Source organism: Aythya marila, assembly GCF_965140915.1.
Source record: "Aythya marila genome assembly, chromosome: 11".
Classification (NCBI taxonomy): domain Eukaryota; kingdom Metazoa; phylum Chordata; class Aves; order Anseriformes; family Anatidae; genus Aythya; species Aythya marila.
Genome location: NC_139052.1, coordinates 1210019 through 1270966, shown reverse-complemented (window position 1 = coordinate 1270966; position 60948 = coordinate 1210019). Strand labels below are relative to the sequence as shown.

The window sequence follows — 60948 nt, the reverse complement described above, 5'->3', positions numbered from 1 at the left end:
ATGTCTGATCAAATCAACCCTAGCCTATTTAAACCCATGGTGTGATATATGCTCAAAAAGTTTTAGACAGCTTTAGAGCCATGTTTTTTTCTAGAGATGTCAAATGTGTAATTAGAATTCAGTTCCTAACATGGTGATTAAAATTCAGCAGTTGTTTTATGCATAATATATGTAAAAAAGGAAGTGTCTTTTACAGAGTGGGAAAGGAGGTAGGTGGACTAATAAAATTTTGCAACTGAAGTTGCAATTCAAGAGTTTACAATTAGCACGCTCTCCAAATTAGTCGTGCAGATGCATTAAAGTTGTAGTGAAGAAGAAGCTCTTTGGAAACTGTTATGTTGAAATTACTTGTGGATTTGTGAGAAAAGCACTTCAGATAGTTATGTGTAGAGTTTATGTTGCTGGTTATAAATCCCATAGCACTGTTGTGCTAATTATTTAATCTCTGTAGTCTGAGCAAGGAGTTTTCCATTGATGTGTATGTTAGTGCTTACTTTTTGTATGGCTGTTCATTTAGAAATTTAATTCTTGGGGATTCACTGTTGCGATGCCTGCAGTGATGTCTGTGAAAAAAGCAGGAGTGGTATTGAAAGTGCCATTACTAATGCATATCATGCTCTTTCTTTTTCGATCTGCTTAGTTCCCTAATATCAGTTTGGGGCAATGTTCCCTGTGGACTGAGAATTTACCGGAGTTGAAAATATTTAGGAAACTATCTTCACTCATGTACAAAACTGAAGGTCTTAATGCAGATGCATAATTGCCCCTAGTCCTTCCATATCTTGTGATACAAAACACACTTACAGAAGGCCTAATTAGAGCTTACCCAGAGGCTCTTTCTCTTTCTATTGACTGCTTGGGTACCTCACAAAGATAATATATTTATGATATTTTGTTTTGTACATGTTGATATAATATGTATATATTTTGATATATTGTTTGTTGTCTGCGGTAAGGGGAAAGGGTGGTGGCTGCCGCAATTCTACCAAGGCGGAAGGACTTGACAGCATGTAACAAACTCCTTTATTGTTGTTCACCTCACTGTGAAGGATCAGAATAATTTCCATGTTTTGCAGGTACAGAATTTGAGGTTTGGTTTGCTCAGAGTTGTGGGGGAAGTCTGTCATATCTAGGAAACTCGTACATCTGTGTCATGCAGTTAAACTGCAAAGTGATCTTTCAGCCTCATTGTAAATGTGTAAGAAGGAGTGTTAAGAGAGAATACCAATATTTCATATCTGCCTTTAATAGCTGGAGAAAATAAACCATGGATTATTGGGCTACATTACCACGTTCTGCTGAATTGCTTCTGCTGAACTTGAAAAATATGAATATCAAATATTTGACATTTTTGGAGATAGAGTGCTAGATCTTCCACAAGTTACATTCTCATAATTCAAGCAAAGATGGAATCTGAGGCCTGCTTTGAGATAAGCATTTAATGAAAATCAGGGTCCACCGACTTTCCTGGGGCTTAGATTTCTCGTAGTCTATCCAAAGAAGTTGCAGGACAGCAGTAATTAAATTAGCTGTGCTTCTCAATAGTCTTTAATTTAAATAATGCTTAGACATAGGATATAGCTTTCCCCGTTAAACAGAGAAACTGCTTTTATTGACAGCTGAAATGATAAAGTACTATAATGTTGCAGAATTGAAAATAGAAAAACAGCATAGCTTAATGGATTTCCTTTATTTCAACTTAATGTATAACAAGTATTATTTAGAAAGTCTAAAAAATAACATAAATTTATATAAATAAAAAATAAGGCATTCAACTCAGCTAATCATTTGCTTTCTAATCACTTACATGAATCACTGTATATTACATTCCAAAGTATAATCTCAAATTATATTAACTCATAACAGTCATAGCAAAAATTGTCAGAATATTTAGTCTTTGACTAATTTCTTTGTGAAATTTACTTACCATCTTTAATTATTGAAATCATACAGGTCCATTCCAGGTCAAAGCTTGAAAATTCATTATCAGCTCTTGCCATACAGAATCCATCTCTATGTATCTTTTTTGTTTGCAAGTTAACTAAAAGCATTTGAATAAGCATTACAATTTAGGTAAAAGAATCTGTTGTAGGCATAGGTTTTAATTTTAATGTAATATAATTAAACAGCATCACAGGAATTCTGTTGTTTCTGTTCTGTTGACCTCATGGGTACTGTACAGTTGTTTGTTTTTTTTCTCTCCCACATTGATGCATTTGATTTTAATCCTTCTCTGTGTTTAGTAGCAATTATGACAGTGCAATTTAAAAGTATTCATTTATAGATTTAATACTTTTTACACTTAGCTGATAAGTTTGGCTCTCAAGGATGAATATCACAAGCATTTTAGCTACCATATAAATAAAATTAGTGGAGTTTCTTCATTGTATTCTCAAAATATTTGCTGTCTCGTGTTATACAGGTGGATTTTCCTGCTTTTGCCTGCACAGGAGTGTGACACCACTAGGGACCATTTGCATTTTCTTGTCCAACTCTCCACTATGTTGCTTTGAATTCTGATAATTTTTCTGTCAATAAGTGAAGTTTTAGATCTGTATTAAATAAGTGTGTCTTTAATAAAGCACTGCCATTAAAATTGTGGGGTTGAAATCAAGCATGGGATGTTCTAGGCACTGAAGTCCTTCTAAGAATAGAAAGTCAGTACATTTTTGTGGTTGCCCCTGACCATTAAAGTTGGAGGAAGGTTCTTTGAGAGAATTTCTAGCCAAGCCATATACAGGTAATCAGACACCACTCCTTTTCTTGCCACTGGGAGACTCCTGTTCAGATAGACAGAAAAGTAAAAATAACATTATTAAGAAAAAGAGGAGACCTGAGAACATGCATCACACAAAATATTAAGTAGAAAACTTCAGCTGTTCATATGCCACTCTGAATGTTCATAATTAGACTATATGATTGTTTTAATCTTATAAAGTACAAAGCTACCATCAAGTCTTAATCTTGCAAATTCTTTGTCACCTAGTTAATGCCATTAACATGACTATTTGTTGCAAGCATGAACTGCTTGTGAATACCTTTACCTTGAATAGATAAAGAAGTATTTTCATCAACAATGATTTTTTTTAAAGGATAAAAATACATTACATGCACATTTTTGCAGTCCATCAGTTTATTTCCTGATGTGTAGCTATTGTGAGATGTGAGTTTTGACATATGAGTCAATTTAAACATTACACATTCACCCCTATTTTGGAGACTGAATTAATGGGGCTAAAGAGCTTTATCTGTGCATCATAAATACTAAGTGATTTTTTGAGTATCTTTATGAAAAAAAAAATGATTCTATTTAGAAGTTGATCTAAAAATGACTTTTTTTGTTTTTATTGGTGACATTATCCTTTATGCAGTTAATCATCCTTATTCAGTTTCGTGTAGTTTCAAGTAGATCTTGGCAAATGATCTCCATTGATTATGTGCAAATCAAAAGAGTTCTTTCTACAACTTTGAGTTCTTAATATCTTGGGATGGAAGGGGGGAAGAAAGGAAAACAGGTACTTTGTGCAGGTGGGTAAGCAGGTGTAGCATTCAATGTGTAGAGTGGGATGTGAAGATTATGTTTTTGACACATTCATGAGTACAGCTTTGCTTTAAGCTATGAAGAAATATGAGGAGAGATTCATATTTAGTGTAGTCCCAGAGAATCATCAGTGCAGATTTAAGTCCTTTAAAATGTACTTTAAAAGGCTATTTTTGCCCTCAATGAGTTAGCACAAGTGTTTCTGTTGATCTAGTCTACAATCTCTATGCACATAATATTATTTTCTAAGTTAAAACCAAAACCACGCAACTCACAGGACAATGAGGTTAGCTGCCCTCGAATGTTCTTGTAAGAGTTCATTCAAACGGACTTGGCGGTAACTCTGTTTAAACCAAAACATGGGAGAAATAAAAAGATCGTTAGGTCAATGGTCTGCAGTCCTACCTATTGCCCAAAAGATTTTCTGCGTTGGCAGCACTGGAAGCCAAGTGTGTTCTGTGATCCAAAGTGACAGAGATGGCAAAATACAAGGCTGTCTAGGATGGGTTTCTTGGTTGGTATTGATGCCCAGGGGCCAGACTTCTTCACATCTGTTTATGGTTTCCTGGGGGTTGAGATTGTTCTTGTACTGGCACAGTACCATAGCCAGATCAGGCATAGTTTTTAGGTATTGGTTTGGCTATGTAGCATAGCTGTTTTGGAGCTGTGAAAAGACTTGTGATATTGTTTGCTGATGGTTAATACATTAATTCATCTATTTTTGCAGTGTTGAGCTGCCATGCCAGTAAGGCTAAACATCAGCATGTAAACGATGACCTTGCCACCCTATAAAAATTATTTTCTTCTCCAAAAGACCAGGGCTCTAGAGTAAGACTGTTAACTGCTTTATGTGTTGTGTATTTGTATGGATGGTTTTTGCATTGCATAAATGGCTATTATTTTGAGATTCAGCCAACCTTACTTTGGTCAGGTTCTCAAACTTTTTAACACATAACAAAAGTCATAGAGAATAAGAGGGTAGAGCAGGGACATTGCAGCATGGGAGACAGATGTATCTTCAGTGGTGTCATAAAATAACCTTTCTATTTCAGTAGAGAAGGTAAAAGGTAATTTTTTTTTTTTCTCCATTCAGACCTTAAATTTTCTTTCTCTATGGAAATTTCACTGTTCTTTTACCTGTGTTACGTAACTAAGAGTACTCGTAATTTAGAAAGTTATCTCACCAGAGTCATCCTGTAACATCACCCTTTATCTGTGGTGCTGCCAGGCTTTTTTCTCTTGAATTTTAAATGTGTTCTAATGTCCTCCATAAAATTTCCAGAACTGTCTTACTGATTAAGATAAGAGGCATGTCTTTCCAGGTGTGCAAGCTAAACATTTTGTTGCTATTATTTTACAGAGACTTGGCACTTTCATATTGCTGACTGCTTTAAACATAGAGGTGGGGTTTTTTTGGTTCTTTAGTTATGGACCTAGATGAGACCAAGCTTAACCATTGTGTATGTGTATGTGTATATATGTATTTTTCCTCCTCTTGTATCCTCATTGTTTGTGTACACAAGTGTGTATATTTGGGAGTATATTTCTGTTGTCTTTTTTATGGAGATTAAGGACTGACTCAGGTTTTGATGATTTATTCTGAGAGTGTTTTAAAAGTTTTCTGCCTGCAGCTGACTACCATCATTTTATGCTGGCTATCAAATCTATGAAAAGGGTAATACAGTGAGCAGTCAGTCTGCTTCCCAGCTGCTGCAGTCAGCAGTATAGTGTGTTATCTTAAATCGCCATTGATTTCAGCTTATGTTAATACGTCCAGCTGTGACCCTTGGCATCTCTGATCTCATACTCACAGTCCTTGCTTCACTGAGGAAGTTACCAGCATCATAAAGTGGAGACAACTAAACTCCAAATGCGCTCAGGTTAATCCAACAGGAACTGTAAAGAAGATTGCTGGATTCATTCCCTGAGAGTTGCAGCAGAACTTGTGTCTTAAGAATGCAACAGTTCTAGGTGATCTGTTAGCACTGGGCAGATGAAGCCTGTCAGTTCACTGCTAAAAAGATACATTCCAACAATATTCAAGAGCATCCCAGTCTCTAATTTACCTAGTGGATCAGTCAGCATCAGCCTTAAAATAGTTTCAAACTGGGGGAGAGTTCCTATGTCGTAGGCAGGTTTAGACAGCTCTGCCACTGAAGTAAGAATCCATGCTAAATTTTGCCTTTTGCACAAATTTCAGCAGCTAGCTGTAAGGACTGGATTCACCTCTAAATTTGCCAAAGTGGTGAATGTTTGGAACTGTTCTTAAGAGATTCAGGCACTTAACAGTGGAACCCCTTAATAAACCTCAGCAGATCTTATTAGCTTGGGCTTAGCACAGTTCTCTGGCTTCTGGCTTAGACGTGGCTTTCATCTGGCTGGCTTTGAATGTAGGCAGAGCTTAGCCTGGAAAATACTTTGTAAAGCATACCAAGGTCTTACACAGTGCTGAATAATGTAATCATAACACACCCGCAGTATTTATAACACAAATGAAAATTATAAATATCAAATACAGGTTTGTACATGTTATGTTTGTAATTCCACATCTGGTATTTCACATTTTCTTACTAATAACTTCAAGCATCTGGTCTACAGTGTAAGAATAGGTACAAATGTAAAAAGGTAGTGAAGGCTTTACCTTCTCTTTGAATGCTTCCAGCTCAGCATCTGTAATTTTCCATGGAGTCTCTTGCTTTAATTTCTCAGCAGTTGTTATATCTTTGCAGCTTTCATGGAGGCGATATGGTTCAATCATCTCTTCAAAGAATTTCCAACTGAAACAGGAATTGCAAAGGATGTCTTGCTGCAGGATATGAACTTACTTACTTGTAGACACTGTGTATGGTAGACCCCACTGACTATAACTGTAGCTGAAAAACATGCAAAATCTTTAACTGTTCTGTACGGCATTGTGCCCCAAGTTTTATTTATACCAGATCAATATGTTGAGGCTATTTGAGGATAACTAAAAGATTATTTGAGGATAGGATGATGAAAACACTGCATTTGGCCTGTTGTGGTTGCAGAGAATTTGTTGCATTTTCCTGGCTATAGCAAAAATACTAAAAGGAGTTGTGCTGTAACTCCAAACCGCAATATACTGGTTACTGACATTAATAATGAATATGGGTCTCCTCATAAATAACAAGCTTTTATTCACGTTGTTTTACCATTAACTTGAGAAATCACCTGACTGGTACAAGTTTTCTGTTACAGCTTTCATGAAATAAAAAAACAGGCTTTATAAATCACCTGTAGCAAGGGGCTGAGGGAAACACTGTGGATTTTTGCTGAATGGAGATTAGATTTGTGATCATTTCCCATCTTTTCCACGGTTTTTCTCTCTTTCAGTTTGTTTCTTGAAGCTTGTGACTGTCAGCATCTGGAGAAGCTTACCCTGCCATGCTTCCCTGCTTGTCCCTTTATTGGGTAGTTCTATCGTCCCACAGAGATCTCAAGAAGTGTACTTTATGTTAATGCAAGTGCGTTTCTATTTGTGTTAATGCGAGTGTGTTTTCCCCTTTATGCAGACAGGCCTAGAAATAAGTGAAATGGGAGCCTGGGCACAGGTTGGACTTTTCAATATGGCCAGGAGGTCAAGAGCTGGCTTAAAGGCAATGCAGCGTTTAATGTTGCCATGGCTGAGTTCCCAGCGAGCTCGTCAACATCCTTAGTGTCTGTTTCAGTATGTAAAAAAGTGATAATCCTTTTCATTATTAGTGAAATAATTGGGATATCAGCTGGGGGAGAGATGCTGTGATCTAGAAAGCATCCTACACTGTATTCACTTACTCTGTTCAGATAGTGCTGTTGCAGCAAATGTATTTGAATTTTATGTTAACACCAGATTCAAATTCCTATTGATAGTTTTTATTTCTGTAAAATCACTGCTTAGTACTGGGGAAAAATATTCTGCACAGTTCTTTATATAATTAAAACCATATTAACTTGAGGGATCAAGAGGGTACTAGTAAGTGACTTCAGCAATTTGTAGGTATCTAGTAATAATATTTTTATGTTCTTCAATTGTACCCCCCAAGTAAAAAATTCCAGTGTGTTGTAGAAACACTGGTGAATCTAGTACTGTTTTTGCAGTTATGTGTGTAGGGAGAAATGGGGCCTAGAAGGATTAACAGACTAACCTGAGGTTCATCTCAACTCAGTGGAAAGGCTCTGCATGGTGAAGATGAGCCCTTTGACTATGAAGTCTCTGTGGGCTATTGAGTAAGGGGTGGGATAGAAGGGAACATAGCAAAGTGAGAATGCTTCAATCCCTAATACCAAGAGCAATATTGTGAATTGAACTAGGATTCAGCTGTTCCCTGAGGAAGGTACTATATACTTCTGTCTACATATAGCAGAAGAAATAGGGTGTTTCAATAGAGAGATGTTTCATAAGGCAGGGACTCTTGAAGATTTTGGTTGACCTCCAATACGTGGAAAAGGAAATCCATAGCTAACATGAGTAAGCGGAGTTCCCCTTAGCGAAAGAGAGATGTGTTCACCCTCCATCTGGACTTGTCTACAACAGGTTCTGAACTAAGTACCTCCTGTAACATGTATATGGAAGATACCACTATATAAAGTGTCAATGCAAGCCTAAACAGGAGGAAAATGTTAAGGTCAGATTTTTATGTTTTAACTGGCTGTGGAGCACAAAAAGTTTAATAGTGGCATGGAACTGAAAACAACTGGACCTAATAGTTGGAGGTGGAGCTTCCTGAGTGCCGTCTTACCAACTTCCTAACCCTTGTCTGAGAAAATGAAGTCTGTAGATAAGTTAATTTTTTTAAATATGCATTTCAGTACATTATACATGTATTTATTATACTTGAGTGATGGAGGTGTGTTATAGTATTGTACCTGTGGGCAAAGAAGTATGCTTATGCTTGGCCAGAAAGATACTAAGTTCATAAATGCATGATAAAACCCAGTAGAGTGAGTTGGCAGAGAGGTGTACAAGAGAACTGTGGCTGACTGAAGGATACGGTGAAGTATATTGCAAACTAATAGATATGGAAATACATTATCAAATGCTTGTTAAATTTAGTGTCTCTTAAGTTCTTAAGTACGGTGTCTGGTTAGGCTTTATTAAAATTATCTTATAATTGCAACATAAAGAAAAAGGCTGCCTATGGTTTTGACATTTTGGATTGTGATTGTTAAAAGGTTCTTCTTTTTCCTCCTGTAGGTTCTTAGGAAATGATTGCAATAAAGCGACATTTATTCTTTGTGGAGCTTTTTTGTTAAATGCTCAGCATAAAAGAAACAAGCTCATGATAAAGGCCTGCTGCTAAGTAATGGATTTTGGTAATGTTTCTTACCTCTCTTTGTTGGGTTTCATATTGATATCACAAATGATATTAATGTCAGCGAATTTTATTCTGAATTTGCTTAGAAGTGAAGCCATCCTGAAAACAAAAGAGAACATTTTATCACTATATTTCTGAGTGCTTTGCATCAAAGAGCACTCATAATGAGTTAAGATATCAAATGCATTTGTCTCGTTGTCTTTAACTATATGGCAAAGTACTTTAAATGCTTTAATATTTCAGTTTCCAATTACAGAACTGGATTGATGTGATTGCTGCAGTATAATTCATTTAACTGGTGATCTATGAAAATAAAAAAATAAATAAAAAATGGAAACAAGTAGTGGACAGAGGGGAAGGTTGTTTGTTTTGGAAAAATGCATGGAATACATACAACATGGGTTTTACATGTATTGGTGAAAATTTGGTCCAGAAGGTTGATGTGCAATACGTAATGTATGCATTTATATTGATCTACTCATATGTTTTCTTTAAATATTTTCATAAAAGGAAATACAGTGCTCTTCTGCACTAGTTGGCAGGAGGAATAGTTTACAGCTCTGTGTGTTTGTGCTGAGATTACAGAGGGACAGTTAAGAAGTTAAGTCAGTTTTGTCTTTGGTTGAAGTACGGTTGGGAATTTAATCTTTTATTTTATTTTATTCCCCCACCCCCACCCCACCCCACCTCCTCCCCCCCTTTTCTGGTATGCAAGCTTTGGAATTTGAAAAAGTTCCTAGGAGTAAACCATGATAGAAAACCATACTTGCCTATGACCTCAGAATATACTTGTGATTTTCCTATGTAAGAAGAACATACTGCTTAAACAAATCTTTTGAACACCAAAAATAACCAAGTCTCAACTTCTGTGGGAAGGTTTTAATATTTGGGGAATTACACATTAGAAAAAGTCCAGATTAGTTTTCTTTCTGAACTGAGAAGTACAATGTATGAAACTGTACTTGGACATCATTGTGTTAGATCTTCCTAGAGAACAGAGCCAGCCTGCCTCTGGTGCATCTGTCTGAGGTTTCTGAGTGTGATGGGTGGATTATGCTGCTGAGGACAGCTGATGTTTATGTAGGAATGTATACACGCATTCTTTTCTTGAAACCAAGTCGTCAGTTATACTGACCGCCATGTTCACTCTGGCTTTTGTAGCACCAGTGGTGTGCACAGGTGTTGAGCTACCTCTATGTATGTCTGTCATATTTCCACAAATCCTGTTTGATGTCAAAACCTATTTCCACTCTTGGTGGAGCTTGGTGCCTTGTGTGCAAGGCCTGGACCAGGCACCCGCTGTGCTCCCAAACAGCTGAGCTCCAGCAGGCTCCTGACAGGGGGCAGAGCTCTCCCTCACAGGCCCCAATCAGCTGAAAGGCTGCTTTTAGCCAGTGGTATGAGCAGTTTACACAAACACTTGTGCACCTGTTCTACCTAAGTGTGTCGACTTCAGGGCAGTTCTTACTGCTGACAGTACCCCAGCGGTGAGGAGAGAGCCTCCTTCATAAAGTTTCCTTTATGTGAAGGGAAAATCTTAGCAGTGTCCCTGTGGCAGCTGTCTTTGTAAGGCATGGCGTCGTAATCCTAGTGGTGCTGGCAGGCTTCTAACTCCTGTTCTTGCATCTATCCTGACTGCTTTCTGATGGAGTTTTGAATGGATGTGTTACTAGCTCACTACATAGTGCTACTGCTTTTTAAGAAGTAGCATCTGTTGCAAATTTCCAGCCCAAATTGCCTGCTTCACCTGCTGATGAAATGGCAGTACTTCTAGTGTGTAAAGTGCCTCGGAAGGAAAGGTCCTGTATACAGTGAGGCTGGTAATAGGAGTGTATTAGTTTCTTTCATTTGCTTGAAAGCAAATGATTATGAAATCTAGACTTTTAAAAAGAGCTAAGTCAAATTAAGTTGGTCTTAAAGTTGATTAATACGGTCTTTACCTTCCTTAACTTTTGCTATGGCTAATCACATTCAAATGGGCTGCCTATGGTATTTGCATATGAGGAGCTTCATGTGTAATTTCACATAGCATTAACTAGACGATCTTATGTAAATCCCATAAAACTAATGATATTCTCATTACAAAGTGCAGTGTCCTTCTCAGAGAAGGCAATATGAACTGTTAATGGGAAAAATACCTGGATGTGAGTTTCCTCACACCATCACCATTTACACCAAGCCCTGAGTGCTATGCCATAAGCTCAACACCTTTATAGAAAGTACTTGTTTTGGTACTGCTGACAGTTTTTTAAACAAAAAGTTTTGCTGGCTAATTCCCAGCTTTCTGCTGCATATATATTATATTTATCAAAATCCTTAAGCAGTGAGGCAAAATAGATATATTTACACTAGTTTTTCTTCTTCAATTCTATTGGCTTTTCCTCCAGTGAAGATCCTTAATTTGCAATTTTTCCACTTCTTCCTGATAGTTAGAATGTAAGGAATTAGGATTGTTAGACCTGGAAGAACATATAAAATTGCAGGAAAATCAAATTAGTGCATTGTGTGGGAGAACTGCCATGCTTAATATAGGCAATATTGGACATACTTTTCTGTCTGTTTAAACTATTTTAAAATGAACTTATCTATGTAATCGTAAAACAGTTTTGTACAAGTTCCCGAGTATGTTTTTGTTTGGTAACACAGAAATCTCTCCCTGCGGTTCTCACTTGAATTCCTTACCTCCATCATCGAACAGCCACCAAATGTCAATTGTACCTTTTCCTTGCTTCTTTTTAAATTGAGTGCTGGCTTCTAGCAGCTTCTGATTGAATTCACCCATATGCATTGACTGTATTGTGTTAATGGTGCTCTCTGAAATGAGAAAGAAAATGTGGAAAGATTTCTGACAAGTTAAGCAACGTGTAGCTGTAGGGAGCCAAATGGAGAAAAAGCTTCAGGATCCCCCCCCCGGTCACTGTAGTTCTATTTCAATTCCTTTGTACAAAATAAAGGATTAAAAAGATTAGTGAAATTGTGCCTATCCTTACTATAAGTTTGCCCTTTACTTAGGAACAAATGATATGTTGGAATTTATCCATATAACATTCAGAAACAATGGATTATTTCCATAACCTAGCATGTTTATATGAAACCATCAGATGTTAAAGGCATTAAACTGGTATCTTAAATCTGTGAACACTTCTATATTTGTTTAAACTTATTTATATAAGCAAAACTGGCTGATATCCTTATAAGCAACAAGAACATATCCCCCCGAAACAGGTGATGGTATTTTGTTGCCTGAATCAAGATGAGGAACTAGAGAAATACCTGTTTGCTGTCACATGGATTTGCTTTCTTTCATTAGACTGTCTTGTTAAAAATTTAGCAAACATGTAAATATTTGTTTGAAGTTCGTTATTTTTGATATACTTTTCAGTAAGGACACAAAGGTACAGAGGTTGACTTGTTTCTGCTCTAAATTATATAAATCTACAAAAATGTAGAGCATACATGCTATGGACCCTTAGTTGACCAGTACACAGAGGAAACAAAGCTTGTGTAATAAATACTGTGTTCACTAGACTGTAACATCTTCAAAAGGATTATCTGGTTTTGTTCTCTGGATCTTGTTAACTACCCTAGACTTCACCAGGATCTTCAAAAGCAATTAGGAAATATTTGATAGATTTTAGAAATAAATGGTTATTATCTTGTGTTTGCATTGTTTACAGGCTCATCTTGCTGTTGTAAAATACAGATCATCATAAAATGAACAGTAAAGAAGGACAAAGAGCTAACTGGGCACAGCAAGAACACAAGTGAGGCTAAGACTGGAAGGCAGAAAACATAAGCATATATGGCAACTTCCCTATGCTTGAGAGGGTCATTGTTAATTGAAAATAAACTTTGCTTCTTGCTGTTTGCTTGACTGCTTTTAAAAGGTACAGTCTTGTCTATGCACTAACAGTATCTCTCATTCCATCTTTTGAAGCCTGTGGCTTTATTACTGCTTCAATGATTTAAAAAAGACAGTGTCAGAGCAGTATTATAAATGGAGCAGACAGGCTTCTTTAGAGCTTTTACTCTGATCTGTCAGGTTCTGAAAATGCTTTGTTCTATTTTCCTGTATTTCTAGAGTCTGGATGCAACTGTTCCCAAGCAGCTATTGGCTTTCCTTTACATTTCTAGCATCTATGCAGGAAGATGCAACAGCTCTGGGGAGTATGAAAGAATAAGCAAAATGGAGACATAGGAATGCTTATTAACATAATCTATATTATATTGAGACCCAAAGTATATAAACGTATTTTTTATTCTTTTCTGAATAAAATTGAAAAGGCTATTTGAAGCAGGGAGGTGCATTTTTTTTTTAATTTATTTTTTATATATATGTTTTACTAAAGCCTGCAAGTAAAGAATAATTTCATTTTGTGTTTTCTGTCTGTAGGTCTTCGTGATACCTGTGGGAGTTGCATGCACAGACAGATGTAATAAGCTCTGCAGGTGAAAATTCTGAAAATAGTTGTCCGCATACAAGCGTGGCTTCAGGTGGGTCATTATCATCACAGCCTGGCAATTGCAATATCAGACCTTTAATTTTTTTTCTCTAGTTCTGTGTCATTTTACTGTATCTGAAATGTAATTTTGATTTTAACACCTCTACATTTAAGTTATGTGTTAATTAGTTATTTCACTGCATGCTGTACATGTATATGTACTTTCAATACTTGTACCACCTTCATTTGTGCCTTTTTACAAAATGATGTTTAGAATATAGAGCAGTGGTACTGTTTTTACCTATTTTCCATCTGGATACTGGGTGCTTGCGTGTATGTGCCTATGTGAATGTTGAATAAAGCAAGATTGCTTCTTCCCTGAATATTGCTCGTAATTACTTTAGAGGAGGAAGAAAACACCTCTGTTTAAAAACTGAAAATGTCCTTTAAAAATAAGACTTTTTCTGTGTTCCTCAAACATTGATGCTATTTTTCTATGGCCACCAAGGCCTGTTTGCGCGGGGCAGGCCTTGTTCCAAGAGACTCTGTGTGGCTCAGGAGCTTTGGCCTTACAGCCAAAGTCCAGCTTGCATATTGGTGAGAGTGTAATGAACTGAAGGGTCAGGAAGAAGTTCTCATTTCAGAACTTACCCTTTTTTGTTTCATGCTTTGAGATACTGAGCTTTCTGGCTTTTCTGAAGAATCCACAGATCCCACTTTTTTCTTCTTCAAAGTCATTTTCTTTAATGGTAGCTTCCAGTGCCAACCTCTCCTGCTCCAGCTTCTCTAATTCCTCTGTATTTGAGAAAAAGTAGGCAAACTGGTAACACATCATTTTCTATTTCAAATAAAAACACTTATTGAAGTAACAGCGATGTTGTAATTGCTGTTGTGGTTCTTAGTACACAATGTAAAGCTGCTGGGAGAAAAAGTCTTTAAATACTTTCTCCTCGAAAACCAATAGGGAGGAGGAGGCTGAATTCACCTCTAGAAGCCCTAATTTAGGGTGCCCATGCTTATCACAGCAGTGAATATTAAAGTGCTAGTTAACCATTCTCAGACTTCCTTTTCAAGATCAAATTCAGTATTACTGTATTTTATGGTTACATAAGATACTATACATTTAGTTATGTTTGTGGGTTGTTTTCATTCTTAAGAATTCAAAAACAGATCAGGAAAGCTGTTTTCTTAAAGTAAGAAAGCTGGTGTAAAGAGTTCAAGCTCTTGGGCCTCTGCTCTGAGAGCAAGACTACATCAATTTGGACTTGAGATTCTCAGAAATATGAAAGGTTACTGAATATGTGATCAGTTTCTAAGCTGAAGTATGTCTGATGTTTGTTTTTTGTTTTTGTTTTTCAGTTTAGCAGAAAAATTCAGATTTAGCTAAACAATTTTGTAAATTCAATAATAAAAAAGAACAATTCCACCTTAGCAATATTGAGGAAAAAGTACAATATGTTATTGTGGTATATATTATGATGAGGCACTAATTTTATGGTGATACAGGCATTTACCTGCTGAAAGCTTTTTTTCAAAAGAAAGACTTCTATTTATGTAGAGTGAGGTAAATTTATTTAATAAAGTTTTTTTAAAACAAACAAAACCTCACCAGCTGGATATCATAAGCACTTTTGGCACTCTCAATTGCCAGTGTAAATGAATGCCATTTCTTTTACTTTAGAATCCATGACAACCTTGTGCTTCTGGTTATTAGAGGTGATGATAACCACCAACTTAATGGTTATTCAGAAGTAGAATTTCAGTTTCTCTCTTAAACAGACTTCCATAGCAAATAGAACAGAATACAACCTTTTTTTTTTTTTTTTTTTTCCCTCCATTTTGGAGACTGCATCTGCTTCAAAACATTTCTGCATATGAGAGGGGTTTTATTTTATTTGCTCTACTGTTTCTAATTCTTTCTCATTCCTAGTGTCTTAAAACTTGGTTTGTAAGAATGCAAAGTTGGTAGTTGCTGAAATTTCACTGGTGTTCTAATGCCTCTATCTTCTGAGCAGTCATTTTCTGACTCTCAGTATGCAGAGGCGGGCAGTTCTACTGGAGGTATCTACAGGTCTGGGGAAGCATAAATCTATTTTTAGTATTTTAAGTTCTTGTCATGTTGCACTGTAGCTCTCCATGCACATCAGACTACCAGAGATTCTCCTGGGTGAATATTTGTCTACTGTTTTTTTTTGTTTGTTTGTTTGTTTTTAAAGGTGTCTCTGGTGCCTTTTAATTCGTAGGTGATTTGCTTTTGGAGGCTGCCTCATCCCTAGAATCCATCCTCTTTAGTGGAGAAATATTTTTTTTGTTTTAATTAGCTGAGTTAAGGTACTTATGTTCTTTCTGGGTGTTCTTTCAGTCCTGAGCACAGTCTGTCAGCGGGTCTCTAAAATGCTGTGGGGAGAAGCTGGAGGCAGATTTACAGCAGGCGGCAGCAAAGAGTCACCCCCATTCTTCTTTTCCTGTGTACATATACCTTCCTTGTCTACAGATTTTATCTAATTTGTATCACAAAAGCTTTCTCTGGTGAGGTCTACATGGGACACTGGGAGTAATTTCCGGGTTTAGGTTGGATCTGTCTGCTCAAGTGAACAAGCTTACAGGAAATGGAAAAGTTATCGTATTGAAAACCTGGAGAATTGTTCTAATAGGGTGTTTATATGGAGCCATTCCCTCCCCAAGTTACATGAGGAACCAGTAGAACTCTGGTGCCCTAAAGAGGAAAGGGAAAACAAAGGCCACCGTTAAACATAGCTCTTGAAAGTCCTTTTGCAACTGCTGCTGCTAATCTAAGGAAGAATGAACAAAAAGGTGAAAAGGAGAATTGATATTTCGTGCAGTTTTGAGATTTTTGCGGCTTTCTGGGCCACAGCGTCCTACAGAGGTGATACTGAAAGCACAGCTTCCTGATTACCATCAGCCCCAGAGATCTCAGGTAGGCAGAGTGAGGAAGATGTGCTGAGAGCTGGAAGGAACCGTGCTGGAGCAACTGGTTGCTCCATGCATGATTTTACAGCTTTAGCCTGTGCCTGTGCTACGAGTGCTTTGGGAGTTCAGTTCCCTGTTGTGCAGAATTCATTAGCATGTGAGGGTTGGCCTCCTGTAACTACCAGTGGACATCTGCTTCAGCAAGGATTTTGGGAAGTATTGAAACTGCAGAAGCAATGAGGAACTGTAGAAATTACAGGTGTAGGAACTATTTCCAAAACCAGATGGTGATGCTAAGAGTATTGGTCTGAATCTTCCCTGTGCTGAGCATGTAACTACCATAGATGTGAAGTATAATTTGACTACTGAGTCACCACATACCTTGAACCTGGAGGACCTGAGTTATATCAAATCCTTGGCTAATTCTGACGATAATCATGCCAAGCTCAAAATCAAAGGCATCACTGAAAAATAAAATAAAAAAAGAACATATTTCATATCGTGCATGTCGTTGAGGAAAGCTGCCTTGAGCTGATGCGTAAAAGTGTTAGTGCTCAGTGGAGGTATTACTGCCATGTGCTGGGCTATTCTGGGTAAAATTGCAGAAGGTATTGCACAAGAATCAAGTACAGTTCTAATTTTTTTCCTTCGTTTGAGGGGAGGGGGAAAAAAGGGTATGGGAACAGATAGGCTATTCCTAATATAACAGGTGTTTCACAGAATCCTAGAATATACCGAGTTGGAAGGGACCCATAAGGATCATCAAGCCCAACTCCTGTCACCGCACAGGTCTACCCAGAAGTTTAGACCATGTAACTAAGTGCACAGTCCCATCGCTTCTTAAATTCAGACAGGCTTGGTGCAGTGGCTACTTCACTGGGGAGCCTGTTCCAGTGTGCAACCACCCTCTTGGTGAATAACCTCTTCCTGATGTCCAGCCTAAACTTCCCCTGCCTCAGCTTGACACCGTTCCCGCAGGTCCTATCACTGGTGATTAAGGAGAATAGGTCACCTGTCCCTCCCCTCCCCCTTGCGAGGAAGTTGTAGACTGCAATGAGGTCTCCCCTCAGCCTCCTCTTCTCCAGGCTGAACAGGCCCAGTGACCTCAGCTGCTCCTGGTATGTCTTCCCCTGTAGGCCCTTCACTATCTTCGTCGCCCTCCTCTGGACACTCTCCAACGGTTTCATGTACTTTTTGTACTGTGGTGCCCAGAACTGCACACAGAACTTCACACAACACTTTTTAGGAGCTAGGTTGCCATGAGCTATTTTTTTGTTCCTTCTCTGAGGAAATAACAAAGCTGGGGTGGGTTTTGTATTTCTTTGACTTGCTGTGGGTTTGCAGGTGAGTTTTGAGCAAGAATCTGAGAAGCCTGTTTCTAAATGACTGTTTCTGGCTAAATCCCAATCCACAGAGCTGCTGAGCCTTAGGCACACAAGAGATTTGAAGCAAGGCTTTTCCTCTGTCTCCTAGGCTTAAAAGAAGAATTCCATGATGTTCTCTTATTCCCTAAGTGTGTACATTAGGGTTGTTTTTCTCTGAGCTCCTGCCTACAAAAAAAAAAAAAAAAAAAAAAAAAAAAAGAGAACATATAGTTCTGCAAAAGCACTGCTGACAACAGTGCAGCTTCTTTATGTAGCATTGTCAAGCCACATAATCTCCAACTGTGCCAGACGTTTTCTAAGCAGATCTTGCAAGGTGAGTGAAGCCATGGAGTGTTACAGAGATAGCATATGTGAACCCAGATCTCTAGGTTTATTCTTACATTTTTCTGCATGTTAAGTTCTGTATAGAATCATTAAGGTTGTAAAAGACCTCCAAGATCATCTGGTCCAACTGTTGTATGGAAATGCCATATTAATCTAGACTAGAGGGAGTGAAAAAGGTGATGCTGAACTGTGACTTACTGTATAACACCCACATAGTTTTCAACTTGCGAGGCAGCAGCATTTCTCCAGTCCTTCTTAAATCCAATCACCAAGGTATTTGGTTTCATTCTACCCAAGCCTGACGCCTATCAATATTAAAACACTGCTTGAGAATACACACACACATGCTCTTACTGTAAATGAGAAGTAATGGTGAAAGATAAATGAAGTAATAATGTTCTGGACACGCGTATGACTAGATTGCATTTCATGAATGTCCTTCATGCTCCTACCCATGCAAAAAGATTAGCTCTAAATCACTCCAACTATAAATGATTTTTAGATGACAGAAATGTAATTTTTCTAAATTTGCTAAAGTATTCATTTATATCTCTTCTGACATGCTCTCATTAAAATGGTTCAAAAACTTGTAATCAAAAGAGAGTTCAAGCACTGTTTGTATGCTCATTCTAAGACAATAACACAAAGCTTTTATCAGATTTGGAATACCCAATAGATTAACTGGGTCTGAAGTCTTTTTAAACACCTCAGATATGTAGAGAAGGCATATCCTCTTAAGAATATATTTTTTTTTTGCCTTGAGCTTAGAAACTGTTGCTGTTCTATTCTGTTTCTTCTGTATTCATTCCTAAAGGTTATTTATCCAGAAGCAGCTAAGCATGCTCTGTAGATAAAATTACAGTTTATAAACAGGAAGAACAAATGGATTGTCAATATATTGCTTTGCCTCCAAAACTGGAACTGGATGTTAAAACATGGAAAAGTAAGGGCTATCAGTTCTAGTTTAAGCTAACTTAATTCTTATAGAAATCTGAATACTCGGAGTATTGGGAACCTTTTACCTCAACAAAAAACTGTTGAAATCTTGGTATGTTTTTTTGTTGTTGTTTCTTTCTTTGTTGTTATTGGTTGTCTGTGTGCGTGTGTGTTTTGTTTTTTTTTGGTTGGCTTTGGGGTAACACTGTTAGATTTGCACTGTTTATATTCAAATGAATAAGTGCTTGGCAAACCAATACATTTGTTCTTAGGTTATTACAGTGATTATATGGTTATTCTGGTGTGCTGGGAATTATTTGTGGTTTAGGTAGTAATGAAGAGATCTTTAGACTATGATTGTTCTCAAAAATATTAGAAGGATCTCCTTCTGAGACAATGCTTAAACCAAAGGTGAAGTAACCATGTCAAGTTTTGATAGAACAAATTTTTTCTGCATTTTGTCTCAGTACTTTTGTGTTTAAATACAGGTGAGAGAGAGAAATTGGAAACATAAAAAGTGCCCCTGTTGTTAAGGCCATTTAAAAATGGACTTTTGGAAAAAGTCTGCTTTATTCTTAGGGTAATAGAAAAATATTGCCCACTATTTTAGATGGCCTTCTCTGCAAAAAATGTATGTTTATTACACTTTGTTTTCAATAAATGCAAAAAAAAATAAAAATCTTAGCAACTTATTATGCTGCATAATACCAAGCAATAGAATTGATTTGAAATGTATCAAGTGTCAGCTGCACAGACATTCATATGATGCCCTGTAAAGGCCTCTGTTTTTGTTTTTAGGAAGTATCTTGTTCATTTAGGAAAGAATCAGCCTGCCTTGTCTCATAATTCCATAGCCCAGAACTAGATCTGTTTATGAAATAACCTGTAATATAAATACATGTACCCCCAGAATGCCCTCTCTGTTTATAACATTTTCCATACATACACAGGACTTCTTAACAAGTAAACAGAAATGCTTTCTGTAAAGGGATGCTTTGATGTAGCACTCTTCTCTGTGTTCTGTAAACAAAAAGCTTACTTGAAGGAGACTTTTGACTCCATCTCTGAAGCTGTCAGCTGCCACTGCTGCATAAAAGGCTTTTCTTTTGTTCTTTGTAAGCCAGGCCTGCTTTTTTGCCATGCCACTGTTCATTTCCTTAACACACAGTTTGCGTGATCCCTGCATGATACAATAAAATATTATTAAGAAGGCTTGTATTATGCAACACAGAGCAATTTTGAAGGAGTTACCTAGTCTGCTGTGGGAGCAAATGGAGAGAGTCAGAAAAATACATTTCCCAAAAGAGTCTGCAGAGATTCAACCCTTTGAAAAGAACTAGGCTGCTAACATAATTCACGTTCTGCTCAAGAAGGCTGAGTCTGTTAATGCTACTTAAATATAGCGATTCTGACAGAAAGGATGACTACTCTGGGCTGTAACATCTTAGAAAAATATCTAAGGTATGATGAAACATCTCAGAGTGAATAAACTCCTTTCCTGACATGATTTCATAAATAAGGCTGAGCAGATCTAAATACACCTTGTTAAACTACTATCTACTAATAAGAAGAGAAAGATATGTTGCCATACAATTAAACATGTAACTGCCTTTGTTACCAGGTCCTCCCAGCGGTCATCTGGTAATTTAATGAGGCAAAATCCATGTCTATATCCAAGTCATAAGACCTGGTACATTCTCAGCAGAGAAAGGCTTGGCAGTCAGTCCCCAGAAAGATTTGGCCCAGAGGAGACATCAAGGCTGCCAGCAGGGAATTTAGACAGATAAGATAAGTTTGGGGAGCATATATCTGGAATTTAACTGATTTCAAAAATCTGTGCTCTTAAGTGTGAGATTAAGGTTTGTGAGGCCTTGTTTATTCCCTTTTATACTGATTTTTAGAAATCTGTAACAGTAATCTAGCTCTTCTGCAGTGAAGAAGAAACCCAGAGACAGATGCTCAAGATGCTGGCTTTGGAGTGTTACTGGCTGTACAGGTAGTTTTTGCTTTCTGAGGAAGAATAGAAAGTGGAATTGTAAACTGTGGGAGTGTGTTCAGCAACATCAAAGTAGTAATAATTAAATGTGTCAGAAAGATGCAGATAACTTGGAAGTGCTTGAAATCAAGTGAGTGTGTTTGCTTGTTCCTAAGGAGGGAAGTGGTACCAGACTGGTTTGTTAGAAACAGATAATTTAGAACTTGAGTTGGCTACGGAGTTGAGTTCCATGCAGTCTGCAGTCACCACTTTACTATTTTATAATTTCTAGTAGTTTTGAGGGTGCAAGCTGCCATTTTGGTTATAAAGGGACAGGAAACTAATAGAACTCAATAAAACTTTATACAACAAACTAGAAAGGCTTGGTAAACTCATGCTCAGGAGGTTGTATTTCAAAATTCATATTTAAATCTTTCATACTTAAAGTAAGTTAGTATCTGGTAGCTTCTCCTGATAAGCTAGGAAATTGATTAAAATTGAGTAGAGGAAGAATTAGATATATTTATTTTTTTTAGCCATAATATATACTATAGGCTCAAAATTTCCCAATCGAGAACAGCGTAAAACTGAAACTGAAAGATATTCACTCTGAAATGAAGTGTACAGGAAGAATCACTTAATTTAAAAACAATTTTAAATGGGTGATACAGATTGTAAACTCAAAATTTCTTTGTCTCAGAGCTTTCCAGCCTTGCTGAAATACTTTTTTTTTTTTTTTTTTTTTCTGTAAGGAAGGAAATTGGATGTACTGTATGTTTATAGAGATGTAGAAATAACTGCAATACATTTACTTTCACTTCGTTGGTATTGGCTGATAGAAAAAGGAGAGAAGGGGATAGAAAAGGAGAAAATTTTCAGCAAGTTCCATGTATAAAGCAGCATTGAAAAAGAAAATGATCTGGCAGAGTTTGTGTGTCATGTTTTATCTGCACATTTTTCATTGTTTCAAATAATAATGTGAATTTTGATCTGATCAAAAGCAGGCTGGATTGATGCTTACTCAGGCATCATCCCTCACATAGTTCTGTTAATGAATGACTTTTTGGAAAGTACAGGAGGAGGGAGGTAAATGCACATAATCTTTCAGAGACGATGCTGCACTCTTGTGTGACAGTAAGCTTACTGGAGTATTTCTTAACGTGTAACTTGAGAAGAGTTTGCTGCATTATTAATGAACTTGTGAATTCATGAAAAGGAAAAAAAAATAAAACATTTACAAATATCTTGCACAAAGATGCTTCTGTTGTCCAAGGGGACAGTCCCACTTCATCAGATAGCCTATCTGTCCTCCCCTACTCCTCCTTTGTATCACTGTTCATGTTTTGCAATTGTGCAGTGAATTTCGGTACAGATGAAGATTAACCTTGCAAAAATATTTGTGAAAACAGGGAGAAAAGCAGAATAGCCCTTTTCACTGGAAAATCACTGTTCAAGCCCACACACAGCCACAACCTAAAAGATGGTTTAAAAGCTGTTTGTCTGTATATTAAATTCCTATATTTATTTTACCCATTTGTGAACATTATCATATTCCCAGGAAGTTTCTTGCCCTCATTTGGGGATAGGGAATGGAAGATGTTCCCTTTGGCATAGTCTCAAAACTTTAGCATAGCTAGCAGCATGTCAGCCTTTGAGGCAAAATATGTTGGATATTACATTTGTGGGTAAATGGTCTTGCTGTATTTGTTATGATATGTATTGTATCTTCAGTACAGTGCCTGGATTTCCAGTCATAGCTCTCTCTGGAGTCGTGCAAGCTTATGTGACAGTAAGACACCTCACAGTCTTGTACTATGGCAGCAAACTTATTCTAAGTACATTATGACATTCCCACTCCCAGGACACAGGAATTTTATCATGCGGTTGTTGCCATAGTTTTGCAAATTGCTAAGGTTTATTGTGTCACACTTTTATTACCAACCAAATTAAATTTAGCTTTTGTTACTGGAGAAATAATAGGGAAAAAAATGCTTACACTGACAAAATAGACATAGTTGCTTTTTTTGTAGACTAAAATGAAATTTCAGTTCTACATAGAAAGTGGTAATATCAGAGAAACATGCCTAAATAAATCAGAAAACATGCTGGAAATCAACCTTATGAATCTGCCTAATCTCAGGATCTTCTTGGGTTTGATTCTGTGCTTATTGAATGCAGTGGGAAAGCTGCCAATAATTACAATAGAAAAGGATTTGAGCCATTCACTCTTTATAGATTCATTCAGTTTGGAAAAAATCACATGTAGCTTCTCTATACTTCCATTCTTCAAAGTGACAGCATCAAAGGAATTATTCTTATGCTCATGTGGAAGAATACATTATCTTGTCTGCAGTGACTCTGACTCTATTAGTTAGATTCTGCAGTCCCTTTTAGTGTCATGGACCTTTTATTTCCTCTCAAAAGGTTGTTGTAATATTTAAAATGCGTTTTCTCTTCTATAATACAAACCCATCTATTTTTGTCATTTCCTAATTAAAGTCTAATGTTCATCCTTTTAAAATACATAACTTCCTGTCTACTTATAGCTAGAAATATATTTTGCTTCTTTCTTTAGAAGATATTGGAAAAGTATGTTTATACTCAAAATTAGCATTGTTACAATTTTGGAGAAAGCACTGCACAGAGATCTGAATTACTTGCCAACCCCCTGCAAATGAGTGGCAAAGATGGAAACAGAGCTTAGGTAATTGTCTCTAGTGCTATATTCCTGAGAGAACTCTGCCTCCCTCTTTTTTTTTTTCTTTTTTTTTTTTTAAACCTTACTGTGTCAATTTAAAAAAAAATTTGCAATGCTTTATTTTTTTTAAACTTTTATCATTTTTTTGATAAAAAAATGATAAATAAAAATTGATAAATAAAAACTTTTATCATTTTTTTTTCCATCTACTATGAGCTCTGAAATGCATCACAATGAGGCATTTACCAACAGGCACTACATCAGCCAATAGCTTTCTTGTCAAGACTTATGACAAAATTAATTCTCAGTGTGAATCTTTTTCATGGTCTGCACAGAAGCTCATCAGCACCAGTGGGAACACTGTGTGCCAACTGAAAGTGGAATGTGTAATGGGGATATGCAGCACCCATCAGTGCTGAACTTTTGTATTTATGCGAGTTGACCTTACCGTATACACTTCACAGCAGATACACAGCCCATTGTTTTTTGTGAAAGTATGTGTGATGTCTAGCAGAGCAGGCCTGATCATAGGAGCTCCTGTTAATACTATGCACTGGGGCCTGTTAGGAGGAAAAAACAGATTGTATTTAATTGGGTAATGTACTTATTCAGAGTAAGCCATTCAGCTGTTCACTGGAAATCTTACCTGAAGTTTTTCACGTGATCTTCCACTGCAGTTAAAGCCAGAGCACTGTCCAAGGCATTAATATAATAAAGAGCTTGTGTAGAAGAGCCCCAATTTACTTCTGCATATAATGAAGATAAATAATGCATATTAAACCATGGGCTTTTCTCTGTGTTCTATTACAAAGGTCAGAAATCATGTTATCTATGAGTCAAAGAAGTGTATATTCTACCATGCTTAGATATAGATCTACCCTTCTTTATGCTTCATAAGAAAAGTTAGTTTGTGTGATGCAAAAATAACATGCAAATGAATTGTCTCATTATTTTTATAAAAAGCATAAGCAACGTTATTTCTTCTGCTTGGGAAATGTTTTCTTATGTTTCATTAACTTTGTACTCTTTCCCCATGTATAAAATGGACAGCCCTGAGCAATCCATTCAGTGTGGAATTTGAGGAAGTTCAAATTAATCCATTAGCAGGGAGTATCACAAGCTCTGGTTAGTTCTGTTCTTCTGTATGGGGCAAAAATTGTTCTCCCAAACTAATTTTGGCATATAGATTGTCTTCTCTGTTCTTTGGTGGAAGGAGGCAGATGAGAAACAACTTTCCATACTGAGGTCAACATGAATGCAGATCAAGTCCAGTTACGTCAAGGTACAGAGCTAAAGCTTAGTGAAAATAAGTAGAAGGATGTCTAGAGGCCTTCTTTTCTGAGGAATATTAGACTTTTTGAACCACTCCATTGTTGGTAGGTAAGTGCTGAACAAAAGTCACTATCTTGGAGAGTTGGAGATGGATAGATTTTTGCTTGGTGTCTTCAGTGAATGCAACCAGGCTTTAAGCTGCTACTTTCCAGCAAGGACATTCATTGGTAATATACTAGGAAAAGGGTAACAATCTTCAAATGTATTTCTGACACCCCATCTTTTCACAGCTGCATTCTCCTACGTGGTGTACAGGGAAAGAACCACAGACCATCCCAGTAGGTATGAGAGCACAAATAGGGAGGACACACAACAATGAACTAATATACACAGAAAAGAGTAACACAGGCTCAGACCAGATGCTGCTGTATCAACCTAGCTGCAATGAAAGCACATCTTATGCTGGGAGATTTGCCTTTTTTCTTTGTATTATTTGTTTCACTGAACAAGGTATTCAGATGGTTAGCACTAAAATCTGGACCTGGGTTAGTTTAGTCTTGGCTATGAATAACCAGACTAAGTTGTCTCATACTGGTGCTGTATTGCAATAGTGCACAGATTTCTAAGGACAGCTCCTGTGATTTGCTGAGCTACTAAGCATTCTTTTCCAGCAGTAAAATGTGCCTATATTTCATGATTTACTGAGGAATTATATGAAGGTAGTGGAGAAAGATCAGGTCACAATGCAGCTTGTGTTTTTATTGTATAGTGGCAGCAGGTTTCACTTTTTTGAGTGAGGATGCCAGACGAGACAGCTAAGAACACAGCAAAATTCAAGCAAGGTTTTGTGTATGGATGGAAAAACGTGATGAGTGAAACTCAAGTGAAAGCACAGATTAACTCTTTAATAATGATGTGGGAAACAAATGGTGTGCTGGACCATTTATACAAAGCCCTGAACCTGAAGTGCTTGTTAAAAAGGCAAAAGTTCAGAAGACTATTGCCTTAATCTATTTTATATAAAGTGGGATATGATGGTTCAAACTTCCCTGTAAGGAAAGGTGTTTAAGAAGAAGGAATGGGTGCTTCTCTAAGCAGAATTAATTCCAGTAAAGTCTGCTGAGGCTGCATAACATATACATAAAATAAGTATCTTGTGGCCTTACCTGGTTTCTTATATGTCACATAAATATATAGAAAGAGTTCAATGGCATAAGTGATGAGAGCTGCCCACCAGTTGATGACAAACATGACGCCACAGCACAACAGGGCTCCAAAGAGTGATACCCACATGTTATAATATCTGAATGCAGGTCTCCAACCTGTTTAAAGAGAATTGAGGAAATTGGAAGAGCAGAAAAATATATAAAGCAAATGGCGATCCAGTGGTCTTGCACATAGAGACTCACATGCAGTTTTTTTCAGGCTCTGTCAGAAGGGGTGGGAGGGGTATGTGCAAGTTCTCAGGCAACAGGTACTTCCAGGGTATTGGCTGGTTTAGATTTCTATACATACCAAATACTGGGGCTTGCAAACCTTTCACTATAACCTGCTTCCTACTGCTTTGTCCAGCCTCGCTTTGAATGGCTTTTATGTGTTTTTGCCAAAATAAAGTTCACTAGTTCAGAACTGAAAATAGGCTTTCCCGTAACTCCAAGTAATAGGTTATTACGTCCTTCTGATGCATACACATAGAACTTATTAATAGAAGCTAAATGCTTGCTGAGAGGACAGTTTGTCCCAATGTTCTAAGTACATGTGTCTTTCAAATTTGTAAATTGCCTGGCCTCGCTGCATAAAAATAAAATCATTGGCAATTGACTTTAAAAAGATATTATTCCTGCTGCTCTTCAGCTGCAGTACTGAATCCTTCCCCTGCTAGCAATTAAAATGAAGCAAGCAGTGAGCCTCCATGGTTTGCAGGTCTCTGTTAGGTGTTCTACAGAGCAGACTCTTTGGAGAGGAGAAAAACACTGAAGATACGAGGAGAGGTTGAGCAACCCTATTTTGGATCATCTTTGTAATGAGGGAATGGGAAGGTCCTGCTGTGAAGAAATGTGCTATCCTGCAGCCTTGCAATTATGATAATTTATCATTGTGAATTGGCAGAAATTAACTGGAGGAAATTAGGAAAAAAAAAAAAGGGTACGGTTTTGTCAGGAAATGTTAAGTAGTGGCAGAGTTGAATCAGATGCACGTATGTGAAATATGTAGGGGTAATTTTTACTCAGCTCTAAGGCCATGTAAAGCAGATCTGCATTTGTTCAGCTGTGCAGGTAATTAGCAGAAGTGTTCATCTTTTCTGCCCTCTGAACAAATGGCACCATGCAGATCTGTTGGAGGGAAGCTGATGTAGGCATTTTTGCTACCACTGCAGGTTTCTTCACGCTGGAAATCAAAAATGTGTTCTCTGCTTCTTGAATTGAATAATTTATTCATATCAGCAGGAACATGTCTTTCCTGTGTGCCCTAAACGGTGCTGCTCAGCTGATTGACTTTAGTCCTTAAGGTGTCACCCCTCCATTAATGATGATGAGGAGGACTGTTCATCTGTGGTGATGCATATGCCTGCAAGCCTGTATTTTCCCTTGCTGTACAAGTGTAAAGAGTAACTCCCAAGTTACCATTGTAGAGGCCCTCATTATGTTCTACCCTACATTTCTGCTACTAGCCACTGCAGAGCTGATGCTGTTCTGGGGACCTGTTCTTGTTCTGTGTGTTCCCTCCAAGGCTGTATTACTACTAGCACAGTTACTGCTCATGAACCTTCTACAAATTTCACCATAGTTCTGGCAGAGACAGGCATAATGATACCCCACTATACCTTGCTTACTTTATGTGGTCAGAGGTAGCATAGCTTTTTATTCATCCATGTTGAGTGATAGTGAGGAGAAATACACCCTAAGGAAGAGCTTTTCTGCTCCAGTGGGATTCACCAAAGTCTTTTTCATCTTGTACAACTGCAGGGAATGTAAGGGCTAGAGCCATTATTTTTGTCTCTTGCAGATAAATAAAATGTCATCATATTCAATGGGAGCAGTAAAACCTCAGATCACATAGCTTAGATGTTTTACAGGTACTGCAGCTTTCTCTGACATACAGTTGAAAACTTGCAGAGAGAAGTCTGTGTAGCCCACCCTTAAATCACAGGTGAATGCCGACTTACCTGGAGATTTTGCATATGAGGCATGAAAGCAGGAGAAATTAATCAAAGCGTATGAAGCCAGGAAGAAATTGGAGATGATGGGAGCAATGGTATTCAGTTCAGCTGCAAGACACACACACAGGCATCAGTTTCCTAGGTTGTGGATAGCTTTCTTCTGACTGCATTAAATCTGGATACTGTCTGAATTTTTTATTCAGGGAGTTTTGCTATTTTTCTGTGGTACTAATTTAAGGCCACCTTGATATACCCTCATTTATATTAGTGTGTCTGCTCATTTTAATAATATATATGCCATGTAAGGTTATACTTGATACTCCAGTCCTGCAGACTGCCTCTTAATGATGTGGATCTGGTGTGAATTTCAGAGCTTTAAATATGTGATTCAGAGGACACGTGTTTCTTGAAAGTCTTTTAGTCAAAATGTATTGTTTTGCTTTTTAAATGGTGATCTGAATTCTCTTTACTAAACTTCCTATTTGTTGAGAGTGTCACACAATTTGAAATTGAAATTTCAGAAAAAATAATTTAAAAAATCCAACTCCCCAAAATTACTGATAATAGTGATAGCACACTCAATATGGTAGCTAAGTTTTTCTGCCACCAGTGCTGGCAATTTGGGCTGTGCCTTTGAGCTGACTGTGGGAAAGGCTTGACAGAGTAGGCCTCCTAATTATCTCAAAATTATTTCACATCCATATGCAATATGAACTGGAAATACATTTTCAAAGTTGGATATTGCCTTATTTGATATAGTTCTAAGCGCTGCCCTCTTACAGTGAAATGAACAGGAGCTGCACTTACTTAGTATCTTTGGCAATGAGGCTCTGGTGGTACTGTGCTATTACCAGAGTCCTTGTTTGTTTCTCTTTGCTTTAAGAGTAATGAAATTGCTGCCAGAGCTTTGAGTGTGCTTACCTGACTGGAAGTTTTTCTAACCATAGCTAATCATTGTATTAAAATGTCAGTTTATATACTTTCAAAACATATATTGCAGTTATGTAATTATATACAAACCAATCAATATGAACGCCATAGCAATCACAAAAGTGAGAACATATCCTCTGATTGGCTCGTTGTTTTTTCCATATCCTTTGGCAAAGAAGTGGAGCCCTTTATAGACGTTGTCCTTGCAAAGAGCCTGGTAGACAAATCAGAATTTAATTCTGCTGAGCAGTGATCTCTTTCAGAAGAAATTCACCATATGTGAGTGACAGCTTGTGCTAGGTTTTTGCTAAACAAAAATTAAATCTATCTTAGTACTTCAAGTTCATCTATTGCTATGGCATGTAAACGTTCAAATAAGGTGATAAGCCAATACCCTGCTAAATTATAGCAGAAAAAAAAAATCACAGTCATTTGACACTTATCCAGTACTTTAAAAAGACATGGAGGAAAAAAAAAAAAAAAAAAAAAAAAAAAAAAAAAAAAAAAACTGGAGGAAACTGTCGCAGAAATCAGAGCTTTGCTGTAAGGGTGCAACGTATCGTTCTGTCCCGTGCCCTGTGTTCCCATTCACATTGCTGGGAAACACATTGCTGGTGCCCTGGTGGTGTGTGGAGAGAGCCTGTCTGAGCAGCCTGCCAGTACAGGAATGAGGGCTGCTGCATGTTCCTGGCATTACTGAGCTATGGGCTGGCTTTCTGTCAGGAGATAGAAGTGGTCCTGAAAATAGCCTGGAAGCTATCGAAAACCAGCACCTGTTTCTGCTACCAAGCTGAGCTCTGACCAAAGGAACATTACCATCCTAAATGCTCCCCCCTCTGTGAGGGTGCCAAGACCTGTCTGTTTCTGTAGAAAAACATTCTGTGTGCTGTTTCCCTTGGTTTGTCCTCCTACTTATGTAACTGTTGTTTAAATACCTATCACGTTTGGCACAGAGCTCAACTAAATTGTTCGTCTTTGAAGTAAAATAGAGTATAAGGAAATGGATATTTTGATTTTACCTGGAAAACTTTGGGTGCACTGACAAGAGATGCCAGAGCTGATGACAGAGTAGCAGAAAAGATGCCAGCTGTGATGAGAGGACCAAAGCCAGACACCATGCTCATCACCTTAAAAAAAAAAAAAATCATACTTGCATTTGGATACATTTTTGATCACAGATCCATTTAAGTACTCTACATACAGCTTTTCATGGTCCTAAATTCAATACACTACAAACCAGCTGTGAGGTAGGGGAGTAGTGTTATTCCTGTTTCAGTGAAAAGCAACTGAGGCACAGCTGAATTTTTATAAAAACCTGCAGCTGTCTGCTGAGGTAAATGATAATCTGTGAGATTTCCTTACCTCCCGTACTGACTGGCTACTATAAGTCACAGTCTCTGCTTGATGGGTAAATAGTCAGTGGTAGTAAAAAGGGAAAGTGGAAACAGCAGGAAAGAGCCCCAAAGTGCTAAATGTGGTCAGAGGGTCTGAGATTTGTTTTATGTTGTTATTTTTTGTTTGTTTGTTTGTTTGTTTTTAATTATTATTGTTTAATATGGCTAAAAAAGGAACAGAATATGTGACTGTGCTGGCACAACAGCCACACCACAAACTGTGATGCTGGGCACCATCAGGCCTCCTTCAGCCCTTCCAAAGGGGCCTTTCCTGGCCTTTACCACCATTACAATAAAAGGGCTGCTAAGTTCAGAAGCACCAGAGAAGGAAGAAAAAGATGAAGTGGATGGATGTGGTTGCCAGATGCTTTTCAGTGTGTAGGAAGTACTCCAGGAAAGAGAGCAGTTAATTCTGGAGATTTGTCAGATGAAGACATAATTCTTTCTGACTTCACTCTGGCAAGGATAAATGCGGGAAATGAAGCTCTGTGCATGGCTTGAGTGAAGTCACTGCTTTTAAGGGTTCCCCTGAGTCTGGGCAGCTGAACTGAGGTGGGAATGAGGAAGGAAGGAAAACAGTCTGCGAAGGAATGAAAAGTAGTCTGCGACAGGAACAGTATATCCCTTTCAAGGTGGTTACCCAGCCCTGTCATTTAGCAGAACCAGCTGGGAAGAAAAAAAAAAAAAAAACTCAAAATGTCTAGTTGAAAAGCATGTGCGGGTAGGTGGTGAGCTCCTCTTGGGGCTGTGAAGCTGAGGGGCTGAAGAGACATCTGGGAGCCATGGTTGTGGTGCTGCAGAAGAACTGCTTTTCTTTGATCTTTTGCCTAAGCTCTATTTTGAAGAATAAAAATGGCAGACAGTATCTCTGGCCTAGGAGAAAGATTGCATTACTTCCCACTTGACTATTTTTGGATACTTTTTTTTATAAGAAGTCAGAGCTCTGGCTTTCGTACAGTGGCACAAGCCTCTAACAGTGGCCACAGCACCCCTGAGGTAAAAATCACATTATTGTGTAAAGAGCAGTGAGATGAGCTGCTCATCTGACAGGAGTTCCCGAGGTCTTTGTTAAGTCTAGGCTTTGAGTTTGAAGGTGTTGGAGTATATAGTGTTGCATGGTACTTCTTGAAAGGGGAGATGAAGACCTTAGCAGAGTGCTGGGAAGGCTAGTGATGGCAGTGTGAAGGTAATAAGGAATGCAGGAATGTTTTGCTTTGATTATTCCTACAGTTTTAGACTCTTTTTTAGATGAAAGTGGATGTTCTGTTGCAGTCAGTTGTTAGTAAATAATATTTTTGCATGTTTGTACTTATGTATTCATGCATTGCTTATGATTATACATATTATTCCATTAAAACCTGAAAATTATTCATCAGCCCATAATCACATGGCTGATTTCTGCATCTGGAAAAATCGTAGCCTAAGTTGCAGGCAGATGATCCATTGCAGCTCATTCCAGATACAACTGTATCATTGATGTTCCCAGTAGCATCTCGGACAACACAGGAGGCTGTGGACACAACAGCATATTATTATTTTCCTTCCTCATGATGCCACAAGAATGTTCTTGCCATACGTTGAAACAGTCTGCATATATTTTGTACAGTCACTGCCTTAGTGTCATGCCAAAGAGTAATGTTTTCATGTCAGGCAGAGATTACTTCCCTGTACTTTGGCTAAGTTTCTTATGTTATCTTTAAGCAACTATTTATTTCTGTTACTCTTAAAATAGTCAAATAGTTGACTAATGAAGACTAGCATTTTTCTGAAAGTAGAGAACCAGACACTGGAGATCAGTAATAAATTAACTGAGAAGTAGATTGTCAGTCTGTGACAAATTTTACAAGTGTCAGTATTCAAAGGTAACATGTCAATGCAGGTCCTAGATCCAGACACACTTTTTTTTTTTTTTTTTGGTTTAACAAGGACACACAGTTGCTTTAGAGACCCAGATCCTCATCTGTTTAAATTGTCACAGCTCTACAAAGATCAGTACAGTAAGAAAAACTTTGAAGAGGATAAATTGCTTGTAGTCTTTGTGTTTAATGATAATGTTTCTGCTGTTTTTTCTTGTTTGCTGCTAGAATGGGAAGAAACATATGGAGTTAATGTAGAAAGCTGATCTCTATGTCTTTAACAGCCAAAGTGTAAGTTCATATTGTATTTTCAAACATGTCAAAAATGTTATTGAGACTCGAAAGTAACCATTATCTATTTAGCAAATCAGTATATAAATAAATAAATATTACACTGAATAGTAGACAGCTCTGAAGTCGAAATACAGCTATTGCTTATGAGAACAGAACAATGTATTAACAAAAATTTATAGCAAGATGAAAAATGACTGCTTCAATTGTAATTGCAAGTGAAATGTAGATCCAAATCATGTGATATCTGAGCTGAAATTTGACTTGAGTATTCCGTCTTTTGTATAAAGTACAAGGATTGTTAAAGTCAGGAAGACTTGAGATTCATCTCCCAGGAAAGTGAGTACCCTGCAGGACTTTCATACAATGCTGGGATATTTGGTCATAAAGAGGTGTGTCATTTACAACACTCATTATTACTGTACTGTTCAAATAGAAGAAAAAAAATATTTCTTGATGAGAAATTTAGTATACCCTTGTAATGAGAACTTTATTGCATGTTTATCCAACACAGTACCTGGCCTCCTTTTTATGCTTGTGTTCATTTTTGTTACTTCACATTCCAATATTGTAGAGCAGTTAGTAATATAGGGCATCTTCTTGAAGAGAGGCAATTGATTTGTCTTTGATACACAACATATAAAATAAGTGTATTGCCATGACACTGATGAGTGCTTACTAAGACTAATGAGTGTAAATAGAAGCCATATGAAACTTCAAAGTGAATGAGAAACAAAAGATGAGCAGATTGATTTGAAGTTGTTGAATCTTTACTACACTCATGGATACTATAGGCTAGTAGTCTGTCACTGAATCAAATGCAAAAGTAATTGTATAAGTTCTATGAAAATCATTTTTCTATTCTTGTGTAAACTCAAACAAGGCAAATGTCATCCAGCTGCCAAACAGGGACTTTGTTTTTGCTGATTATTTCTTTTTATTCGCTGTTTTTACATTCAATAAAATCAAAGCAACTGTTTCTACATAATAAATTCACAGGATGAAAAGGTGTTGAGTTTAATCACTCATTTGCATACTAGGCTTTCAGACTTCATATCTGTATAAATTAAGACTTGAAACAGAGGCTCTATACTTACCTGCACATATTGCAACACCTATGTAAGCAACTGTTGTTATCAGAATGGCCAGCATTGTTCCTTTGGGTATTGCACCTTGTGGATCCTTAAAATAAAGCAGTGACCAAAACACAGTGAGTTCACGTGCTGCATTTTGATTGCATTTGCATACCAGTTAGTCCTACCACACTGCAACATGAAGATACTTTAAGAAGGTACAATTTTATCACTTACAGCTGCACCAACATCTCCTGCCCCAGCACATTGATAGCCATGAAACAGTCTGTGGTGCCATGCTCCTATCCCTGTTCATAGAGAAACATAGTCTGCAGGAGCAGAGCTAATGCTTACAGCAGCAGAAGAGTCCTAAACTCTGCATTTCCGGGTGCTCTAAACTCCCCTTACATTGCTGCAATGGCCTTTATTTTAATGTCTTAATGATAAAATAGATAAATAGTTCCTGAACTAAACATCTAGTTGCTTGAATCAGTAGAGCGGGTCCAGATGATTGTTGGATGGTCACATCCAGGCTACGAGACTATTCCATTCAACATGACATCTTTTTCTCTAGCAGTAGGTAATAGATGTGCAGGCAGCCTCTTAAAGACCTGAATACAGCTCATGTTCTCACTAACCCTTCTGTGCCTTTGTAATTGGATCAGGCTTTTGGTGTAAGCAATTGTTTAAGCAAGTGTAACACATGTCCGCATTAATGCAGTTTATGAGGTTGTCATCATGCTTGTGCAGATGACAAGATTGGACCATTTTTGGTTAATCAGTAAGAGAGCTGCATATAGTCACCCTGAACGTAATACAGTACTTTTGTGATCCGCAACTAGTAATTGTTGGTACTTGTATCTTGACAACAAACTACTCCTCACTATTTTGATGTTTAATTTAGATGTTTTAATAAGGTTGGGTTATAATGTTTATAGACTGTCTCACAATAATATCAGCTTCATTCATGCAACTGTAAGTAAAAAAAATGCAATGACCTGCGTTATACATTGTAATTTTAAAGTGGAGTTCAATACCAACCAACCTTATAATCTACTGTGTGTTTGTTTCTGGTAGGAAGCACTCTATGAATTGCCTTGTTAAGTTCCTTTGGTGATTTTTTTTTTTTTTTTTTTTTTTTTTGGTCATAGATGCCTGGAATACATTTAAGCCACAAATTTTTATACTTTTACAACAACTACACTAATTGCATGGAAAAATATGTATATAGATTTGGTGACTTGTGTGAAACACGGATGAATGACTTAACTGCATAAATAATTACTATATATTTTTAAGTGAGGTAAGGGCCTATTGAACTGAAAAATAACTTCAAAGTCATTTCAGCTCCATAAGACCTTTTGCCCTGGGATCCTGGTAACTTTAATTTATACACTTTTGGTGTGCCTCTGGTCACTGTTTCTGTAGAGTTTTATGCTGCAGTCTTAATCACTGTAATCTTAAATCTTAGAGTTAAAGCTTCTTGCTGCTTTGCAACTTTTAAAATATATTAATAATTAAACACATTTAATATGCCATTAGCATTTTGAGGCCTGCTCCAAAATCCTCTGAAGTCACTAGGAAGATGAACTCTTTCCATAAGCAGACTTTGGAGTAGCTTACTACTTAGTAGCCTACTAAGTGTGTAGTGGCTACAGAAGCATGTACACAGGTGTTTGTAACAAATTCTAAACAAAGTTTGTCAATCTTACAATTTAAATACTCAGCTTGTCTTTTGGATTTCTGTGGAGGCTGGTTAATTTAATTAGATCTAATGCATCTAAACATGCTCAGTGGGGAATCTGCAGCCTGGAGGAGCTGGTCATAGACTTTTACTTATTGCCAGACAGAAACAGCTGCAGGGAGCCAACAGGAGACCTGGTTTTCTTGGTCTGTTCAGACTCTTTCAAATAGCTTATGAAAGAAGTGCTGCTGCTTTGGGAGCTTGCCATAGATAGAGAGTACCACGTATAGCAAAAGAATTATTTTTGCTTGATAAAAGGATGGAGATTGTGTGAGGCTGATTCAGTCCCAGTGGACAGAAGTACAATGATTATTTTTTTTTTTTTTAATTAAAAATGGAATCTCATAAATGTTATTAGTGGCTCAGTTTCTATGTATTTCTCTCTGTGCTTGACTTCAAAAGGAGTCCTCTGAAAACAAAGGAGATGAGGCAGAGAGTCAGTGTAAGGGAGGGAAACAAAACCGGCTGTCAGGGTTGATAGGATCCTGGTGAACTTGTGATTGCTTTGCCAACGCAGAACTAACAGACCTTTGGTCAAATCCTTAAGGTACTAAAGACAGTGAGTCTATATGATAAAATCAAATAATATCATTTGACATGCTGGGGCAATCTAGGTGTAAGCCTGTTCTTTTCAGTGCCTTTTTTTGCATTTTATTTATGGTGTTTTTGTTGTTTGTTTTAAGTATGAGATTCCAAAGCTTGAGTTATAGATACCCTGCTGCCTACCCTGTTGCATTTTGGTTTTCTTGTAATGCTGCAAAGTATTGCATTGCCGTATATTTGCTAGAGATATTTTACAAAATGTTTCTGAGCTTTGAATTAGTTAATCTTTGTGTTTAGCTTTAAACACTCTTCACGTTAAACACATTGTGCAGAGTCGTGAAAACTAGAGGGCACTCAAAACTAAATTCTTGTCTCTAATTTACAGTTAGAGTTTAGATGCTGGAGGTAGCATCTTGTGCAACTGCTGTACTGCAAAAGGAGCGAGGACTTCACAGAACAGCCCCAGCAAGATATTTAGGCACCCTTGGACCTCCTTTCCTTTTCTCCTCAGACACCTTTCTTTTGCCACAGCTGCAAACCTGCATCTTTTCCTTTGAGCAGCCATAGTGACAAGGGATTGGGACACATTTGCTTTCATTAAATGCTCTGTTTACTCTGCCATTGCTATGACCCTGAACAGACAAAGCTGGTCTCCACTTATTCTTGTGAGTACAAACATGAGCTTGACAGGTATGTTTTTTGGGATGATGTTATAGGAAATTTTGCAAAAGAGCACCAGGAGATACACACATACTTTCTCTATGTAATGTTCTGCAAACAGGCCATTATGGCTACATTACTGCGGCTTATTGAAATATGCCTTTAAATGATACAGCAACCCAAATCTGATTGCAGTAATTTGTGTAAATACCCATAATGTATTACGATAGAAAATGTGAAATGGTATTTTTAAATAATAAAACAGGTACTTAAAAGTGAGAATTTTGCTTCCTAAAATCAGACATGATTTAAAACTGAATACAGTGCTGATTCATAATCATTTTTCTTGTTCTTTTTTTCAGCCTACAGCTAGTATTATGAAGTTAACGAAATACGTACTTTTAAATCTCCTGAGATATTGGCTCCTGCAAGAATGCCAGTGGCAGCTGGGAAAAAAATGGCAAACACCGAGAAAAATCCTTCTCCATCTCTGAAATCTGGTCCAAAGTTTTCTGCAAATATTGATGCTGCAAATATAGGTGAAAATGAAACATGTTAACGGCATTTGATTCCAGAGTTAGTTAATGAAGAAGGTGAATCATCAAGTCTTTCACATCTGGACGTTTGGGTTTGAATCTGTCTCATAAGCAAAGTGAATTTGATTTCCTCAGTCTGGTCCCCAGTACGATGTGCTTGTCTGCATCTCAAAGCCACAGAGCCATATTGAAGTGACAGGAGTGTCACTGCAGCACTTGCACTTAGCTCTGTTTAAAGGTCTGTCTGTGCTCTGCTGATACACAAATGACTCAAACTGTAGCTAACTGTGCTGTCAGATTCAGCAGCAGATAGACATACTCAAAATTAAAGATGAAAGAAAAAGCTTTGGTTGCAAGCTTATTTAAATTTGAGCCAAAGATCCTTATCCTGTGACCTTTTTCAGTGGAATCCTCAACTCAGTATGAAGCCACAAAGAATGCAAAGTTACTTTTCTGTGATAGATGAACAGTACTTGCCTTGGTAATTAAAAAAGCCTCTTGCCTTCTTTTCATTGTTAGTAGGAATGACTGTTCCAATAAAGAAGTTTGCAATGGCAATAAGGAGAACAACTAGAAGAATAACTTGAGCCTGTTAATAGAAATAAAAAGATATGAACTTAGAACTTTACAAGTAGTTCTAAGTTTACATCACAGCGGAATATGAAAATAAGGGTCCAATTACAGACCTGATTTCTACACTCTGAAGTATTTCAAATTTTAACTTTTTTTTTCTTTTTTTTTTTTTTTTGAGGGTGAAGGAATAACAGATATCACCAGAGATTAAGGAATGGCTAGCAAATAGAGCTCAACTGCTGATCAGAGCTTGAGAGATTACAGTGATAAAACCATATATTGTTTTAACTACTGTTTATTCTGTCAAACTGCATCAAAAATAAGGGTAAAAGAAGCACTTACCCAAGGCTATAAATGATGCCATGAATTATAAAGCTGTCTGTGAAACATAAACTTCCTTTTCCTTCCTAATTGAATGTTCAAGGAAGAGCACAGAGTAATAGTGCTTTCAATGAATGTAATGGTTAAACTGTTATTGCTTTTAGAAAGGCTAAGCATAAACTGAAGCTGAGTGCTTTTGAAAATCCCACCTGTTGTATAGCATCCCTCATGCACAAACCCTCTAGAGTGCAGTACTCTAATATACTGCTTGCTTGTATGTTCTTTTAAAACTTTACCTTTGCTTCCCATTCCATACCAGCAACAGAGATGCCAAGAAGACATACAACAGTTATGGTACCTATGATTCTGATGTCGTTGGACTCATCTACCATTATTGTATCACTCTCCTGGAAACAGTAAAAAAAAAAAAAAAAAAATGTTGTTAGGACCAGTCCTTATTGGCCCAGCTGGTGGGATGAGGTAATATGGTGAAATAGAAAGGAATGAGTTGTCATAGTTCAATCAGTTTCAATGTTTTGTGAGACCAAATGTTTGTATTTCATGGTCCAGCTGGCTCTTCATAGCTGGGATTATTTGGCTGTTTAATTAGGTGTCTACCCCCTTTTCTGATGCTTGAGGCTCTTGTTGAGAAATGTATGACATATTCATAAAGCAGAAATAATGGAAAAGCACTACATGGCATGGCTAGAAAGACCAGCATCTTTCCTGCTAAAGTTGTCCCTAAGCCACAGCTGAAAAGTGTCACCATTAAAACAAATATGTATATATAAAAGGTGCCAATTTAACAATATATATGAAACATTTACATTTACCTTAAGAAGCTCTACAACTGTTTCAGCAAATCCAACCACATACATAGCAACTGCCACAGCATTTGCAAAAGCAAAGATAAGTCCTATAGATCCACCAAACTCTGGACCTAGACTTCTTGAGATAAGATAGTATGCTCCACCTGCAGACAGAAATTACTGTTATTTCAGCACAACTAAATACTCAGATTTTGCTCACTTTTTCTCACGTATATCACAGGAATCTCTACTTTAAGCCTAACAAACATAATAAAGATTTGCCTATATTAATATATTAACTGAAAACCAAGGAATGTGCTTTGTAGTGGTTCTGACTTCTGACTCTTCTGAATGCCTTTCTACTGCAAGAATCCTTTTAGTACATACTAGTATGCAAAAGCGAACCTTCAAACAATTTTTCATGAGCCATAATGCAGTAACACAGAGCAGAGAAAACCTCACCTCTAGGCAGGTTCTGCTTTACTTGGATCCATGAAGCATGAAAAATCATATACTGTGACACAATTTTTAAAGCTCCCAAAGAGTGATGCAATGAGTCATTAATCTTTTTTTTTTTTTCATATCACCATAAATGGAGCTTATTACTCTGTCAGTTAATTATTTCAGCTCATCTCACTTAATATTTATTGTCAGAAAACGTTGAAGATTACATATGTTTTAATTTGCTGTTTGTTCTATTAAGAGAGATCACCCCAAATATATTTATTTATTCTTATTTTGCTTATAACACAGTTATCTCAATTCCCGCTTTTTTCTAGTTCAAGTCTGAAGATTTTTGTACTTTTCATGAGATGATATTCACTTACCTCCTCTTACTACTCCATTAGTGCAAATGGCAGACATGGAGATACCTGTTAATGTTGTTACTACTACACTCAGAGCAATAACTATGATTCCAAGACCTGAAAGATTTGAAAAAGAAAGTATATACAAGTGTATTCAAATACCTTTTCTGCTTAAATGATGCAGTAAGAACTTGCTGTTTTCCTCAGATGCAGCTCAGTTACAACTTTTAAAGGATCTGAAATGTACTAAAACTTTGTATCATAAAATACCTGATATGCATTTTACTTTTCCAGTGAAAATATGTGCTCATCTTTGAAGAAGTAGCTGAAATGTAAGGAGTATTATAAAGAATTATACAAGAAAGTATTAAATTGAAGACACCGCTGATCTGCATCAGTATTCACAATAAGAGGAAGAGTGCTTCGTGTTCAGTTTGTCCAAGGACGTCCAACCTGTAAGGCTCTGAACATTAAAGACCTGCTGCAAGGTAAGAATGGAAAAATTCCATGAAAATTCAGATGCCGTTTCTCACTCAGCATTAGGCAGGAACATCTGAAATGTACTTCACAGACTGAACTGAAATCTGGAATTGATGAAAAATGACAATTCAAATATGCCATAGATGGTGATTAGAGTTGGCTAGAGTTGTTACCTTCTGGTTTCTGCTGATGTACTATTTGTTTTATCGTCCTGCTGGTTTGCATCGTATGAAAATAATACATAAAGATCTTTCAGGGCTTGAAAGCATTAGTAACCCTAAAGATTTTACCTCCACGGACAAACCCATTAGTTGCTATTGCAGAAGTTGACAACCCAGTAATTGAGGTTACCATCGTGGCGAGAAGAATTATGATTACTCCAAGACCTGTCAGTAATAAGAAGATAAAATATTTTACTTATGTTCCACAATTCCTACATATTATTCTTTCTTTAAATGGAATTTACAGGCCAGAATCAGAGCAATAAACTGAAAGATGGTTTGTTGACCACTTGGAATGTTTCCAAGGAGTCCATGTCGCAGTATTAAATTATTCCCATCAGTCTTCAAGCGACGATGCTTTTTGATAGGAGTACCCTAGCCAAAATCTCTCTTATGATTGTCAAAGGTTTTCTCCATTAGCTGAATGAAGCAAGCAAGCGTTTCTTATATCAGCCTTTAATATACATCCCGACTGTTTAACAAAAGAGATTAACCAGAGCTCATTTAAGAATTCTTCTGTCTTTCATCAGTTAAATACTGAGTTGGATAGTGACTGTATAGTTTCACAGTTATATAATATATATAGTTATATATAGTTTCACCAGGACAAAGAATCTATCAAGGAGAGAAACAAGATCTGAATGTGATCCTTCTATATCCTTGCTTGCCAGGCTGTCCAGTGCAATGCTTCCCCACTTTCTCCTAATCTCCTTCTACCCTGCAAAAAGTAGTTTTAATTTAACACAAAATCAACATTTAAAAATGGAAATGTTATTTTTTAGATGCTGTGTACTTTGACAAGTAACCAGTGGTGGGTAATCTTAGATAACTTAGCATCCTTTTTTAGCTGATATAAAAAACAAACGAACGATCAAAAAAAAAAAAAAACAAAAAAAAAAAAAAACATTAAATGTAAGCAAACATCTGAAGATCAGTATTAGTGATAGGTGAACTCAGTTTCAGTAAGTCTGATTTTGGAGTATGTTTCCAATCATGGGCTCTAAAGTCAAGTTTCTGTTAACTTTGTGAAACTGTGCAAGAAACTGTGTAAGTAAAAGGCACCTAGTATGATTTAGAATCATAGAAACATTGGCTGGAAGTGATTTCTGAAGGTGTGTATCTTAGCCTCTCAGTCATATCTGAGCTATCACCAGAACAGCAGTAAATCTGTGATGGCCTTGGCTAGTTGGGTCTTGAAAACCTGCATTAGCAAAGATCTCTCAGCCTCCTTGGGTTACATGTTTGAGTGGTAGACTACCCTCCCAGTGAAAAAGTTTCTTTGTGTCCTGTTGGGATCTCCTGAGACACAATTGTGGCCATTGCTTATATTTTCTGGTATTACGAATAAAAGTTTGGCCCTGTAGTTCAAGAAAACTTCCTTGTTTCAAGTCATTTGATGAAATACAACATTTAATCTCAGTTTTATTGCTTCTATTCCTATTTCTGTCTTTGAGAGAAAAAAGCAAAACAACAACAACAGCAACATAGTTTGGTACAAAAACATGGAATCAGTTCTTACTTGTATCTGAATTTGCTAGTGCTTATGCAGTAGCTCTCTTGTTTCTGTAAGGTACAAGGGCCTTCAATGTGGAACTGAAGATTATACATTGCCTGTAACAATATTTATTGACCAAGGCTCCTCCAAATTGAAACTTGTATTCAACAACTGACATCCAACTAGAACTACAAACATACTGATCTATCTGCTGTATTTTTACCCCCTAGCTTCCAGATCAGAGCCCTGACTTCAGTTCATACTGGAGGGCTATAGGCATCCAGCCTCTGAATAAATGTTCTTTGCTGCTTGAATTAGAACCATGTTATCACAATCCTTTAAGAACAACATAATGCAAGAGATATAAATGATATATAATGTAGCATAGGATATTTAAAGTGATTTGAGCCTATAATAAATAATGTTTATCCTTTTAATTTCTGAACTCTTTCCATAACAAGTCATGTATTTATTTTGTACATGGTCTGCATAAAACAAAAGTAAAAGTATAAATGGTCATTCTTTCTGGTTAGCTACGATTACATGCTGCATAGAAGGGCCTTGTTGAACTCTAAATTTTATGCCCCAAAAGTGGCTGAATATGGCTTTTAATCAGCTGTTAATTCTTAACTTGAACGTCAGACACATTATTCTTAAACCTGTTTTAAAATTATTTGTCAAGTACACATGTATCCTGAGGAGTATTTTTCTGGAATTCTCTATTAGATTTCACAAGTCATATTGTAAATATGTATATGCTAAGTAGGGTCAGATATTATGCTAATTTGATGAGTAATATCTGCTAGGGGAGGCCTTAATGTTATTTAAAAACAACAACAACAACAAGCATTTAAGAAGAAAAACGCATAAAGTAAATCAAGTAATCCAACCAAAACATGGTAATATATAACCTAGGATAACATAATTGTAATATATGGGGCCAAATTTTCAGTTAACATAAACTTGGTGTTTTTCCCTGCCATCGATTAACCACTCCATGTATAGGTACAAATACTGACTTTGGAGAGAGTCCCCAAATGTTAGGTCGAAATGCCAGACTGGTTTTGGACCTCAAACCTTATCAAAACCAGCCTGTCCTTTTTATCCAGGTTGTTGATAAACACTGTACCTTGTTTTTTTTTTATTCTCTCAGAGTTTTTGCCCAAGACAGCAGGATTTGGAAATATATATATATATATTTTTTCTCTCTTTGGCCCTCTAATGATGGGAATATAAATGGTGTGCAAATGGTGGTTTAACTCATTTGATTTCCACATTAGTAGCAGTACCACGTGAAATCCCAAAGCTTTCATGATGATGAACTTCCATCACTGTTCTCTTTAGGCAACTTGACTAGAGACTTAAACTCATTGCTTACAAGACATCAGAAAATACATTGAGAAATCATTGAAATGGAATTAGATGTCTCATTTTCAGAAGAAAGGCTAACCTCCTTACATAAGACATGCAATTTTAAAAAGCAATAGCAAAGCAATAAAGCCTAAGAAAGAAGGATCTGCTTATCAATGAATTAAAATGGTAAAATCAAATGTGAAAGCAGAAGGGTTGTTACTGATCTTGGTGCAAATTAATGCTAAAATCTGATTAAAATTTAGATTGAAACCTAGGCATATGGCTGCTAAGAAAGTTGTTCTAAAATGAATTACTCTTGCCTATGGCTATTCTCACACCTCAAAACAAAGTAATACTTCTTGATGATCTCAATAAGTTACTAAACTGCCCTTAAAAACTAATTTTGCATGAAACCCTAGAGCAAAGCCTTGGCAATATTAAGATGCAGAATTTTCATGGCAAGGCATATACAGTGCCCTGGGCTGTACACTCTTATTTGGTATGCATCATAAAGTCAGCAAGCACCCCTTTGTCAGGCACAGTGCTAGAGCCATGCATAGAGCGCTGCAAAAGTAGCTAAAGTTCTTCCGCTTAGTTCTGGAACATTTATTGTTTGGTGGTGTTTTGTGTTTGTTTTTTTTTTTTTTTTCCTACCTGTGCCTGTAATTTTGTGGCTGATTTTTTTTTTTTCTTATTATTAATGAGCATTTTATTTGTATCTGTTTTTTTAAAGCTCAGTCTTGCTCAAGAAGAACTTCTGTGAAGTTACTGTATTTTGCTGGAAATTACACTTCAGCCATGCAAAATTTTGGAGATGTTTCTATTCAGTGTTTCATTTCAGCCATTAACAAGGCTGTGAATTATGTTGATATTCAGTCTGAATTTGGGCACTGAGTTTTATCCAAGATGGGGAGAGTAGAGGCCCAGAGATCAGAGTTTGGACTCCAGCTCATGTCAACCTAGTATTTCTGTTCTGTGAGAATACAAAGGGAAATATTTGTCAACAACCTTTTGAATTGCTGCTTTTCGTGATGTCTGGGTGCCAGTTAAAGCTTATGGACCCATTTTACTTATGAACATGTAATACAGTGACACTGCCGTTGCAGTTCACATTTCTGTTTCTCTACAGCAGCAGCAAAAAAAAATGAAGTTGTACCACACAACAGCTACTGATATGTTGCACGTTCCTGAGGTGCTTCTAGCTGCTAGGGGTCCATGTAGTGTGAGCCTTGGTTTCACTGAATGCTTAACAACATGCTGCATGGAGCCTGGGGGGCCCAGCCTCCCAGGGACTGGGATTTAAGAATTGGATTAATGAAAATACACAGTGAAGAGGCAAAAATACAATACACTATGAAGTGTGCTTACTTATATGAAAGCTGTAGCAGAGTTTTAATAACTTAGTGTTTCATTGTACACTAGTATGTAGTGCTTTGCTATAGTTAAAATTGTGATGAAATGACACCTCCTTCCAGTTCTGTTTTCATCTTTGCAGAGAAGTGTGAAGAAGTGTTGTTTTTAATATGCAGAAGACAAGGTTTGGGATTCACAGATAAGCAAAGTGCAAACTCTTAAAGGTTAACTCTCTACACACATATTAGAAATTGGCCCAAGTCACAGAGTTTACATCTGTTACAGGATCTAAATACAAATTTTACCAAAGCTCAGAAATACTCAAATGTGATGATCATATGCACAGTTAACAGATCTGTGCCTCTAAGCAGTAATTTGGCTGGAAGTCTGGAAAATTCCAATAGTTTGGAGGATTAACATATTTTACCTTGGCAAGCATTTGAAAACATGATTAAGTGCAACATGCAAATGCACATCTCAGATTATATATTAATTGTGATTGTGTATAGTTTATCCTCTTTATCCCTTTCACTGTTGAAAATGGTATTAAATACGATACATACCAATTCCTGCTTGACCTACAATCCAGGAAAGTCGAATAAAAAGCATCACACCCCAGATATTGAGCATACATCTTACCTAGGTTTTAAACAAACAATTCTGCATTAGTGTAACACTGAAAATAGTGTTAATCAGAAGCATGATAGTGTGCTTTGTGGGATTCTTGAAAGCACCCCAAACATCCCTCAAGTCCATCTCCCTCTCTTACTTCTTAACAAAGCTTAGTATTGCAGAACTAATCTTAAATTTTATTCTCCTCTTTTTTTTTTTTTTGAAATGTAGAAAGTTTCTCACCAGCACACCCTTCACCCATCCAAACTTGACAAGTCCTGTTTTGTTTTCTTCTTCCTTGCTAGCTGTTGTCTCATCTCCAGCAGTGCTTTCTCCATTAGCCACTCTTTCCACTGAGCTGGTGCTCACGGCTATGTTCTGAAGGATCACACAGAAAACAAACACATTGTTGTATCAAGCAGAGGACACCTGGTTGTATGAGAGGGACATGGAAGAAGGAATTCCAAAGAAGATCAAGTTTTACTGTTTCTAGTGCAATACTCTTCTGACACCAAGCATCAACAGGTGGGCTTGCTAGCAGCAAGAAAAAATGAAAGAATTAAAGAATCACTTAAACAGAGTAAATACATTGTTATCTGATACTTTTCTTTTTTTATTTTTAGCCCAAGCTGTATTCAACATATATGTTGTGTTGATATGTTAGTAGAGCACCTAAAGTAATGAGGGCCTCATGATTGGCCTCTATATGCTGCTGCAACAATTTACGAATCATCATAATTATAGAGAGAGAATTGCTTACTGGTGAAGAGACCTAGTTGAGTGCAGCATGGCAAATAAGTTATGTGACGAACTCTGGTATTTTTCATTGGCTAATGTACAAACGTAATTCCAACAGCAAATATTCTTGAGACACTGGCATATTCTTGAAAGCAGTCAGAAAAATACTTGTGAAATGCAATAAATAATGCAGTAAATTAATAACCCTTTCTGTGGTTTATTCAGCTCTAGCTTAACTGTAGTAGATAAGATTAAGAATTGGCATACTTGTTATGTAATTATAATAAATAGCCCAGAATTTTGGATCATTCCCATCCAGTTTACAGACTTGTATCTGTATTTTATCTCTTCAGTTCAGTTTAGCACCACAATATGTTTCCTGTGGTTTTAATGGGAATTAATCACAGTGCTGAGGTTTACACGTGCTGTCATTGCTGGTTTGTTTCTTTTAATTTTTTTATACAAAGTTCTGACTGATTTTGCGCTGAGTTGGAATTTGGTTAACTGTTGCCAAGTGTTGTCTGGGTCCTGTGCAAAATGACTCAGGAAGGGGTATGTACATTATCTTAGCCAGGCAGAGGGTCAGGAGTGTGTGTCCCTTCTGGAGAGAAATCAGATGTTTAGGGTTTGGAGGAGGGTGAAGAGGTTTCCACATTAACTAAACAAGTCAAGGAGGGAAAACATCTGTGATTCTGTAAAACATATGAGGTTTCTAGATACTGCTTAAGCTTCAAATCTCTTTCTGTTTTTTGTCCACATACTCAGAAAATAGAATACAATATCGGCATAACAACTAATTGTATATGATATTTATGATAATGTTTGATCTCCCTTCTCATGGAAGGGGTCTCTAGCTCCTGTGATGTAAAATTTTAGAATGCCTTTGACACAATAAATTTAGGATTGTGTTCACAATTGAAATAAGTGACTGGATAATGCATTTTGGCATAACTTCAAGTTGGTGCCTGTGATGGGAATACAAAAGCTATTGAAAACCTGTGACTTTGAGCTCCTGAAATGCTTAGATATGTTTAACAATTCTCACCCGAAAATAATAATGGCTCTGTTTGTTCTAAACAGAAAACGATTAAAGTGAGTTAAGGAAGATTATCAGAATACTGTTTTGTTTTTTTTTTTTGCTTATTTGCATGTACAGTGGTTAGAGCTTCAAAGGCAAAAAATTAAAGGGTTCAGTGTTTGTACTTGAAACAAGTTGTTTCATTAATACTTTGAATTAATTTGTGCTATCACATGTCATTATTGTAAATTATGGTCTTAAACCTTCCATAAATGCATTTTAAATGCATTTTAAATTGGTGTGCTCTAGTCAATGATTTGTTATTTACCAAGTAGCTGTACCTGCGCTACTCATGCATTAAGGATGTGGAGTAAAAGTGACAGAATAGTTTAAAAAGCTACCAAAATCAGAATTTAACCCCTTTAAAAATTTTATTAAATTTTAAAATTTTATTTAAAATAAAATAAAAATTTCCTCTCTTTTTTCAGAAGTCTAGCCTTCATCTCTCCTGGAGATAAAGATGATGAGGTCATCAAGTCTTCATAACAAATGTGTTGAATAGCCAAGAGGAAGAAAGGTTAAATGATTTCTTATGTAAGGTAAATATTAAGCCCAAGTAATTATCACCAGCTATAAGCTGTGAAATAGCACTTAAACTATTTCTTAGGGATTTAATTGGTGTTTTGTGGCTTAATGTGTGCAAAGCGTGACACATCTTGCTAAAAGATGACACACATTTGACTCCAGCAGCATGGGAACTGGATATTTGAAGTTCCTTTCAGCCTGGCTTACATTCTGACATTTGAAAAAATGCATATTAAAAATGTATTAAATATTAATACTTATCTTCTGATGTTAAGCCAGCATCAAAGCACAGTGGGAAAACTTATGTGATGTTTAGAAATCTGAAGACAAATATATGTCATTTCTTATCAGAATCTGGCACTGGGCTTTGAAAAGGCAGTTGTCTTCAGCAATTTGAGTTACAAAAAATCTGTGGAGGGAGGGGATTGCCTTGGGTTATAGTGTGGTAAATCCAGATTTTAGTGTTTAAAAAAAAGGAATAAAGCATCTTCTTCAGATTTGTATCCTGGGATATAAGACTATCCCCCTCACACACACATACTGGGGCATTACATCCCTAACTTAAGGGTGGCTAGAGAGCCTGCTGCACATGGGTTCTGCTGCACATACTGCTTTCACCTGCAGATAGGAGCTCAGCTTTTTCATACTATCTTAATGCCTTCTCTACTAATCTACTACTTGCTGTTCTCGCATTTGTTTATTCTTTGGAATGTCTAAATTGCATTTGATTGCATCTTTCAGTGGTGCTTTTCAACTCCTAGCACATGTCAGAAAATCGGGTTTTATGGAATCTGTCTGGAAATTTAAGGCAGGACTGTATGAAAGACCACAAAGCACTTGGATATGCAAAAGCTAGGGTGGTACTTCTAGATAGTACCTACTAGTTCTGGCACGGTTTTCAGAAGCTGAGACAGTATGTTAATATCCCTATACTTTTTAGCCTGGCAGCTGCTGAATTTATTCTAACTTGGGAACTATCCTGTTCAGAACTAGCTTGAAAACATAGTGAAGGTGTGTAGATAGAAGTAATTAGTCCAAGGTCACAGAGTAAGTCCAGGGGACAGCCAGGAGTGGACTCCAGCCATGCTAATGAGTGCTGTGGGCAGTGGTTCCCAGATCAGGGCCACAACACATGTAAGGGCACAGCAGGTTGCCAGCATAACAAAAATCCCATTACCTCTGACATTCCCTTTTATAGTTTGAGAGGCACAAGATTATCCTTCTGTAAGCTGGATATTTAAAAAAAAAAAAAAAAAGGTAAGGAAACAACTGAGCGAGACCATGCTCTTTTCTCTTCCCTAAAAGTCAGCAATTTTCCCTTCATTGTATTCTGGGATGGAAGTTGATGCCTTTTTAGTCTTCACTAAGTCTTAACAAATCTCAAGCAATTTATCTAATTGTGTTTAAAACAAACAAATCAATCTTCTTGACCAAATGAGATATGCAACAGAGAAAAAAAAAAAAAAAAAAAAAAGGTAATGGTCAAAACTGAAAATTCCTTAATATGCTAATGTTTAGTATATGTTCATTTAGCATTATGTTCAAAGCCAAAATACACTATTTTTCATCTCTCTGACCACCATCAATGTAAATTATTTCTATAATAGGAATTTTCTTTGGAACATGGAAATATGTTTAGTCCCTTGAGTAGCAGCTGAAAAGGAGTAGTGCTACCAAATTCATATTCTCCCCTTTTCACATCTACTTTGCAGTCATATAAAGAATTACTCGGGTAACCTGCTTCTCTTTTCTATGTTAACCATTTTAAGCAGGTATGTGGAGACCTTCATTTAAAGTTTAAAGTTATAATATAAATTTAAGTCAGGCCCAAACTAGGAAGATGTTCTGATCAGATATTAAAGAATCAGGTCTTAATTTTCCTAATGGCTTTTTTTTTTTTTTTTTTTTTTTGCTTGATTTAATTACTTTCTATTGATCCTTCTTAGGACAGGTGAATCTACAGAGAACTGGAGTTTGAACAATATCTTGAACAAAAATCAGATGTTAGTCTGATCCTCAGAATTATGTAAAACAGTGCAATGGCAATGACAGTGTGTTTTCTCTATTTTTGTTTGTTTGTTTGTTTGTTTTTCCTGCACTTAACACTTTCAGTCTGAATTTGAATACAAAGGTGATCTCTCTCTTTCCAGCCCTGCCTCACAAGTGTACAAAACAAACTCAAAAAAGGATTGATTTTAGTTCAGTAAGTGGGTGTACCCTGTGTCTCTCCTTTGCTTTTTATGGAGAACTATGTTTATTATGGAGAACTTATTATTGTGGATAAGGTGAAAGAGGCTATAACTTTACCAAAGTCAGTTCAGTACCGTATTATTCCAGTAATGTTTTGCAGTAGGTTTTTTAATAGTTTAATTGTTTCAAACTGCTTAATCTAGTTGTTTTTATCATCCAAAAGTTTTCATTGCATTTTTCCACATTATTTTGCATTATTATTTTGCATGGAGATCGTTCCTCCACATACAAAAGTCGAGCATTAAAAGGTCTATAAATAGGTGAATTTTGCTGAGGCAGTAACACACAAGTTAGTGAAAATCTGATATTTGACACTTAAGGTTGTTAGCTTACCAAATTAGTTGCAGTGGAAGTTTTAAATGTGCAAACCATAAAGATTATACCTGACCAATGTGTTTTCTTTGGGTATATAGCTATAGAGGGTGACAAAAGTGAGGTTTATCACACTAAATGGCATGTTTTTGGTATTCCATTATTCATTTACTGTAGTGTCTATGTGGAAGAAATAGTACAAACAGGAAGAGTCCTCTAAGGGGGAGGTTCTTTTTTTCCCCATTAAATCCATTGGGCATATGTATCAGCAATAAACTCCTGTATTGTAGAACCACTCAGAAGGGGAGAGAAGAAACTGAGCCCTAGAAAATTCTTCAAAGACAAATTAGGTAGTTGTTTTTCTGTTCAATAATTTTCTCTGTAAGTGTGTTTTGTAAGTGTATTTTACATGGATATGAGAAAAGTCTAAACAGCTCTTCTGCATGATATATTAGAAGGAATTCAGCCAACTTATTCTTCCATAAATACTTTATGCATGGTCATTCAAAAGACTCTTCAGATTCTTTCCAAACTCATTGTTATAATGAGCATGAAGGACTAAATTAATTCACTGAATCAATACCTGGAAATTGTTGTCTCCTGTCCCTCTTCAGGGCAAACACTTTCAACCCCAACACTCTTGTTCTGGATTCTTTCTTGCTATTTGAATGGTTTGTTACTGCAATAAACAGGTAGTGCTTTGATTTCTGATTATTTGAAATTGCTTTTATTGCACGCAATACTTTTTATAATAGCTATCGATATATAGATATATTTTAATGAATACAGCAGGAATCTGTGAAACTTAGTTTTTAATTGATGTTAAATTTAAATTTGGAATAAATGTGTTTTGTGTAATTTGGTTAAATTATGAGTTGATATTCATCATCTACCATCCTAACTCCTAAATGAAACAGAAGAAATTCAGTAGTTTTATACTTCTAGGTAAGATTAAGCTATGATGTTCTGATAATCAAGTACATTACTATCATCTTTTAATGAAAATCTTTGCTTTGAGCAGGATACAGGGCAGAAAACATACTGTAGCTACTGAAGAAAATATGGAAAGTGATTAGTTGTACTTTCTCTCTTGGGCAAGGTCCATGAATTTAAGGACTTTCTCATATTAATAAACAGAATTAACAGCCTGGAAATGGAACAGAGAAAAATTGTATCTTTCCTTTCCACTTACCTTTGCAAGTTGTTCATGAATTTCTAATAAGCTTGGTCTGTTGAGCTTATTCCCACTGACACTGCCGGTGTTTCTATAATAATCAATTTTAGGAACTGGATCCATTGTGTTATGGCCAAAAGTTTGTAGATAATACATTTTATTGTGAGTATCATAGGGATGTAAACTAGCTTCTGTTTTTTCCCCTCTTTGAAGGAAGTTGTCATATAATTCTCTTTTTCCTGGTCTGTAACTGATTCTCAGTTTGTTGTGTGCTTCGTCAGTAAAAGATGTTTCTTCATAATGTGGTGGGTCGGAGCCCACATCCTCTTGGGATGCTTCGTTGTTGTCACGACTTTCATTAATTATGTTAACTTGAAACCGATTAGCATTTGTATCCAAGAATACATTTGGAGAATTATTAATTGACATCTTCAGGGATGATACAGTCTTAAGTCACTGATCCTTTTGGTCTTCTGGGGCTGCAGCTAGTGCTACTGTAGCTACAGCAAAGGTTCTAGTGCTGTTGCATATGAAGTCTTTGCTCCTAAAGTAATGAAGTTCTAAGAAATATTTCTTGAACTCCCTAAGCAGTCTTCCTAAATTTGTCTTCTATGGCTCTGCCATAAAATAATAACAATAAAAAAGAAATAATAGTAATAATAATAAAAAAAAATGTTAACTTGCACAGTTAGATACATTTTCGGACAATAGCTCCCCACTCCCTGCCCTGCCAAATATCTGTGAGACAGTCATCCTATGACATGTTGAATAACAAGTAATTAAGCGAAAGACTGAGTTTGTGAGGATTTTTCTGTCTAAATAAAATGGGCTATGGATCAGATTTTAAGTACCTACAACTGTATTTCAAATATGATATTTCTCTTAATAACTCTACATTTAAATGAAGCCAATGAAGGTGTGGGTAATATGAGGGATGCACAGGACTCCATGACATCCATTTACTGTTTATGTTCCACTTAAGTACTAAGTTATCTTGTATATTTCTACCCTAGCCTAGAAGTAAATTGTCCTGAAAAGCTTGAATGAAATACATGTTTTGAAATTAATTGCAAAAGTTAGCCTTCAAGTTTTCAATAGTTCCAGGACAGTGACAGTTTATGAGCAGGCAATTAATGTATAGCAAAACATTACTGTTTTATGTAAATAAAATTAATGTCATATAAAGGAATAAATCAACAACGGAACATATCCAAAAATAACATTGGGTTTTCTAAACTAAATGGATGAAATAAAAGTCTATGGTGAAGTATTAATTATTGAGAAATATCAGTAGTCATAGGCATTGAAAGCTTCCTAGAATTTTACACTGTTTGAGACTTTACTCTTGAATCACCCTTTAAGACAATGTGAATGAAGCTGTAGCAAGTCATAAAATCATGCATATTGGATGGCAGCTTAGGAGTTTATCTAGTCCAACCTCCTGCTCAAAGCAGATTGAACACTGAATACAAATCAGGTTGCTTAGGACTTTCATCAGTCAGGTCTCTCAGTTCTGTCCTCCAAGGACAGATTCCACAACCTGTCATGGCAGATATTCTAATATTTATTTGTCCTTGCAGTGATTTTTTTCATGTATACCCAGTTAGAATCATCCACCTGTTGCTTCATGGCCATCATCTCTCACCTCAGTAAAGAGCCTGGGTCTTTCCAGGTGTAATCTGATGGGTGCTGAACAGAGGGTAATGATCACTTTGGTCTACTAGTTATGGTCCTGTTAATATTGCCCAGGACACTGCTTTCATTGCTCCCAGAGCATGTTGCTGACTCCTCTGTAGTGTATGGCTCAGCAGGTCCCTTCCAGGAGAGCTGCTGCCTGCCAGTGAGGCCCCATCCTGTATGTTGCAGGAGGTTGGTCTGTCCCAGGTGCAGGATTCACATTTGTCCTTGTCGAATGTCATGAAATTCCTGTGAGCCTGTTTTTCTAGCTCATCTAGGTCACTCTGAATGGCAGCCCATAACATATGATAGAAGTACTATCTGCTTCCCACCTCCACTTTTCCACACAGATCCCTCAAAAAACAAACAAGCAAATAAAAACCCCAGGAATGAAAGGGGTACTTAAATATAGGGCTTAAATATAGGCCTTTGAAGGGTTAAGTATCTCTGCAGCAACTTGTGGGATGGCCTACATGGCCCTGGAATGGCATGCATCCCATTTTGAGATATTGAAATGATATTGGAAACAATGGCAATGCATATGTCTAGTAAAATTCTTCTGAGGAAATACAGAGGTGTAACTTTATAGACCTGTATAATTCAATAGGAGTCCAGGTCTGCTGAAATGGACTAAAACTGACTAAAAGCATGCTTAGACAGACATTGAAAATTTGCAAGTGTACATAATAGCAGAAAGTTTTAGAAGCAAAATATATCTATGTAAAGGAATATGTGAACTGAAAATCAGGGTTATAAGCCTATTAGAAGAATTTTCTTTAAATATTGTGCTTTCAGCAAGATCTTGGACTAGATGACCTCAAGAGATTTCTTCCAATCTATGATTTTGTAAAATACATTTGGCACTAGCACTGAAAGATAAAATACTGCATCAATATTTACAACTTGGCAAGGTACATTTTGTCTAAAAAACACATATCAAAACTATAATTTGAAGAGCTGATAATCAGATGTCCTCCAGCTTTAGTATGAGATATAGCTAAGGCATATTTCCTCCCTTCTTCCATCAGCTATAGACGATAGTCTGCTGTAACCTGATAAATGATAACCCCTTCATATTTATGTTGGTTTTCCTATTTAACGCTTTATAAAACCCACAGCAATGTTACATTAATTTAAGTTCTGTTACTTCTGCTGCTTTTGGATGATCTGTATTATTATTGTTATCATTATTATACATTTCTCATCACAGTGTTCTGCTTCCTTCAGCTTTTTAAAATTGTAAGGAAGTGTTTCATCTTCAGGCATGAAGGAGCAAAACCAAATCTTTTGTCACCTGTAATTTCAGTGTCCTATTTCCTTAATAGTATTGCTTGGCTAGGAAAAGAAAAGTCTCTTACCTTTCTGCTGTTCTTGAAAACAATACTTTTTTTTTTCTCTTGTTTTTTTTCTCTTTTTTTTTTCACAGTTCATTTCCAGGAGTGTCTCGACTGTTATTTACCATAAATTTTGCATTTAGCATTCTATCATTACACATAAATTATCAAATTTACCTTATTCAAGATAATTTAACTTACCACTCAGTCCTGTGTTTTTAGAGAAGGACAGTCTTCCTCTTTTATTCATGCATGTAATCTCTCTTTGAGGCATTACAGACTCTGCCTTATTGGCCAGATTTTTCTCCTGCTTAACATATTAAGTAAACTGTCCAATCCCTCACTTTCAAAACGTTTCTGGATGGTGATTTAGAGAAGCATTCTAGCTTGTTAACTATTAACCAGCAAATGTAGCTATCCATTTCAATTACAGGGTTTATGGTATTGCAAAATTTCCAAGGAGGCCCCAAAATACTTTTGTTATCTCCATTTCCCTCCCAGCTATGTATGATTCTCTGCACAGATCATAATCTCCCTATTTTTCAGTTCTGCATATGTAGCAGTGGAGATAACAAGAGTTTATAAAATGCACAGATTTCATTTATGAAGAACAGACTCCAGTGAAGCCAGTGGGATCACTTGGGTACCACCCCCATTGGTGGGTTTCCTTGTCCCACATGTTTTTGAACTATTTTTATCTAAACCCTGTTTAAAGTTTTACTCTGTAAATTTAAGGAAAATCTTTGAAGAAATAGGTTTCATTCATTCATTCTGGGAAGACTGTTGTCTTTTGGGGGTGTGAGAAGGGCAGGAAAAAATTATGAAGCTTTTTAATCATAAGAGAATTTGATAATTGCTTCCAGCAATAGATTGAGTCAAAACCTAAAGAAGTAGTGAGGTTCTTGAGGTATGTTTGCTGTGCTTGCCATGTAGTTTAGAGATAACTGAACTATATTTATCCCAGATAACTTAAGTACCTTCAGCAATCTAACCTGACAGTACAGGGCTCAGATGTGCTGATTAGGTGTACATAAAAAGAATGATGGTGTCAGGTCTCTGCAGTGGATGATCCTATTATGTGACTCAGTATATGGATATCTGCCTTTGATTCTGTGGTTAAATTAACTGGGATAAATGCAACATGCTGAATATGTGTGGATCTGACAATTTTTCTTACACAGAGTCTGAAGCAGTTTAAAAGTTCTTATATTCTCGTAATTGTTTATTCTATTTAGATGAACCAGTATAGATGAATGTTAGCTGCAGCTCTCATTCTTCAGATGGAAGATCATGTCCTTCCCTGTACAATCCAGTATTCCATGTTCCAAGTGGCATTTGAGGTCCAGTGTTCCACTGGCTGTGTCTGTCTGCTATATACAGCAAAAGGGTTAGTAAGGATTTTTCCAAACAAATGCAGAAGAAACCAGCCGTTGTAACTGATCTTTTTGTCTTTGCTCTTTGTTGCAAACAGAGCTATTTAGCAGAAGTGACAGTGCTTAAAATTCTGATGCCAACTTTCTTAAAAACTGAATTGAATTTCTGTCAAGTACTGTCACACTTTTCTAAACACCTGTGTTTGAGGGTGACCTTGTGGTTTTAGTCTCTGCTTTCACTGTCTGTTCTTCTGTCTTGATAAGATCTCCTCTGACCATTTCCTCAGTTTGACAGTCAAGATCATACACTGTGCACAGATGTAGGAACACAGAAGAAACAGCTGTGGAGATGAGCTGGAGAGTTCAAAGATTTCCAGCCAGCTCATGGACCCCTCTGCCTTCTGGGGGCTGGGCACAAACGAGTATGCAGTGTGAGTGTCTGCTTTGGCCTTGAAAAGCTAGTGAAATTACTGCTAGGAGCTGTTAACCAGACAGAACAGGTTGCAGCTAACAGTGCAACAAGTGAAGTTCCAGTTTAAACTCAATCATCCTCTTTAACCAGGGGGAGTAAAAATTGACATGGCGTGACCAGTTCAGTTAGATTGTCAGGTTGGTTATGTAATGTTTACTTATTCTCTTTCACCGTAAGATTTTAACTGCATGGGAGGCACAAGTAGAGTGGGACTGTGGTGTTCTTGGTTTATGATGGACTTTTGAGCAGGTAATGGACTTTTGAGCAGGTAATGGACTTTTGAGCAGGTAATTAATACATTTTGTATTGCTGAATGTTTTTAGAATCTAAAATATCTTTATCAATGTTTGTTTCCCTTCCACTAGTTCTGTTTAGCTTTCTGTAGCGGTAGAGCTACTAGGGAGACCTAATCTATCAAAAACACATTCTCAGATGAGCAGTAAGAAATAGAAGTATGCATTGTTTGCAGAGGACTTAGATGTTTCACACAGGAGAAACAACGTACAGTTTCCTTACAAACAGTCGTTCATACAGCACCTCCTCTTCCTGAAAGGTGAGAGTTGAGCTAGCAATTGATGTTATTAATTATGATTATATTACTAATTGTTAGCTTTCCCATTAGTTCCTTAAAGTATGAGAGTGTGTGAACCAACCTTTTTTTTTTTTTCTGTGTTAACTTTATAGTAAATTGTTCATTGTAGTATTTCTTTGCTGTTAAACATTTCTTATCTACCATTCCACTGTTCCTCATAGAAGAACAATGTGAAGCGCCTTTTGAATTTGCAACAAATATTTATTTAACAAAAATGGATGCCACCAACATACCTTCAAAATGTATGCATGTATAACAAGTGTACTAACAGTTGGTTTCCAAAATGAGATCATCATCAAATTTAAGGCAGGATATTCTATGAATTTTCATGCAAGAGCATATTCAAATGTCCCTTTATCCAACCCCTCAACTTCATCTTCCCACGTAGAAGAAGGCATACTACTGTAGGGGTCCAGCAAGATTTTGAAGCATCTGATAATTAGGAGTCCCAAGAAAACACATAGAATTCCTACAAAAGCAAAACCAGTTTTTTGCTCTAAAGTCAGAGGGAAGGCAGACATTTCGTTGACACTCATGCTGGTTGAAGTGTTGCTGCAGTAATTACTGCTCATCATTGGCCATCACATCCTGGTGCCTCTGTGGGATTTCCACCTCTATTGCTTCTTTGCCTGCATAGAAAAGTGGAATCAGTTTGGTTAGGTCTAAATGAGTTGTGTATGTCTGAGCTGTAGCATACGAACAGTTGGAAATGAAAAACATCTTGGATTTTTGTAGTGTCCTGTTGTTTTTTTTTCACATTTAAGTTAATGTAATAGCATTGCAACTTTTAGCCCCTACACACCATCCACTTACTGGCAGCAAACTCAATTTTCTGGCTTTCTACCTCCTCAAAACAGTAACCTTGGCATGTGGCTGTTTTAAACAGCATTTTGTCAGACTGGGCATAAGCCTACAGGTTTTGATTAGGCAATACTCACAAGGTCTCAACCTGGATAAACAAGTATGCTTTCTGAAATGGCTTTACCTGAGTTCTTAAACTAGTTAAACTCAAACTGATCTCAAGGGGAGTTTCAGCCAAATACTGTGGATTTTGTTCATGTAATTTAGTTTAGAAATCTAAATAAATAGATACAATTTATGAAATAAAATGGTGTGTGCAATTTTAATGTAGTCTTGGGCTCCATATTCAGAAAAATACTGTGCTCAGAATAATACTGTTATAAATGAAGTCTCAACTCAATCTGAATTTTGTAATATTTATAAAACAAATATTTATAAAAGGTATAAAAGGCAATTAAACAGCGCTGGGTGTGTGGGGAGTCTACGCTCCACCAACACGCACACATGAACATCAAACATTCTAAATATATAGAACATTGCTTTTACATACTAAACCCAAGTATGCCTATACATACGTACAATCAGGAAAGAACAAACAATCCTTTAAGTTCCATGACTTACTAAACTCGAGTACGCCTATACATATTTAAAATCAGGAAAGGTAACAAACAATCCTTTAAGTTCCATGACTTAAGTCTCCATTTTCCATTCCTTTTGAACAATATGTCTCGCTTTAAGTTGTCAAGCAACTCGGTCTTCAGGCCTTATGTATCCCGTTCTTCCCAGATTGAAGAAAAAGCATATCCATCTCCTTTTCAAGGCCAATGAGGCCTGGGTCAAAAGGCACGTCCAGGTCAACAGGGGGCATAACAGCAAAGGCCTGCGATGGCTGTAGCAGCAGAGGGGCCCATGGCGTAGCAGTCGGATCAGTAAAGGAGCCCGCAGCTCCCTTACTATCGGCAAGCCACACGTTTGTGATTGTGGCTCCACATGGCTCTTTAAGGCTTCAGAGATTGCTCACCAGGTGCTGAGCAATCCCACTGCAACCTTGTCATTTTTAGTTGCAGAGTCCCACACCTTGACATCAATTTGGTCCCATGTTTCAGGATCATAAACTGTCTCATTGCTAAGAAGGAGAATAAGCCGTAAGGTTACCAGGACAGTCTTTGTTCCTAAGGACGTATGATTCCCCATAATGCGCAACTGCTTACCAGCGAGGGGCAGTTGTGTGTGCAGCTCCGTTTCTCTCAGCTCGAGCTTCTCTCCAGCTCCAGTGCCTATTTCCAGCGACTTTCAGTACGAGCTTCTCTGAGCAGTTTGCTGAGTTTGGCTGAATCTATCTTCATGAGGCAATCAATGTGCCTGTTCCCGTCCTGGTCTCCATTCTGCTAGCCTGTTCCTTTTCATTCCTTCTCTCTGCTTTTTTTATTGATGACATAACATCACAGAATCACAGAATCACAGAATTTCTAGGTTGGAAGAGACCTCAAGATCATCGAGTCCAACCTCTGACCTAACGCTAGCAGTCCCCACTAAACCATATCCCTAAGCTCTACATCTAAACGTCTTTTGAAGACTTCCAGGGATGGTGACTCCACCACTTCCCTGGGCAGCCTGTTCCAATGCCTCACAACCCTTTCAGTAAAGAAGTTCTTCCTAACATCTAACCTAAAACTCCCCTGGCTCAACTTAAGCCCATTCCCCCTCGTCCTGTCACCAGGCACGTGGGAGAACAAACCAACCCCCACCTTGCTACAGCCTCCCTTGAGGTACCTATAGAGAGTGATAAGGTCGCCCCTGAGCCTCCTCTTCTCCAGGCTGAACAAGCCCAGCTCCCTCAGCTGCTCCTCGTAGGACTTGTTCTCCAGGCCCCTCACCAGCTTCGTCACCCTTCTCTGCACCCGCTCAAGCACCTCGATGTCCTTCTTGTAGCGAGGGGCCCAAAACTGAACACAGTACTCGAGGTGCGGCCTCACCAGAGCTGAGTACAGGGGGACGATCACTTCCCTAGCCCTGCTGGTCACACTGTTTCTGATACAAGCCAGGATGCCATTGGCCTTCTTGGCCACCTGAGCACACTGCTGGCTCATATTCAGCCGACTATCCACCATCACTCCCAGGTCCTTCTCTGCCTGGCAGCTCTCCAACCCCTCAGCTCCCAGCCGGTAGCTCTGCTTGGGGTTATTGCGTCCCAGGTGCAGGACCCGGCACTTGGCCTTGTTGAACTTCATGCAGTTGACCTCAGCCCATCAGTGCAGCCTATCCAGATCCTCCTGCAGAGCCTTCCTACCCTCAAGCAGATCGACACACGCACCTAACTTGGTGTCATCTGCAAACTTACTGAGGGTGCAGTCAATGCCCTCGTCCAGATCATCAATGAAGATATTAAAGAGAACCGGCCCCAGCACCGAGCCCTGGCGGACTCCACTAGTGACTGGCCTCCAACTGGACTTGGCTCCATTCACCACGACTCTTTGGGCCCGGCTATCCAGCCAGTTTCTAACATCATCACATCGTGTTGCCTCTTTTTTTTTTTTTTATATATCTTGAGGGCAGGCTCCCCTCATACCTTTCTCTAAACAGCAGTTCTTTTCAAAACAACTTTTCATTGGTCAAACAACTTTGAATGTAACAACAACAGCAAACACCCAGAAACATCCATGCCTTAATGGCTGGAGGACAAGAAACCAGAGGCTGCATGGAGTCTCCTGAATCACCATTCTTTGTTCCCTCTAAACTCCTTTACATTCCTGATGGCCTCATTTTTAAGAGTCTAATGTTATCTCAACCACGGGGCTTGCCGACCCCCATGGCCATACTCCCAAATCTCCCCCTTCTTTATTAATATCAACCATTTTCTCGAAACGAATTACCACTCCATATATAACAATACTGTGTTCATTTTTATCTTTGCAAGAATTGGAAGTAAACACATTGGTAAAATTGCCCCTTCACCTTTCTGTGTTCATGTCCATGCAGTGGGTGCCATTCAGTATGTAAAATCCAAGTGTGCCCAGAAACACAGTGCTGAAAGATGCATTTGAATTGGTGGATTGAGCCACTGTGGTGATGTTACAGCCATGTTCTAGCTCCCAAGGGCACATGGTATATATGTCTTCACTTAAAATAAAAAAAATAGAAATCACTCTTGCATATGAGGAAAGATTAGTGGGAGAAGAAACAACACAACCAAATTCCCTTCCTCTAAGTCTTACTCTAATTTGTTTTTTTTCCTTGGACTTCCCCATTAAATACATATTTTTACAGGCATTCCAAGTATCAGGTATGAACATGCTCCTTGTGGAGCTCAGGGGACTGACCCTGATGTTTGTCCTCCAGAGGTGGCATGCTCCATCCACTCCACTGAGCAGCTCCACCCCACCATCGCCACGAGGAGAGTTCTGTGTATTTCCAGGCAGGAGAGACTTTCATTGTATTTGTAAGCTCTTATGTATAGATTTCAGTTGGGGGTGGGAGCTAGTTTGCTTTATTTTAGATTTTCTGTCAGATACTGAAATTCTTTTATGTCTCTCTAGGCAGCTGAAGGATTGGAAAGACTGGTACATCAGAAGTACAAGGTAAAGGACAAAGGG

At 37.3% G+C, this 60948-nt stretch overlaps 2 protein-coding genes across 7 annotated transcripts in view; both read right to left on the bottom strand.

Moving 5' to 3' along the window:
• Nucleotides 1–1546: 1546 nt before the first annotated feature.
• On the bottom strand, nt 1547–54412 carry SLC12A1 (solute carrier family 12 member 1). Of its 4 annotated transcripts, none has more exons than XM_082769338.1 (28): nt 54319–54412; nt 51125–51723; nt 45273–45407; nt 44981–45056; nt 40286–40381; nt 39537–39632; nt 38734–38873; nt 38197–38307; nt 37484–37595; nt 36870–36997; nt 33548–33632; nt 31662–31813; nt 29929–30036; nt 29000–29123; nt 27986–28087; nt 25986–26141; nt 24194–24293; nt 23996–24107; nt 19914–20054; nt 18137–18243; nt 16611–16693; nt 13950–14093; nt 11539–11670; nt 11204–11315; nt 8869–8955; nt 6183–6318; nt 3817–3884; nt 1547–2780 (listed from the first exon to the last, which is right to left on the bottom strand). In XM_082769338.1, the coding sequence occupies exons 2-28, from the start codon at nt 51533–51535 to the stop codon at nt 2645–2647; spliced, it is 3390 nt and encodes a 1129-aa protein (XP_082625464.1). In that variant the 5' UTR covers nt 51536–51723; nt 54319–54412; the 3' UTR covers nt 1547–2644. The 4 variants fall into 4 exon arrangements, with proteins under 4 accessions (XP_082625464.1, XP_082625463.1, XP_082625466.1 ...); XM_082769337.1 differs by lacking the exon at nt 54319–54412 and adding an exon at nt 54142–54305; XM_082769340.1 differs by lacking the exons at nt 39537–39632; nt 54319–54412 and adding an exon at nt 54142–54305 and having other exon boundaries at nt 1548–2780.
• Nucleotides 54413–56771: 2359 nt separating this feature from the next.
• The window catches only part of CTXN2 (cortexin 2), a 9357-nt gene continuing 5180 nt past the window's right edge, over nt 56772–60948 (bottom strand). For all 3 annotated transcript variants that reach the window (XM_082768745.1, XM_082768746.1, XM_082768747.1), the window contains one exon: nt 56772–57183. In XM_082768745.1, coding sequence (XP_082624871.1) covers nt 56881–57129 — 249 coding nt within the window. In that variant the 5' untranslated portion in view covers nt 57130–57183 and the 3' untranslated portion in view covers nt 56772–56880. The remainder of the gene's footprint in view (nt 57184–60948) is intronic.

Bases quoted from the DNA above. Each gene is read 5' to 3' on its own strand.
- SLC12A1 (XM_082769338.1), bottom strand. From the start codon at position 51,535: ATGTCAATTAATAATTCTCCAAATGTATTCTTGGATACAAATGCTAAT. The intron at 45,408-51,124 runs GTAAGTGGAAAG...GTGATCCTTCAG, and splicing joins TTCATGAACAACTTGCAAAG to AACATAGCCGTGAGCACCAG. The intron at 40,382-44,980 runs GTATGTATCGTA...TATTACTGACAG, and splicing joins TGTAGGTCAAGCAGGAATTG to GTCTTGGAGTAATCATAATT.